General features: G+C 43.7%; 1 protein-coding gene and 1 pseudogene across 1 annotated transcript; one reads left to right on the top strand and one right to left on the bottom strand.

Moving 5' to 3' along the window:
• Positions 1-24224: 24224 nt before the first annotated feature.
• On the bottom strand, positions 24225-26424 carry LOC136484389 (uncharacterized; annotated as a pseudogene).
• A 20871-nt stretch (positions 26425-47295) lies between these two features.
• On the top strand, positions 47296-47776 carry LOC136480239 (uncharacterized). Its single transcript, XM_066477843.1, has 2 exons — positions 47296-47362; positions 47454-47776. The coding sequence occupies exons 1-2, from the start codon at positions 47296-47298 to the stop codon at positions 47774-47776; spliced, it is 390 nt and encodes a 129-aa protein (XP_066333940.1).
• The last annotated feature ends 24313 nt before the right edge of the window (positions 47777-72089 follow it).

The following is a 72089-nucleotide window of genomic DNA, read 5'->3' as shown; positions in this document are numbered from 1 at the left end:
ACTGCTCGACCGCACCCACAGCAGGAAGGGCCTCCTCTGGCTGCGAGCCAGGCATTGGCACCGGTCCCATCAGCACACAAGTGCTAGTCCGCTCCTCGGACCGCCCAGCTTGCACAGCCGCGTCCGCCACAGGAGACGACGAAATCGGCGACGCCACCGAGGGGTGCGGTGACCGCATCCGCTTCGCCGCCCGTTCGTTGATGACATCCGCACTTGCTACGCGCTTCCTCGATGCAGGAACCTCCGCATGCCATGCGGCCTCCTGCTCCTCACCAGCAGACGTCGCCACAGGGTCGCGACGCTCCACCGAGGTCACAGCGACCCCCTGACTCTCCTCCTCATTGGAGAAGACCATGTCATCCAAATCCGTAGGATCATCCGACGCGAGTTCTGACTCGACGTCGCTCCTACGTTTCCCGGCCCTCACGCGCCAGGCAACCTCCTCCTTCTTCTCTTCCTTCCGCTGAACCTCCCTAGTTCTCTTCTTCTTCTCGGCGTCTGCCGCCTCCTTCTAGGCGGCCTACCGGGCCCTTCCCTCTAGTCCCTTAGGAAGGTGCGGCCGGGACTTGTACCTTTCAAGCCCCTATGGAACGGATGGCCCGAGATTAAGAAACAGCAAAAGCAAAGGAAGAAACACGAACAAAATAAGGGATCATACCAGGTTGGACACGACTGAGGCATTTAACGGTATGGGTTTCCCCATAACTGTATCCTTGGACCTCAACTGCAGCACCCAGCCAAGGTGACTCTAGACCTCGTCATCTGGTAGGTCCTCCGGCGATGCACGGTCTGGGTCCGACCGGCCGCCGTACATCCACATCGGCCGTGTCCGCTCCGCCAACGGTGCAACCCGGTGGTGGAAGAGGGTGTGGAACACCCGCACCCCATCAAGGCCACTCCTTATGAGCTTCTGGAGGTCCTCCTCGATTACCTCCACCTTGTGCCTCTCCGTGCGGGCGCAACCCTATGACCAACTTTTCTGCTTCACTAGCCTCCCACCGGTGAATGCCGAAAATGGCGCCTCCACCGGATTCCGGATGTAAAACCACTCCCCATGCCATCCCCGGTTGAAGTCACATGGGGTGTATGCGGGATACAAACCTCCCACGCTTGGCTTCCTCTACAGGGCGAACCCCCCCACCGGTGCGGTCTCGGCCGAATTCCCCGCCGTCATAGCTCTCCTGGAGAAGAAAAGCCAGAAGAGATCCACGTGCGGCTCCATCCCGAGGAAAGCCTCACAGACGGTGACGAAACCAGCGATGTGCAGCACCCCCATCAGATTGAGGTGCTGTAGCTCCAGACCCCACTCGTTGAGGAGCTCGCGCAGGAACCAGTGCGTGGGGTATCCTAATCCGCGCTCATGAAAGGTAAGGAAAGAAACCATCTCGTCGGGACGAGGTTGCGGGAACTCCTCCCTCCTAGGGACCCTCCAGTGCGCCACCTCCTGTGGCGGTAGAAACCCCTTCGTGATGAAAGCCTCTAGCACCGATGTCCTCATGGTAGACGACCTCCAGTCTGACATTTCGGTGAGTTCCTCTCTTCTCCCTCGCTCTCTCCCCTTTCTTCCCTAGAAACCTCCGCGGCTCTCAGGAACGCTCACAGTAAAAAAGGAAGAGGGAAGGCAGTGGCAGATGAAGAACAGGCAAAAGAACGGAACAAAAACCCTCTCCCTTCTCCTACTTAAGGAAAAGGGAACAGCGGTTAGGGAAGGACGTGTCGATCGGGGAAGCCAGAACGACGGAGGGAGAATTTCTCTCTTTTCCATTTAATGCAGATAAGACATGCCCTGATCGATGAGACATGCTCTGCCTGACGGAACGGCTCCTGATCAGAAGGGATGTGGCCTGCCCATGGCCCACCACTATCACATGATCAACCACTACCACACGACGGGTACAGGAACCGAAGCGCCATCGCATGCGGGTGGCTCCCCACTTCCCCAGGACAGACCTGGGGAAACCAAAAACAAAATCTCCGTCGAGAAACCATCCGACCCCCTGAGTCGATCGAATCACTCTGGATAGACACCAAGAGACAGGTAAGGAAGCAAAGGGGCGCCCCATGTAGGCCATGCCGACTCCATCACGAACGACGAGCACGGGTCCCGGTCAGACATTTTCGACTGAAGCTCTCTGAACCCCATCACTCAGGTCATCAAGGTGAGCATGTGTTCATTAAATACAAAAACTATTCACACAAGGACTCACCCACAATTGACAAGCGCAGGTCCCAGTTGGACATTTCTGACTGAAGCTTTCCGAACCCCGTCACTTAAGCCATCAAGGTGAGCAGTACTGAACCCCTCTATTTCCTTATAATCATTTCATACATCCATACGCGCATTCATTCCATACGCCCGCGCCTCCCGGATGCTTCGGGCCCTGAACCGCCCGGGGCTCGGGAACTAAGCATCGCACGTGCAGTGAAATGCACCAGAATGTTCCGTGTTGTGTCATGAAGCGGCGGTTGCCTCATTCGACATGAGCAAACAACAGAGCCAGGGGAGAAAACCATAGATGAGCACCATGCGACCCTCGCTCGGTCCGACAAACCGGGTCATCTCAACCTTCTCGTTCGATCCTGAACCTCTCACCAGGCCCACAGAATCTCCATCAAGGGGAGGCCGTTAGGCCACCCTGGTCGGTCTCCAGAATGACCTAGGCATCTGCCGGGTTGCAGGTAAAGGAGTAGTGGAATGTCATAAGAGGGCAATGCTGACCCCATCACGAACGACGAACTCAGATTCTGCTCGATCACACCCGTTAGCGAACTCACCGAGCTAGTCTTCGAGCCCGAGCCATCTGAACAAGCGACGAAACTCAGCCCCCTCCGGTTGTGAGGAACGGATGGGGTAATGCACACAACTCACATCGACCCCTATGAAGGCCCAACAGGGCTCGAGGGCTCAAGCCAAAAAGGGACCGTGACTCCGAACTCGTGTAACGGCTTCACTTCTGACTACGCTCCAAAGACCCAAGGACCGCGACCCCAAACTCGCGTCGATAGGATCTACGACATCCGGCTATGGCTTGGGACCATGACCCTGAACTCGCATCGATAGGATCTATGACATCCAGCTACAGCTTGGGACCGTGACCCCAAACTCGTGTCGACAGGATCTACGACATCTGGCTATGGCTTGGGACCGTGACCCCAAACTCATGTCGACAGGATCTACAACACCCGGCTATGGCTTAGGACCGTGACTCCGAACTCGCGTAACGGCTTCACTTCCGACTGTGCTCTTAAAATCTAGGGACCGTGACTCCAAACTCGCATGAAAACTAACTGAACTAACTACCTCGGCTGCCTAGGTTGCGCCAAGGCCAAGGATCCATGACTCCAACCCACCCGGTCCCACGGTGCGCATCGACACCAGGACCCACGGGCTCGGTCTCGTCTATCCCCTGAACTAACCATTTCAAAACCATGGCGTGCACCGACGCCAGGGTCTGTCCGAACTAACTCCCTCACCCGATCCCATGGCGCGCATCGACGCCAGGATCAGCGAGCTCACTCACAACCGAACTAACTCCCTCACTCAATCCCACGGCGCGCCACGATGCCAGGATCAGTGAGCTCTCTCATGACCGAACTAACTCCCTCACCCTATCCCACGGCGCGCAACAACGCTCAGATCAGTGAGCTCTCTCATGACCGAACTAACTCCCTCACCCGATCCCATGGCGCGCATCAATGCCAGGATCAGTGAGCCATTTCATGCTTGGACTAACTTCCTCGCCGGATCCACGGCGCGCATCGACAACGGGATCAGTAAGTTCTATCTCAATCCAATCTTCGCGCCTAAAAACGCCTCGGTTGCACAACGACGCCTTGGTTGACAAAATTCTGTCTCCAACTAAAAATCTGCACACAAGCCTGCTAAAACAACACCCCCCAGACGGTTCTGCCCGAACCGCTTGGGGGCTTGGTGGCTACACCCGCGGGTGCGCTCGCGCGCACCCGCCGACAAAATAGAAAACTTCCCCTGATAACATAGAACACCCCCCAGACGGTTCTGCCCGTACCGCCCAGGGGCTCGGGGGCTACACCCGCGGGTGCGCTCGCGCGCACCCATCGGTAAGAAAAAATCCCCCACACGATTCTACCCGAATCGCCCGGGGGCTCGGGGCTCCTATCGGGTTCATAAACCCGGGGTCCCTCGGGGACCGGCTTCTATGCCAAGGCTCGACCCGAGAGTCTAAAAACAACAAGGCAAAGGGATGGTCCAGCAATCGACCGGAAGGCCTGGCCCAAGAAGAGCAACGCCCGCTCCTCAGCTACTTCGGCCCACCTATCCAACCAGAGCGCTCGATTTGGGCTCCAGCCGCCTCCGGACGGCCTCTCCAAATGGAAGGCCCGCCCCAAGCCCTACTTCCGACTCCGACCCCATGTCTCTCCAACCTAGGGTATGTATGAACTCTACTCACCGCTCTTCTCTGACCGGCGCAACCTAAGCCGGCTGGGGCCATCCGACTAGGGACGCCCGCTCAGAAGGGACCTGGGACGAACGGAGAAAGCAGCGCACGAGTCAAACCACGGTACAGGGACCATACCCTGTACACCTGCGGGAACAGTGTTCCACAACCACCCTGACACAAACAGTATTGTAGGCGCCGACATTTATCCCTATAGTATTATAGGCGCCGCTGGACTCCCGTATGGCAAAAAGCCCTTCACATGCCTCTGGGCATTAATAGTGTTGTAGGCGCCGGGATTCACCATACCCGGTAAACGTGGTGAGACTCCTAAGCAGTATTTTGCAGGTACCGACGTCAACCCTTCCTAAAGAAGACAACGCAACCTCTCATGTGCACCTAACATTCTACAAGACATCAACATTGTTGTGGGCGCCTACCATTATCCAATCCTCATCGGCGTGGGCAACAAGGCTTAAAAATATCTGTACCCTCTCCCTCTCACCTGTAAAGCCATCCCCTTCATCTATAAAAGGGGATGCACTCCCTCCAATAGGAGGACAGACCGATTCAAGTTAATCAGAGTTCCTAAGTTCACTTGCTCACAACCACAGAACCGCTAGGTTCGGACTTCAAGCACCCGCTTGAACACTTAGCTCATACCGAGGTTCCTGTCACTCCCGGTCCTTCCGACCGGAGCCGACCGGACCTCTTGTACACCCCATCCTTCCCCTTCTCGTTTGTAACCCCGCAGCAAACTTCGAGCACCTGGGCTCAGGAATAAAGTCACCGACCGACCCCGACTGGACGTAGGGCACATTGCCTGAACCAGTATAAATCCTGTGCCATTGAGTGCTAGGCCACCTTCGATCACAACATACAACAAAACTACAAATATTCACTAGTTGGTCACTTTCTGTACCGACAAATTCTTTCCCAATTCTAGTTTTCAATTCTAAGCCAAATTCAAATGGAATTTGAATTCAACTTCATCCATTCTAGCCCTACACTCAACCAAAAATAATATGCTTCGGCATGAATGCAACAAACATGTTTCTAAACCTTATAGTGTATTTTATTTATCCAAAATTTATTATTTAGCCTAGGTTAAAAATACATAGAAAATTAAATAAATGCTCAAAATTAATTACTAATTTGTAGTTGAAATTTTTGGGTGTTACAAACCTACCCCCCTTAAGATGAATCTTGTCCTCGAGATTCGGATGGTTTGAAAAGATTGGGATAGTCAGATCTCAGATCATCCTCTCTTTCCCAAGTTTCCTCATCAACATAGTGTCTGTTCCACTGAACCTTGCACATTCTTATTATCTTGCTTCTTGTGATTCTCTCCGCTGTTTCCAAGATTCTCACTAGATATTCTTTGTATGATAGATCCTCTCGGATATCCAGTTCTTGCAAAGGTAGTTGTTCCTCAGGTACTCTCAAACATTTCTTAAGTTGCGATACATGGAAGACATCATGAACACCTGAGAGCTGTTCCGGTAATTCCAACTGGTAAGCAACTTCTCCTCTCCTGTTGATGATCTTGAATGGTCCCACACACCTAGGTGACAACTTTCCCTTAGTATGAAACCTCTTAACTCCTCTCATAGGTGAAACTTTGAGGTAAACAAAGTCACCAATCTCAAACACCAAATCTCTTCTTCTTGTGTCAGCATAGCTTTTCTGTCGAGACTATGCAACCTTCAAGTTTTGCCTTATTGTTTGTACCTGTTTCTCTGCCAGTTGCAAAACTTCTGGTCCAAAGACTTGACTTTCTCCTGTTTGATTCCAAAATAGTGGTGTCCTGCACTTTCTGCCATACAACGCCTCAAACGGTGCCATCTTAAGACTTTTCTGGTAGCTATTATTATAAGAGAATTCGTCATAGGGCTAACTCTTATCCCATCTTGTCCCGTACTATAGAGCACAAGCTCTTAGCATATCCTCTAAAATCTGATTTGTTCTCTCGGTCTACCCATCTGTCTGGGGACAATAAGCTGAGCTAAAGTTCAACTTTGTGTCCATGGACTCATGCAATTTCTGCCAAAAATGAGATGTGAACTGTGTACCCCTATCTGAAACAATCTTCTTTGGCACTCCATGTAAACATACAATCCTCTCCATGTATAGCTCTGCCAACTTTGCACCAGAATAAGTTGTCTTGATAGGAATGAAATGTGCTACTTTTGTCAGACGGTCTACAATTACCCAGATAGAGTCATATCCCCTCTGTATATAGGGTAATCCCACTATGAAATCCATTCCAACTTCTTCCCATTTCCACCTAGGTATCTTCATAGGCTGTAGTAAACTTGCTGGCCTCTGATGCTCTGCCTTTACTCTTTGGCACATATCACATATGGCCACATGTTCAGCTACATCTCTTTTCAGTCCATACCACCAATATCTCTCTTTAAGATCTAGATACATTTTAGTACTCCCTGGGTGTATGGAATAGGCCGAGTCATGAGCTTCCCTCAAAATAGACTCCCTAATAGACTTTAGTTCTAGCACACAAATCCTTTTGCCAAACCATATTGTTCCTTGATCATCCATGTAGAATCCTAGGGCTTTACCAATCACTATACGTTCAGCAATATCCTTGATCCTCTCATCATTCAGCTATCCCTTATGAATCTCTCGTTCTAGAGTAGGTTCTACCTCTAACTCCATGGTGTTAGCCACAATACCCAAATTCAGGTATTCGAACTCCTCACACAACTCTTTAGGTAACTGAGTTGTATAGGCCATGTTCACATAACTCCTCCTACTCAAGGCATCTGCTACAACATTAGCCTTTCCCGGGTGATAGTGTATCTCCAAATCATAATCCTTGATTAACTCTAACCATCTGCACCGCCTCAAATTTAGATATGTCTGTGTGAATATATACTTCAAACTCTTATGGTCCATATAAATCTCACACTTATGACCAATCAGGTAATGCCTCCAAATCTTGAGAGCATGTACCACAGCTGCTAACTCTAGATCATGAGTCGGATAATTTAACTCATGTTTTCTTAGCTGTCTAGATGCATAGGCAACAACTCTACCCTCTTGCATAAGAACGTAGCCTAGACCTTGCCATGAGGCATCACAATAGATAGAGAAGCTTTTGGTAAGATCAGGTAAGACAAGCACTAGGGCAGAAGTCAGTCCCTTCTTCAATTTCTCAAAACTATCCTAACATTGCTTAGACCATACGAATTTGGCATTCTTCTCTAACAGAACAGTCATGGGTTTTGCTAACCTAGAGAATCTTTCGATGAACCTCCTATAGTGCCCAACCATACCAAGGAAACTCTGAATCTCACTAACATCCCGAGGTGGCTTCTAACTCAACACATCTCTAACCTTCTTGGAATCTACTACTACTCATCCATTAGAGATTATGTGACCAAGGAAAGATACATCTTTTAGCCAGAACTCACATTTGCTAAACTTAGCATAGAGCTGATGTTCTCTAAGCTTCTGCAATACTAATCTCAAATGTCCCTCATGTTCTTCCTCATTCTTAGAGTAGACTAATATATCATCAATGAACACCACGACAAACTTGTCAAGGTACTCCATGAATACTTTGTTTATCAAATACATGAAGTAAGCAGGTGCATTTGTAAGACTAAAAGACATGACTATGAACTCATATAGTCCATATTGGGTCACAAAAGCAGTTTTAGGAATGTCAGAATGTCTTATTCTCAACTGATGGTATCCAGATCGGAGGTCGATCTTGGAAAACACACAAGCTCCTTTCAACTTGTCAAACAGGTCATCAATTCTAGGCAGTGGATACTTGTTCTTAATTGTGACCTCATGAAGTGATATGTAATCTATGCACATTTTTTGTGTACCATCTTTCTTCTCTACAAACAATACTGGTGCACCCCAAGGTGAAGAACTGGGTTGGACATGACCCTTATCTAGCAATTCCCTTAATTGTTTCTTAAGTTCTGCTAATTCATTCACTCCCATTCTATAAGGTCTCTTAGCTATGGGTGCAGTTCTAGGTAAAAGTTCAATTATAAACTCAATGTCTCATTCAGGTGGCATACCTGGTAACTCCTCAAGGAAAACATCTGGATACTCATTTACTATCCATATATCCTCTATAGTTGTGCCCTCCAATTGATTAACCCGGTAGATTTCCGCGGCTGACTGTGTTGCCACATACTCAACTTTCTCTCTGGATGGAGTGGTAAGATTCAAGGAACTATTTCCACAATTAATAACTACCTTTCGGGACCTCAACCAATCCATACCCAAGATCACATCAATTCCAGATGAGTCTATTACTACAAGGTTGGCTTGAAATTCTACCCCCCTTATACTGAGTCTAGCAGCTAAGCATATCCAATTGGCTTTCATTTCCCCTCTAGGTGAGTTTACTAACATGAGTTTCTTCATAACACATACGGGAATACCATGCTTCTTTATGAAAGTATATGATATGAAGGAATGCGAAGCACCAGAATCGAAAAGTACTGTTGTTGAGTTTGAGTTGACCGGAAACGTACCGATCACCACATCTGGTGCCTCCTGAGCTATTTCTGTAGTTACATGGTTGACCTTTCCCCGGACATAGTTCTACTACATGTTAGCCGTCCTCTTGGGGCATCTATTGGAGTAATGCCCTAGTTCTCCACAATTGAAGCATCTGTTATCATTAACTGTATTTGGCGCCTTTGGTGCGCCGTTCTTCTATGGAGCATTGGGGACATTATTCCTCATAGGAACATTGTTGGATTGCTGCTGGTGCCTTGTACTGCTGCTATGCACACTGTGGTTGCTGGTTGTGGTTGACTAGACTGGACTGACCTTGATAGCGCTGCTGTGGTTGAGCAAGTTGAGGATTAGCACGGAAGCAAGAGTTACTCCTGGATTGCTGTCCCTAGAACTTCCTCATCTTGTCCTCCATTTGGCGACGCTTGTTCTCTATCACCAAGGCCTTATCCACCAACTACTAGAAACTAGTAAAAGTATGAGACAACAGTTGGTACTAGAGACCATCATTCAAACCTTCCATGAATAACTCCTGCCTCTTCTCATCCTCATCCACATCAGTAGGTGCATACCATGACAATTGTATGAACTTGTCACGATATTCAGCAACAGTCATGCTCCCCTGCTTGAGAGCTAAGAATTCTTTCTTCTTTAGCTTCATCAACCCAGCAGGCACATGATGAGAGCGAAAGGCACTGCGAAACTCTGGCCAAGTGATGGGGTTAGCTTCAGTACGACCAAAGCGGAATGAGTCCCACCAATCAAGTGCAGCCCCTTGCAACTGTCCAGAGGCATACAGAACCTTCTCCTTGTCATCACACTGTGCAATCTCAAGTTGCCTCTTGATTGCACGTAGCCAGTAGTCAGCCTGGAGTGGGTCAGTGGAGTGCTTGAAGACAGGTGGGTTTCCTTTCAGAAACTCTCCCCTCTTATCTCTGACTTGAGGGGGTGCATTCCCATTCCCATGCCCCATGTTCTGCATGTTCTGAACCATCTGCTGAAGCAACTAGGTTTGCATCATCATCAGCTGCTCCATAGTGACAGGAGGTGGTGGTGGTAGGTCCTCGCCTCCCTGGTTGTTCCTCCTGGTGTTCACCATCTGTAGATACATCATATAAGTCTCATATGTCTACAATATATAATCTTTAGAAGATAAGGGTCTAATCAGAGTAGGTATCACAAGATCAAGACAAGAGATATATATAGGGTATACAAGAAGATAATTGTTCTGAACTTTTTCGGCGAGTTGGACAAACAGCAGTGCAGTAAAACGAGTATATCTCAATCTATGTTTATTATCTGATTGGAAATTTTACCTTTCTAGAAAGCTTATAAAATTCTCTACAACTTTCATTTAGAACAAATTTTCAGATTCTGAAGTTTACTTAGTCAAAAATAGACGACAAGCAGTCTGTTCCAGAATTCTGACAGCACAGAAACCTCAGTTTACAACAGCTGTATCTCACAATTTATAATAGGTATTGAGGTGATTCTAGAGCGAAAAGAAATATGTTGAAGTCTAGTTATCTCCATAAAATTTTCATGACCATTGGACATCTAGAACATGAGATATGAACTGATAAAGATGGACTGCTCAGAATGATACAAAATGGACAGCATGATAAAACGAACCCAACTAATTATTCATATTATCCTTAAACCTTAACCTTGAACTAAATGACCGTGGACATGCCCACAAGTTATCACAATCACATCAAAAATCCAAATCAAACATTGTTCATTATGTCAATCATCCAACCACACAAGTATCAATTGTTCAACCATTAAAAGAAAGAAACTAAACACTCTCGCGCATCTACGCGTGTTTATTACATATTCTTTTAAGACTTCCACCTATGGGTCGATGTTGGTGCTGGTGTTGGGGTCTCTAAATTCTCCTCTGTTCCTCGGGGGTGACTAAGCAGAAACACCTGGCGCTTCCACATCGGGACCTCCTTGATGTTGCTTCAATGTAGCATTCTCACGGGCAAGCTGCAGGTACACCTTCCCCATGACATCTAACTCATCCAAGGCCCGGTCCAAATCAGTGTTGGTCTGAGCCAAGCACAACAGGGTAGGCCACAACCTTAGGTTTGCCTCTCCAAGTGGTGCAGCGATGTTGCAAGTAGACTGGCCGCTCCGACGGCGGGGAAGATAACGATCCTCCTCCCATGCGATGTCGTCGAAGTGGCGGTCGTGGTTGACCACCAACACCTGTCGAGCAGCGTCCCTGATGGCGGCTGTACGTGTGAGCCATGCAGTGATGGCGCGGTGGATGTAGCTCACCCGAGTCCCTTCACGGATGTACACTTCTGTCTCCTAGAAGCCGGTGTAGTCAGGGTGGGTCCAATTCTCCGTCCTGTACTAAACAGTGCACCTGGTGTGGTAGCGGCGTACGAGTGCAAGAAGCTTAGGGTGGTAGTAGGCATCGCCCTCTAAATCGTAGTGGATCTCCACGGTCCACCCTTGAGCCAGCAATGCATCATGATCATCATCACCCCCATTTCCATCGTTTTCTCCATCTCCATCACCGTCACCACCATCATCTCCATTACCATCTCCACCATCATGACCATCATCACCTCCATCATCTGAATCAGAATTGTCATAATCATCTCCATCATCAGGGTCACCAGCTTCCTCCTAACCACCGTGACCATTTTCTTCCATGGGTTCTTCCTCAGACTCCTCTATCTCAATGGGCTCCTCAAACATGGGCCCATCTTCTATTTCTTCATCCATATGATCTTCTTCCATCACTTCCTCTAGAGGTTCCCCCATGGGCACCTCCACAGGCGGTTCCTCCTCCATGCTCCTCAGAGCCTCCACCAGATGTGCAGGAACGCGCTTGCCAAATGTGAACCTTGTCCTCCTGGTGGGCATCATGATGGTCATCTTACGGGGTGTCAGCTTGGTGCAGGCCATCTATAAGAATAAAAAGGTTGAGTATTAGAATAAAATAATTTTTGTAACAGATAAAGAATAGAATATAAGCAAAAATTTTATAGCAAATTAAAGGTAGTAAAATAAAGATAATGTGATCCTAAAAACGTCCATTTCTAACTAGGTTGATCGTCCTACAGTCAGTTATAGCTTTGATACTAATTTGTCGCACCCAATTTTGCATAGCAAAACCAAGTACTTATATATGTGCGCCTAGGATGTCCAAACACACACATATAACACAAATTGTAAAAATATCAAAGTAAAGTACTTATTACATCGCATATCTCATCATAATGTTAATACATGGTTTGCTCCTTGGCAACATTATTACACACAGCGGAAAACTAAACCCAATCTGCCACAGGGACTCCAACTGGTGAACATCTCCCTAGTAGTCCTAGACATCCTCCGGAAACTCTTCATACCCATTATCTGTTATCCATCTAGGATTTTTATTGAATGTACAGCAAATGTAAGCTCACCATGCTTAGCAAGTACATCAAAGGGATCTATGAGGCTCAAAGGCTAGACACGGTTTGACTGCGGTTCGCAATTTTAATTGATCAAGTTTAAGCATCCTGAATCACTACTTTAGTGAACAATCCCAAATCCCAAGTGATATTAATGTATAATCAAGTTTATATCAATTCCCAGCCATCCACAGTAACCACTAATCATGAAGGATCTAGACCGCTCGTATCCATGAGCACGACTGTTATAATAGGTCAAATATTTCTGCAGAAATTGTACATCTTTACCCACCGAGCCATGATTCCCAATGCTGGGGTTTGCAAAGCCCACAACACCTCAACCTAGGAAGTGTGGCAGGGTTTCACTATGTAACCCTTAGCTAGTCGCACTAACAAGTCATAGCCGCTAAGGTTTCAGCCATCTAGCTGTATGTGGCCCTCCTCTAGGAGTGGCACGCATGGTCGCGACACGATACACATACCCTAGCAGGTAAGGAAACATACCAACTAGTGCCCCCCTCTTGCCCTTACGGAAAGCTACAGATGAGCTAGTACAATCTAGTTAACAGGTTAAAGTCAGAGCCATATGACACTCAGGGTTGTACGACACCTCCTGGGTGGCCACTTTTGGATTAAGTCCTTAGGGAGAGTCACTAGAGTACTCAACCCCATACTCTAGCCCCTAAATGTTGCTAAGAAGCTCCATTTTATCACATTGCATAATGCCTTTAGTCATGTTTAACAATTATTTTATGTTAAGCGCCATAGCATCTATCCAAAATGCATACCCAAACCCTAGATAACAAGGATATGTGGTACAAGTAATAATCTAGGTAAAGTCCTTAAAGGTATTTCAAATTAGACATATGCATGAATATGTATTGTAATAATTCATAGGTACAAGGGGTCTTTGGTACACTTGCCTTCTTCAAAGTTATCTTGGTAATGCTGATCTTCTTGTTGCTGGTCCTCAGCTACCTCAAATTGCTCACCCTCTAATCGTGTTCCAAGTTACCAATCAAGCATCAATCTAATCATTACATGCGTACAAATAGACTTCTATTAGAACAGTACACCAAACAGTAGAAACATAGATTAAAAAGCTTATAAAACTATTCTACGTACTGCTACGAAAACATGAGCGAAAGAATCACTCAAATCAGACTTAAAACGCAAAAGTTACGCATGAAATAAGGTGCAATGGCATTTTTGTAAATAAACTAAACTTATTTTTGAATTAAAACAATTAAAATCTAAATTTACACGATTTCTGGACTGCACGCACTATTTCTGGAAACTACAAGGACTAGAACGAATAAAAATAGGACTGAAATGTATTTATTTTGAACTGGACTAGATTGTGGGTTAATTCACTAGAAACCGAGGGGCTTATCTGGAAAACTGGCGCAGCTGACCATGTGTTGACCGCGCTATTGACTGGACCGCCACGCGTCAGCGTGTTGGTGGCACGGTGCACCACATGGCGTGGGCACGTGCTGACGCGGCACGGTGGACCGAGTCCACAGCCGCGATGGACCGGTCATGTACATTCTAATCAAGGCCGTCCACGCAAGATCTAATGGCGTAGGGTGCATGGGAGCACCTCCGTCGGTTGTACAGTACCGTCGGCGAGGCAATCACGACGATGAACACCGATATGGCGTTCTGGACCTCCCCGATCGAAACCAAACCCATGGGGATGATCTACAGGCGCTCTCGAACACAATGGGTGCAATACCAAGGGCGGGGAACACACCAAAGTGACGTCCCGCGGTGGCACCATGGCTGGTAGTGTTTAGAGTTCGCCGGTACGGCATTCCAGTGCATGATTCGAAGGAACGGGGCACGGGAAGACAGAGAAGCTCACAGCGAGTCGATTGGAAGGGAGCATGACATCTAGGAAGTCTCCGAAGGCACGGGTCGACGGTGGCGGCAGCTGGAGAGAGAAGACAAGGAGCAGGTTAGGGGAAATCTGAGCGATGGATGACCAAAACGATGAATTGAAGCCACATACAGTCGCGGGGGAACACAGCGGAGCTTTAGGAGTCATCGACGTCGAGGATTGAGGCGTGAGAGCGGTGGATTGCCGGTGGCGGTGAGAGCGTGAGCATTGATAGAGGAAAGGCGAGAAGGAGGGGTCGGGTCGGTGCTTTATAGGCTAGACGGGGTGCGGTAGATGGAAGGGGCATGGCGCTCGAGCGGAATTGGTCGCTTGCATTCCATGCACGACGGCGGCGACTTGCCATGCTTGGCAGCACCATCGCTGGGCGGCGAAGAAGGTAAGGAAGCACATGGGGAAGAAAGGAAAGGGGAGCGCGGTGGCTGACGAGTGGGGCTAACGATGCAGTGAGAGGGAGAAGGGAGCGGACGGGCACAGTGCTGCGGTGAAGGCCAGAGCGGGCCGAGGCGCCGAGCTGGGCCGCGCATGCGTGCGGTGCGGAGGAAGGGGCACGGAGCGGGCCGGTGCGGAGCGGGCTGTGCATGGGAAAGGGAAGGGAGAGGGAGATGGGAAGGATGGAAGGGAGGGGTGAGCTGGGCCGCCAAGCAGGCCGCGCGACTGGGCTGCGCGCGAAGGAGGCTTGGCCGGTTCTAGGGCTGGGCTGAAAAGGAAGAAAAGAAGGTTTTTCAAAATCAAATTCTTTCCGAATTCTAGTTTTCAATTCTAAGCCAAATTCAAATGGAATTTGAGTTCAACTTCATCCATTCTAGCCCTACACTCAACCAAAAATAATATGCTTCGGCATGAATACAACAAACATGTTTCTAAACCTTATAGCTTATTTTATTTATCCAAAATTTATTATTTAGCCTAGGTTAAAAATACATAGAAAATTAAATAAATGCTCAAAATTAATTACTAATTTGCAGTTGAAATTTTTGGGTGTTACACGCTGGCAGCGTCCGATCATTTGATCACGGCTCTAACGGTCAGGACGACCGGACGCATCCGATCAGGATGACCTAAGCGTCCGGTCAGTAGCAGAAAAGCGGGATTTCATCCACAATGGCTACTTTCTCAGTGGGGCTTATAAATACACCCCCAACCGGCCCAATGAGAGGTGTGAAGCTGAGGAAACATATCTAGGGTGTTGATACACCATTTTAGTGATCTCCACTTGCATAGTGCTTAGTGTTTCATTAGGTGATTAGCGTAGGTGCTTTTGCGAAGTGCTTAGGTTGATTAGACCACGGCTTATGTGCTTGCTCTAGGTTTAGGCCTAGTGTTTAGTGAGGTTTGCATACCTCTTACCACTCGGTGCTTGTGCGCACTATTGTTGTACATCGGAGGGGCCTGTAGTCTTGCTAGATCACACCAACTGCGTTTGTGGTGTGGCCACCACCGTGTACCGGAGGGAACAAGGCCCGCGGCGTTTTGACTGGAAGCTTGATAGTGAAGACGGCGGGGAGCATTCGGGAGAGGCTTGCCGGAAGGCACGTCGGAGACCCACTTGCGCGTGGGGAAGACACGAGGCTATCCACGGAGTTACCCGACCAGGAGCTTGGCCCTTGCGAGGGATTCCTTGCGAGGGGCTCCAACGAGGACTAGGAGGAAGCTTGCGCGCTTCTCGATACCTCGATAAAAATACTAGAGTCATCGATGGGAATTTGCATATCTCTACCTTACTCTTTAGCTTCCGCATTTACATTGTTTATATAACTCCTTTTGCGGTAGAGATAGCAACACACTAGCAAAACCGTAGTTACACATTTAGATAGTTTATCTTTTGCATAGGTTTTACTAAGGATAGAAAAAAGGCCATAGTTTAGAGTCAGAATTTTAAATTACCTAATTCACCCTCCCCCCCCCTCTTAAGCGTCATGGTCCCCTACAAGTGGTATCAGAGCATGTTGGCTCAATTTAGACCTTTGGCTTAACCGCCGTTGAGCCGATGCTATTTGGTGTGGTTGGGATGGATACCTCTAGGCCTCCGCACTTTGACGGCACTAACTTCCCCTATTATAAAGCTAGAATGGCTTGTCACCTTGAATCGGTTGATTTGGGTGTTTGGAGAGTCACTCGTGACGGGATGAAACCCATCATGAATCCCGATAAACCCACAAAGTGTGAGGAAAAAGAAATGCGTTTCAATGCTAGAGCTAAAAATTGCCTGTTTGAATCTTTTAGCATGGATGTGTTTAACCAAGTGTTCACTTTAAATACGGCACATGAAATTTGGTTAAAACTCCAAGAGCTCCATGATGGCACATCTAATGTCTATGAGCAAAAACATTGTCTAGCTAAACAAAATTATGATTCATTTACAATGAATGATGATGAGCTTGTTCGTGATATGTATTCTTGTTTGAGTCTAATTATCAATGAGCTTCATTCAATAGGATTAATAAAGCTAGATGATGCGGACATCGTGAGGAAGATCATCTCCGTGCTACCACAAAAGAAATATGCAAGCATCATCACCATCCTTCACAACATGGAGGACTTGAGCACCATGACCCCGGCCATTGTCATTGGCAAGATAGTGGCATTTGAAGTGTCATGCAAGATGGGTCAAGATGAAGCCTCTTCATCAAGCAAAGGCAAAGCTCTCACATGTAGTGAGAAAAAGAAGATGAAGGGCAAGCGAGTTGAGACAAGCTCAAGCTCAAGCTCCTCAAGTGAAGATGAAGAAGAAGATGAGGATGATGATGATGATGATGAAGATTCAAGTGATGGTGATCGATCTTCCTCCTCCACCTCCGACCTTGATGAAGAATCAATCAAACTTATCAACAAGGTGGAGAAGATGATCCAAAGGCTCAATGTCAAGGGTGTGCCCATCCAAATTCAAGATCTCATTTTCACCAATCAAAGAAAAGAGCAAAGAAAGAAAGGATGCTATGGATGCGGCAAGTTGGGACACTTTATGGAAGTTTGTCCAAATAAGCCCACACCCAAGACAAAGAAGAAGGCGTGCAAGAACCGAGTCCTCACATCAATAAGGTCATGGGATGATTCTTCAAGTGAAGAAGGAGCCCATCACAAGAGGCGAGTCCGCAAGCACTCATCATCAAGCTCTTCTCGTATGTGCCTTATGACATGAGGTAACGAAAGCTCATCATCTAGTGAGAGTGATAGTGATGATGAAATGCCTTCTTATGATGAAATTGTGCAACAAAATCTTAACTATGCTAAAGTTTGCACTAGTCAACAAAAGAAGCTAAAAATATTGCAAGAAAAGCTAGATAGTTCACAAGAAGCATATAAAACCTTGCTTGAACAATATGAGACATTTGCTAATCTCAATATTGAACTATCTACTAAAATTGAGCAACTTGAGGCTAGTGCAACAACTAATGCATGCACAATCAATGATGAGCAACTTGTAAGAAAAAGTGAAAAATTAAAAGAAAAGTTAGCTAGCTCATAAGATGCTTATAAACGTTTGCTTGCTAAAATGGAAACCATGTGCAAACATTGTGATGAGCTAACTAATAAAGTTGCTAATCTTGAAGCCGTCGGTACAACCCCCACCAAGGCATCTAAAAAGAAAAGTTCTATCTTTAACATGCCTAAAAAGGATGCTTCTACTTCTTGCAATGATTTATGTTTAGACTCACTCTTGTGCAACCAAGTTTGTGTTGAGAAAGTTGTTGTAGATACATGCACACAAGAGATTGCAAAGGAGAATGAGCAACTCAAGCAAGAAGTGGCTTGCCTCACCAAGGACTTGACTCAAGTGAAAGGCAAGACGAAGCAAGCCCAACTTCATCAAGATAACACTGTTAAGGGAGTGAAGAAGCTTGATGAAGGACAACCCGTGGTTTGCTACGTGTGCCACAAGGAAGGTCACAAGTCCTATGAGTGCAAGGTGAAGAATGGGGGAGGAGCAAAGAAGAAAGAGAAGAAGCAAACAAGCAAGCTCTCCAACACCTACACCAACAAGGTGGACAGAAAGGTCTCCACACCGTATCTCTTGAAGAAGAAGAAAAATGACAAGGTGGTGGTCATCAAGGTGAACAAGCAAGCCAACAATGGAGTCAAACGCTTTTGGGTGCCAAAGGAGATCATTTTCAACATGAAGAGCACCAAGAAGGTTTGGATCCTGAAAGGGAAGTGAGAAGTCCGATGGACAACGGGGAATTTGGAGACTTGGCAAAGTATGGGTGCATTTCATGGGGTGCATCACATTGGATCATGTAAATTGCCAAGTGGATTAGTGAACACTATGGACCCAAATTCCCCTCCCCACGATAGGTAACTAGATGCAATTTCTTTCAATTTGTATTTCCTACAAGTGGTATTTCTTACAAATTGGTATCTTTTAGCATTTAGTTACTTTTCATGCCTATGTTTGCATTTGCATGCTTATATCTTTCGTCATGCATACACTAGGTAAATCATATGGTAGGCTTGCTCGGTTTCACTCTTGACCCTTGGAGCAAACCTACATGATTTAAATTGTTTAGGAGCATGGCACATAGCTTGTTTTACAATTGTTCATCTAATATGTGCCAAAGTCCAAATTGTAGATAATTTCTCCCAAATATCACCTTCGAAAATGATTCTCACATTCATGTGATGTCATCTTTCAAGTGGTATGGTTGATTCTAAAATCAATGTGCATGTCCCCTACAAGTATTCCATACTTGTGTGCATAAATTTTGGGGGAGGTTACTCTACAAGTTGGATGCTTTGAGACTAACATCTTTTCAAGCTTATCATGTGTGTAGTAGTCTCATTGCAAGGAAAATGGAGTCCCCAGAGTTAAGCATCATACTTCAAATATCCACCACATATTGCAAGTGGTTGAAATCAAATTGGTTTCCACATGTGGTATTTCTAAACCGATACCATCATGTTGATTTCATTTTAGTATTTATATGCTTTCTCCATGCATTGTATAGACTAAACTCCTTTTGAGCATTAATTTACCAATTATGCATAAACTACATTCTCTGCCATATGTATGCATATATTTAAGGGGAGCTTAGTCTATATAATGTGAGAGTCAAATTTTGTGACCTATTCCATTGCACATACAAAGGATCACAAAGTTTGACCCTCCCTTGTGCTACTAATATCTTTCTTTTTGGTGTTTGATTCCAAATGGGGAGAATTTAGAGGACCAAAAGCAAGCATTAACTTGTAGGACAAAGCAAGATCATAATAATTTACAAGTGGTAATGGTCTGAGAAAGGGAGTATAGTGGATTATGGATTATTCTATGTAATGGGGAGAATTTGTAGGACCAAAAAACAAGGCTGAAATCCATAATGCCACATGGGGACATTTGCAAGGGCAAGATAACTTTACAAGTGGTATCTTAAGTCTTACAAGTGGTATCTTTTTAGTATCAAATAACCTTGCCCTTTTGCATTGCATCCTAGCAAGTAGATAGTTTTTAAATTCCAAATTTGTATTATTTGCTTGCTTTGGTCGTGTTGTCATCAGTCACCAAAAGGGGAAGATTGTAAAGAAAATGGGCCCTAGGCCCATTTACTTTGGATTTTCGTGTTTGATGACCAACACAACCAAATTGAACTAATAAATTTGCAAGTGACTGTTTTGTAGTTCAATAGGGTGTAAGACGTGACTTGGACGAAGGCGACATGATGATCCGATGATCAACACCATAAGCAAGACCCTAAGAAGCGCAAGAGTAGACACAAGATATCAAGCAAAGTCCAAGCAAGAAGATTGGAACCAAGCCGTCCGCAAGATCGTGAAGAAACGAGCTCATAGAGGTGACCAAACGCTAGACCGGACGCTGGCGTATAGCGACCGGACACTCCGATCAAGAGGCTCGGCAATAGAAGCGTCAGCAGCAGCGACCGGATGCTGAACAGTAAAGTGACCGGATGCACCGATGGTACTGTTCATCATTACCGGCAACACATTTAGTATTGACCGGACGCTGGCGGCAAATTGATCGGACGCAGGACTGCAGTGTCCGATCGAGTATAGAGAGGTTCTAGAGCGGCAAAATTGTGATCCGACGTGTTCGGTGGCTTGTGACCGGACGCTGGCAGCGTCCGATCAGTTGATCGTGGCTCTAATGGTCGGGACGACCGGACGCGTCCGATCAGGACGACCTGAGCGTCTGGTCAGTAGTAGAAAAGCAGGATTTCATCCCCAACGACTACTTTCTCAGTGGGTCTTATAAATACACCCCCAACCGACCAAATGAGAGGTGTGGAGCTAAGGAAACAGATCTAGGATGTTGATACACCATTTTAGTGATCCCCACTTACATAGTGCTTAATGTTTCATTAGGTGATTAGTGTAGGTGCTTTGCGAAGTGCTTAGGTTGATTAGACCACCGCTTATGCGCTTGCTCTAGGTTTAGGCCTAGTGTTTAGTGAGGTTTGCATACCTCTTACCACTCGGTGCTTGCGCGCACCATTGTTGTACATCGGAGGGGCTTGTAGTCATGCCAGATCACACCAACCGCGTTTATGGTGTGGCTACCACCGTGTACCGGAGGGAACAACGCCCGCGGCGTTTCGGCCGGAAGCTTGATAGTGAAGACGGCGGGGAGCATTCGGGAGAGGCTTGCCGGAGGCACGTCGGAGACCCACTTGCGCGTGGGGAAGACCCGAGGCTATCCACGGAGTTACCCGATCGGGAGCTTGGCCCTTGCGAGGGATTCCATGCGAGGGGCTCCAACGAGGACTAGGGGGAAGCTTGCGCGCTTCTTGATACCTCAGTAAAAATACCAGAGTCATCAACGAGAGTTTGCATATCTCTACCTTACTCTTTAGCTTTCGTATTTACATTGTTTGTGTAACTCCTTTTGTGATAGAGATAGCAACACACTAGCAAAACCGTAGTTGCATAGGTTTTGCTAAGGTTAGAAAAGAGGCCTTAGTTTAGAGTCAGAATTTTAAGTTGCCTAATTTACCCGCCCTCTTAGGCGTCATGGTCCCCTACAGCAAGAATAGAATAGGCCAAGGGCCTTTTATCCCCTCCTCTCTGTTCTAAGCCTCGGTCTTCTCCCGTGCCTCTCCCTAGCGCCGCCTCTCCCTCCCTCTGTGCCATCCACACCAACCGACCAATCTTCCCCCTGCCCTAGGTGCCGCCCTCTCCCCCATGCCCTGCCATAGCCGTCCCTAGGGGTCCCCAGGAATGATCCCTGACATGAATCAAAAGCTAAAGAAAACGGTAAACTCAAGTGACCAAAAGCCAAAGAAAAGCTACTTTCGCAAAAAAAAAAGCCAAAGAAAAGCTAAAACGGGGTCATTTGAAATGAGTAAACCTTAGTCCCCAAAGACATGGACCTCTTATATAAGGCTAGCCAACCGAGAGAGTGGTCTAGGTTCCGGGATTGTTGAAGATTTCGTGATGGATGTATAAGAGTTTTATGGGCATGGACCTGTCTGAGCTATGCTAGATGCTAGTTGTAGCTGGCAACGAAAGACGTCTTCGATTTCGTAGAACCTTCTCTTCGGAGCCAGGGCTTGCCAAAGAGAACCTGCAACAGGTGTCCCACCATGATAGTCGTTCTTTGTTTGACAGCATGGACATATTTGACGCACCGTACCATATGGTGGCTAGCCTAAAGGACTACTTGCTCCAATAGAAGAAAAGTGTTCGAGTATGACATAACCTATTCAGATACATGCTCTTAGCTTCTACTCTCTTCACTGAATTGTATGTCGTTACGTCTTTTCTAAGTGTATACATACATTATATCTAGATGTATAGTTAATTCTATGCATATAAAAAATCCAAAATGACTTACTAAATTAAAATGCAAGGAATAATATCAAGAAAATGTGGGATGCGCCTTGAATTTTTTTCGGGATTGTTAAATTTAGTTTATTAGCTTCGCACAAATAAATATATTCCAAGGTCCATGTTTAATGCTTGGAGTATTGTGAGAAAATAAACTGGAAGAACTGACTAACATAAAATGTGCAATTATTGTCCACGTGTTGCTTATGCTTGAAATAAAGAGACAGTAGGAGTGCCGCATGCATGCTTCCCTGGGACATGTGGCATGACTAATATAACAGAACCGCACAGATGAAATTTCCCATTTGCAGCAAATTAAAATTTATTTGAATTGCCATCAACACTTGATTTACTCTATTCTAGTTTTCTATAGTAAAAAGTATACAGGTACTTCATTTATTATTATACAAATTAACCTATCTTATCCAAGCTGATTCAATAAGCTAGTGCTAGTCTTTAGATGTCTTGTTCAACAAATAACTTTTGCTATGTATAGTTTTTTTAAGGAACCACCAGGTCTTTATATTGCGTTATTGCTTCAAGCCACTCTTTACTCTGGTATACTTCAATGTTTAAATTTTCATACTGTTCCTACAGTGCTGTTGTCTTCGCTATACTCTGTGCTGACTACAAGTTCTATTGGTAAAATTTGCAGTTTTCTATATCATCTATGCATTTGTGGTATTGATGTGGTCTGCAGTTTTATTGTAGTTCTCTTTCATACTACAAGGCAATGCAATTACTAGTGACGGATGCTTAACTATTATCTCTTGCAGAAAAACAAGGAAGCTAAACGCTACATTAACAAAGTCATCAAGTATTGGGAGTCTATTAGTCTAGTTTATTTCAAAGAACATGCCAACGGAGATGTGGCTCGAACAACATCTGAGAGCTCAAGGGAGATGGTTAAACAAGGTGGTATTAGCGAAGATCCAGCTGGGTGAACAACAACTTCTGGCAGTTCAATGAGGCAAAGGTCAGTTGACTCATTCAAATGTGGTCCGAGAAACTGGATATGTTTGCTGCAGTTCTCAAGGGCGATGTACCAAAGCTTCCCTTTCATCTGAAGAACTTGCAGCAATATAGGAGGTTCTATTTGAATTCTCTGGTCTAAACTTAAGTTGCCTAAAGTTGAGCATTAAAACTTTGGCGCCGCTGGCGTTAACTTTCAGCATGTTGGCGCTGCTCCTCGCCCGGAACGACTCATCAAGCTCGCAGGACTTGCTCTTGTCGCAAAATCTAGCTTATGTAATAGGCCTTTCCAGCTCCTAACGCATTTTGTTTTTCCAGGTGCGTTAACGCCCTGGTCTGCTCGCCGCTCGCCCTAAGGGCAGATCGTTGTTATACTCCTTTTTCCAACATCTCTTAATGAAATACACGCCTAAGCACGTTCTCCAAAAAAAAGGATTAAAACTTTAGACCACTCTACCTCACTTATGTGGTCTAAAGTTTTTGTGAGGTGGTCTAAACTTTAGTCAACACTTTAGACCTCCTCTTTGGAACCTTAATAGCTAAAGTGGTCTAAAGTTTAGTGGCTAAACTTTAGTACATGGGATCAAACAAGGCCTTACTCTGATATTGAGCTTGACCTTAATGACATCCTCACCTCTGATGCCCATAAGTTTGAGTCTATGATAGCCCTACCGGTTCAAAGGAGAAAGCGGTGGCTACTAAAGCTGCTTAAGAAGTGATTAGAGTACTACTTCTAAGCATATTATTAAGTACTGCATCTACCTAGTCAGTCATGTGTCTCTTATCGAATGGTTTTAATTAGTATGTGTAATCAACATGTGCTGTTTGGCTCTTGTATCGTGTACGTGTGCTTCTACCTATCACTTCACTGATGTATTGGTTTAAATTTTGATTATTACGTGTTTTAACTTAAAAGGGTTGTTTATGTGCCTCATATATTCTGACAAATACTCTGCTGTTTATGGAGATGGACCCCAACTGCATAAACTGGGCTCAATTCTTGATCCAAGTTAGCCAAACAATATTTTGATTTTAATTCCAGGAGTTCAATTATGTTTGCACACAAACAAACATAATGGCCAAAAAAAACAAGCATAATGGAAATGAATCAGTTTCCAGCTGATTCAATTCTGGATAAATCAATATCCAGAATCTGATTCATGGAAACTAATTCAACTCTATAGGGAACCAAAAGGCCACTAACAGTAATTAAAGCTGTAACGTCCAGGGCTGAAACTAGGAGCAGGAGATTGTGGATGACACGGGCCGCAAGCTGATCTGGAATCTCGTAGAGTAGGAGACCTTACGGCATAGCTGGCACCCTTGGCGATGGGGCTGCCGCTTTTGAGAGTACAGCGCTGGCCGTCGCCATCCACGCTGAGCACGCCCGGGTTGACACCCATCGAGGAGCTCAATCCGCGGCAGGACAGCTTGACGCTTGCCTGCGTGCAGATGCACCGGTTCTCCACAGCCACCGTGTAATTCGTGTAGCCTTTGACCCTAGACGGCACCGCGGTCTGAGTGACGGCGAGATCTGTCAGCTTGCTATTCTGTGCATTTCCTGCTCACGCAAATAAATGGGACGATGATACATGCTCTTTTGGTTCGGATTTGTGATGAGTGATTGTCAACATGATTCGCATCTTGGGTTGAGTTTGTGAATTAATCATGGCATGAGTTGCAACACGTCTTTTGGCTTGTGCTGCACAGGTATGGAGCTCGGAGGCGGTGGTCGACGGCGAGGTGAAGGTCAAGTAGCGACGTGCCGTGCCGATGGACCGGGAGCGGTGAAGGACGGATGTGAGGCTTGGATTGAGGGACCAGGAGGCCGGGTGACCAGCCGCGGTAGCTGACATCTGGGGACATCGACAAGCGCAAGTGTACATGGGAGTGACCGTGTTGACTGAGTCAAGACGGCGGACGTGCAAGTTGAGCGGAGGCTCTGGAAGACTTGGCGCCCGGACAGTCGAAGACGGTGGTGACACGCGTCGAGTGGCACGGGACGCGTATGGAGTACGTTACTCGCGGCGGTTTGGTGGGTTGAACCTCAAAACCACCGGGTGACGGTTCTAAGGCGGAATGGATGGCACATGGCAACATCAAGGAGTTCACGTTGAGGCGAAGCTATCTCATGAAGGACGCGGTGGCCGTCGGATGAGGATTATCTCGGATTGAACCATAACACCCTCGGTTTAAGTGGTTCGATTCAAAATATCTAGGGGCGTGTTTGGGATTGTGTAATAGCCCTGATAAATAAGGATCGGGGAGCACCAATCTCCCTCACCTCTTGCCATTTCATTCCATCTCCTTAGGTTTTCCCCCTCTCTAGGTTCTTCTCAAGAGGTCCACCGATGAACTAGTGTCCCGGTGTAATTGACCCTGTGATTTTGGTTGGGAATAGAGGCCCTAACCTCCTCGTGTCCTCTGGGATTCGATTTGTGAGGTGCTTTTGTGAATCGCGTTCTTGTTTTCCCCTTTTCTTTCTTGGCTTGATTCGTCATTTTGAGAGTGTTTTGACTTTTTTTTATCTGAGATGGACTAGGAGGTGAGTTCATCTCTTCCACCGAAGGATTTCATCTAAGTCTTCACGAGTTCATAGATCGGGACGAATCAAGTTCTAGGGTTGAAAAACTATTTGTTGTTTTCCCGTTGATTGGCTTTGTCTTAGGCGATGGTTTTCTAGGAGTAGCCTACCATCTCTGTGGTAATCCTCCCTGCAAAGTTTCAGGTCATTCCGAGTTGATTTGATCGAGTTTTGGGTGTTGAATCGATTTTTCTCGAGAACTGCTTGTAAATACCAGACACGGTAGGTTAAACTTTTGAGTTTGGAGCTAAAATTTGGTGGAGACCTACCTCAAGGTGTCTTGAAGCTGTGGTTAAAATTTCATATTTTTTGGACACTATTTGCTAGGGTTTTCGATTTTTCTTCCAATGTCACTCTGTGCTGTTCAGCGTACCGGAGGTGTTCGATATTTGCTGACTGTGCCCATATCAGTAGGTTTTCTGAGGTCATGCTTACTGGACATGTCCGGTGCAATTCCTAGACAGGTCCGGTGTGAGTTGCTAGCATGCTGTTTCTTCCGCGATTTCTTCGTTTGAGCTCCAATTGGTTTTTCGTCTGTTACGTTGGCTTTATGGTGTCCCGCTGTGTTCCTAGGGAGCATCCACCCAATCATTTGGGTCGTGGACATCACGATGTTTGGTTTGTGTGTTTGGCAATGAGTTTAGGACAGTGGTCAAAAAGTTTCGAAAGAAATTTACGGCTCTCATTCACCCTCCTCTTGTCGTCATTTTTTGTCCTTCCAGGCTCATGGGACAGAGCGAGTGATAGGCTAATAGCAGACAGAAATGCATGTAGGGAAGACCATCTACCTGGATTGCAAAGGCAGAACAGTAACATGAACGCGAAGAATTTTTGCATCAAATTACCCTCCATTTGTCCTAGCTAGCTATCTTCTCAGCAGAACTTGCCTTATCTTGCGTAGTTTGTCGTCATCTCTTGGTCAGGTCCAACTTTATAGACTGCTCATCAATGCGAGGATATCGATTTTGATTTTCAAAATATAAGTGAAGATATATCTATGTGGAAGCATGGATTGAATACGCAATTATTATGTCTCAAAAATTTATTCCAAATTTGTGGCATTCTCATTCAACAAGGGAGAATGCATGCAAGATCCATTCCAACCTATTTGAATTTGTTTCCTGATTTAAGTATTCTCTCGCCAGGATATATATGTAACGGGATAATTCTATTAATTGAGTGTATTAATAAGGGAGTGATTTATGGAAAAGTTTATTCTATGTAAGAGCAATTAAGGCCTTATTTGGATGCCTTTAATTTTAGTCTTGCTAGAAAATCAATTCTTACGATGATTTAGGAGGCCTTGTTTGGATGCTTTTAATTTTAGTCTAGCTAGAAAATCAATCCTTACAATTATTTAGGATCCTAAATCATTGTAAGGATTGATTTTCTATCTATACTAAAATTAACATGCATGGTTGATTACTATGTTAGCAAGAGGTAGCCTCCAAAATGGTGATAAGTTAGACTATATAAGATGAAACCATCTGGGCGTTTTATAGCAACTAGTAACTTATTTTAGTCCACCTAAACATGACTTATGTAACCTCATGGTCTATGTTGGGAGGCAAGTTCTCTCCCAAACCTTCGGCGGTTGCAGTGGGTTTGGAGATCCAACGCTCTCAATAGGAAAGAATTAGAAAATTAAAATGGTAGGAAGGAACAAGTAAACATCACATTTTTTTTCTCTGTTTTCAACGGTTACTAACACCGTATTTAACTTATAGTTAGAGAAGCCAAATGGTCGCTCTTAAGATTATAGGATACCCTACTCTAGCTACTACATTCCGAGTATATCTAGCGGGCATAATGTCTTTTACCTAGTTTGCTGACTCCATGGTCCCCGCTTGCCTAGCTCGTCATGTCTCATGTTACAACCCAAAAACGCCGTTAATAAAAATTTGCGAATGTCACACCTAGTTTTAAAGACAAAACTGAGTACTAACTATATGTGTATCCAGGAAGTTAAATCACACATATAGCGACAAATTATAATAGTATCAAGAGACAATGCTTTATTATATAACGAAACATACTCATATTTAATACTTACATCAGAGTATCGCGGAACGGTAGCTAATCTTTAGGCTCCATTCTTCACAGGGACGGCTAACTGGGGACTACGTATGCCAAACACTTCTGATAGTATCCTGAGAACTCCTTCGTTGTCTTTACCAATCTTCTGAGCAACTTTTACTAGAGTCTGGGGGTGTGGGGAAATAGCAAGGGTGAGCACATGTCATACTCAACAAATATAACACTGGGTTCATGAGGCTCAAAAGGCTGACACTGGTTTAACTGCGATTAGCTTTTAATTGTCATAATTTTAGCAATTGGGTAGCAACAAGTTTATCACCAGCCCATGTAAACACATGATCAGGTAAACATGAATAATGAATAGCATAAACAGTAATCATTAATGAGCATCTTTATCATCAGTGTTCATCATCTATTTCGTAAGGGTTCCAAGGCCGCTCATGACCGTGAGCACGGCTGATATACCAGTTTTACACTTTGCAGAGGTTGTACACTTTCACCATGAGTCGTGTTACCCATATATGCCCGGGTTTATAACATCCAAAACACTTCCAAGGTGAGCAGGCAGGGTACACTACGAAGCTTTTCCCCAGTCGTTCTAATAAGGAGCAGCCGCTAAGGATTCCATCTACCAAGTGTTATGGAGTCATCTCCAAAAGTGCCACTAATACACGTAGCATAGTACATACCCAGGGGATGAGGCCCATACCTAGCCTAGTATACCCCTCTTGCCCTTTTGGTAAACTGCTACAAACGAGAAAGAGCAAGGTACTAGACTAAGACTAGAGCCATGTAGTTCTCATGGTTGAACTGTAAGTCCCGGATGATCACTTACAGATAAGTCCTTAGGGAGAAGAATCTAAAGCATTTAGAAAGTAGCTAAACACTCCAGCCCCCTGTTTCCAAGTTGCTAAAAAGTCATATTTTAATGTTTATTGCATATACCATTAGTCAAGTTACAAGATCATAGTTGTAGTTGAGCACTAGCAAAGCTACCCAATGCAATACCCCATAGGAATCAAGGTACAAGTACAAAAGACTAGGATATCCTTAATGGTAGTCAAGGTAGACACATGCAGTATGAATTAAATGATTAAAGGTGTATAGGACAACAAGAAAAATCCCATGCTATACTTGCCTTAAACTTGTTTCACACCCAAAGCAACTTGCTCAGAGAAGCTTCAACTTTATCTTCCATTCTGCAGCTTCTGCAGCTTCGTGCACTCAACTTCTGATCTCCACTGCTTACGTACGGTTCTCTTCTACTCGTGGCAAACACCAAGCATAAAGAAACATACAAGCAAGCAAGCAAAGTAAACTAAGAACAATAAACCAATCATAGCAAAAGCTTTAAAACAACGTACTAGGAGGGAGCTCGTGGTTACGATCACAAGAACGCAAGAGACGCAAAAAAACGAAGGTAACGGCTAAAAACAAATGACTATTGAAAGATTTAATTATATTATAAAAGTGAAGAAACAACTACAGGTTTAGTTTATTTTAATTAAGAAAAGTCATATGAATGACAACACAGGTTAGTCAATTTGTATTTCCTTCAGAAACCAAGTTAAACCTAATCATATTTTATTCATAAATGTTGTAGTATAAATTAAGCAAATTAAACCGTAACCTTACAAAATAAAGTAGCATGTGAGAACACCTATTTTTTTAATATATGCAATGTGGTTTAACTAATCAAATTATAAATAAAGAAAACAACGTGGTCTAACTAATCAAATTATAAATAAAGAAAACATATTCATGTAGCAATTAATCATATTTAACATTTTTGTACATGAAATACCGTAGTGTAACACCTATATTGCTTTTAGAATAGAAAACTAGATGCATATAGGTTAATCAAATTAATATTTAATTATGAAGACATAATCATATGGCATGAAGAACGTCTCTGCTAAACCGTAATCAGACCACGCCAATATGATCTATGGATTGGGTTAACATGGAAAACAGAGACTTCAAAGAGGAGCAGGTACGTACTGCGATCATCCTTGGGCGGGTCACATACGTGATCTGCATTTACGGTGGTAACGGCGGCCGGTTAATGATTATTGTTCATATATGAGACATGGATTGTTAGTATTTTCTGGCGTTGACGGATGAGACCAAGATGACATCAGGGAGCAAAGGGTTTCAGTGGACTGCAGTGCTTGGCCAGTGGATACGTACGTCGATAGCTAATCATTTGAACAAAACGACCATACAGTACAAGGAATTGATTATAGGCAAAATATTAAAGCCCATACCGTACATGGCTTTCCAGGCCTGCATGACGCGACTTGCATGCTTCTGCTGTGCAGCTGGCCGGACGGCAGCGCGGCGGCGGCGATAGCGATAGCGAGAGAAGATGAGAAAAATCTAATTTATTATACAAGGGATTTATCAAACTAGGGGCTCTCTTACGATAGTTTTGGTGTGCTTTACCTAAGGGGTTGGTACAAATATATAGGAAGAAAAACTCCGCACCTCCACGTCAATTAGCGATACGGTACTAATTGACGTTGCACCATCCACCTGTACTAATGGGCCTAAATAATCATTCAAGCCCATTAGTAAATAAATGCATGGGCCTTTAGGATTTATTAGGATTATTGCACATAGGCTTTGAGCGTTGGGAAAAATGAGAGATTTATTATTTTCGGAATTAATTAATTTCATTGATAAAATAATTCTAAAAAAGTCTAGAATTATTATTTAAGCTGCGAAACATACTCCGAAAGCCCTAAAAATTCAGGGAAAATTCCCATAGACATTATGGAACATGAGGAACCCAAATAAAGTATTTGAAGCCCATGATAAGATAATTTGGAGCATCTAAAAATTAAATTATGCTCACAGACAAGTAGGAACAAGTTCTAGAAAAAGCTAGAAAAATTCCTGAGAAGTTTGTAGAGATTGATTGACGGACGAGAAACTGAAAGGAGTGATTTACGTTACAAAGAGAAGATTTTAGGAAGCTCCGAACGAAAACTTGAGCTGAGAAACAAAGAATTTGATTGTAGAAAAGGATAAAGGTGTGCCGGAGAAGGAAAATCGACCTACTAACACATTTTAAAGCATTTGCTCACTCTCAACACATAAAGAAGCAACAAGCAAACATCACATCATCCAAACGCCCATCAAAATTAGAAAACTTAGAAAATTCACATTTTTTCTATAACTAAATTTGCGCTAGCTCAAACTAAACTTGGTAAATTTTATCCAAATATTAAAATAATTTATTTTATTTAGTGGTTTCTATGCATAACCCAAAATCATAAATTTTGGGGTGTGACAAACTACCCCACTTAACAGGAATCTCGTCCCGAGATTCGGAGAGACTAGGGAGAAAGATAAAGAAGATCTTTACGCCTCCACACTTCCTTGATTCGGGAATTCATGAGATGAAGGAATGAACTTGCATGATAAAGTGGATTTGGGAGTTGCACAGGATAGCAAGGAAGATAAAGGTCAACGATGCTTTGTAGAGGATGCTACCCCACTTAACAAGAGTTTTGCTAAACTCTAAATATTCCATATGTAGATCCTTGTGTTGGTGTAGTCTTCGGGGCCTTCCTTTGGATCACAATGATAGGGATGACAAACAAGCAACACACCAAACAAGACAAGCATGCATCACAACATCGAAACTACACGTGCTTCTGTAGCAATGGCAGGCATCCTAAGGAGTGGATTATGATGAAAGGCCATCGCAAATTTGAATAAGGTGAGATCAGAAAACTTTTGTAAACCAAAGAGAAAAAAAATCAAGGAGATAAGAAGCAATAGCTCAAAGGAAGCTATCAAGGAGAGTAGATAATAGGGCAAGGATGAGAAATAATCAATTCAATGAGTCAAGGAGATGAGAAAGTAGTTTTGTAGAAAAATAATTTTTAGAAGGCGACCAGTGCTAACTTGGCATACGTCCTATAGTCAACATCGCTCTGATACTAATCTGTCACACCCAGTTTTAAAGACAAAACTGAGTACTAACTATATGTGTGTCCAAGAAGTCAAATCACACATATAGCGACAAATTACAATAGTATCAAGAGACAATGCTTTATTATATAATGAAACATACTCATATTTAATACTTACATCAGAGTATCGCGGAACGGTAGCTAATCTTTAGGCTCCATTCTTCACAAGGACGGCTGACTGGGGGCTACGTATGCCAAACACTTCTGATAGTATCCTGAGAACTCCTTCGTTGTCTTTACCAATCTTCTGAGCAACTTTTACTAGAGTCTGGGGGTGTGGGGAAATAGCAAGGGTGAGCACATGTCGTACTCAGCAAATATAACATGGGGTTCATGAGGCTCAAAAGACTGACACTGGTTTAACTGCGGTTAGCTTTTAATTGTCACAATTTTAGCAATTGAGTAGCAACAAGTTTATCACTAGCCCATGTAAACACATGATCAGGTAAACATGAATAATGAATAGCATAAACAGTAATCATTAATGAGCATCTTTATCATCAGTATCATCAGTGTTCATCATCTATTCTGTAAGGGTTTCAAGGCCGCTCATGACCGTGAGCACGGCTGATATACCAATTTTACACTCTGCAGAGGTTGTACACTTTCACCATGAGTCGTGTTACCCATATGCCCGGGTTTATAACTTCCAAAACACTTCCAAGGTGAGCAGGCAGGGTACACTACGAAGCTTTTCCCCAGTCGTTCTAATACGGAGCAACCGCTAAGGATTCCATCTACCAAGTGTTATGGAGTCATCTCCAAAAGTGCCACTGATACACGTAGCATAGTACACACCCTGGGGATGAGGCCCATACCTAGCCTGGTATGCCCCTCTTGCCCTTTCGATAAACTGCTATAAACTAGAAAGAGCAAGGTACTAGACTAAGACCAGAGCCATGTAGTTCTCATGGTTGTACTGTAAGTACCGGATGATCACTTACAGATAAGTCCTTAGGGAGAGGAATCTGAAGCATTTAGAAAGTAGCTAAACACTCCAGCCTCCTGTTTCCATGTTGCTAAAATCATATTTTAATGTTTATTGCATATACCATTAGTCAAGTTACAAGATCATGGTTGCAGTTGAGCACTAGCAAAGCTACCCAATACAATACCCCATAGGAATCAAGGTACAAATATAAAAGACTAGGATATCCTTAGTGGTAGTTAAGGTAGACACATGCAGTATGAATTAAATGATTAAAGGTGTATAGGACAACAAGAAAAATCTCATGCTATACTTACCTTAAACTTGCTTTATACCCAAAGCAACTTGCTCAGAGAAGCTTCAACTTTATCTTCCATTTTGCAGCTTCGTGCACTCAACTTCTGATCTCCACTGCTTACGTACGGTTCTCTTCTACTCGTGGCAAACACCAAGCATAAAGAAACATACAAGCAAGCAAGCAAAGTAAACTAAGAACAATACACCAATCATAGCAAAAGCTTTAAAACAACGTACTAGGAGGGAGCTCGTGGTTACGGTCACAAGAACGCAAGAGACGCAAAAAACGGAGCTAACGGCTAAAAACAAATGACTATTGAAAGATTTAATTATATTATAAAAGTGAAGAAACAACTACAGGTTTGGTTTATTTTAATTAAGAAAAGTCATGAATGACAACACAGGTTAGTCAATTGTATTTCCTTCAGAAACCAAGTTAAACCTAATCATATTTTATTCATAAATATTGTAGTATAAATTAAGCAAATTAAACCGTAACCTTACAAAATAAAGTAGCATGTGAGAACACCTATTTTTTTAATATATGCAACGTGGTTTAACTAATCAAATTATAAATAAAGAAAACAACGTGGTCTAACTAATCAAATTATAAATAAAGAAAACATATTCATGTAGCAATTAATCATATTTAACATTTTTGTACATGAAATACCGTAGTGTAACTCCTATAGAATAGAAAACTAGATACATATAGGTTAATCAAATTAATATTTAATTATGAAGACATAATCATATGGGATGAAGAACGTCTCCGCTAAACCGTAATCAGACTACGCCAATATGATCTATGGATTGGGTTAACATGGTAAACAGAGACTTCAAAGAGGAGCAGGTACGTACTGCGATCATCCTTGGGCGGGTCACATACGTGATCTGCATTTAAGGTGGTTACAGCGGCCGGTTGATATTATTGTTCATATATGAGACATGGATCGTTAGTATTTTCTAGCGTTGACGGATGAGACCAAGATGACAGCAGGGAGCAAAGGGTTTATGTGGACTGCAGTGCTTGGCCAGTGGATACGTACGCCGATAGCTAATCATTTGATCAAAACGATCATACAGTACATGTAATTGATTATAGGTAAAATATTAAAGCCCATACCGTACATGGCTTTCCAGGCCTGCATGACGCGGCTTGCATGCTTCTGCTGTGCAGCTGGCCGGACGGAAGCAGCACAGCGCCGGGCTGGGCAGTGCGGCGGCGACGGCGACGGCGATAGAAGGACGAGAAAAATCTAATTTACTATAAGAGGGATTTCTCAAACTAGAGGCCCCCTTACGATAGTTTTAATGTGCTTTGCCCAAGGAGTTAGTACTAATATATAGGGAGAAAAATTCCGCACCTCCACGTCAACTAGCAACACGGTACTAATTGATATTACACCATCCACCTGCACTAATGGGCCTAAATAATCATTCAAGCCCATTAGTAAAAAAAAATGCATGGGCCTTTAGGATATATTAGGATTATTGCACATGGGCTTTGAGCGTTGGAAAAAATGAGAGATTTATTATTTTCGGAATTAATTAATTTCGTGGATAAAATAATTCCAGAAAAGTCTAGAATTATTATTTAAGCCGTGAAACATACTCCGAAAGCCCTAAAAATTGAGGGAAAATTCCCATAGACATTATGGAACATGAGGAACCCAAATAAAGTATTTGGAGCCCATGATAAGATAATTTGGAGCATGTAAAATCAAATTATGCTCACAGATAAGTAGGAACAAGTTCCAGAAAAAGCTGGAAAATTTTTCGAGAAGTTTGTAGAGATTGATTGACGAACGAGGAACTGAAAGGAGTGATTTACATTACAAAGAAAAGATTTTAGGAAGCTTCGAACGAAAACTTGAGCCGAGAAACAAAGAATTTGATTGTAGAAAAAGATAAAGGCATGCCGGAGAAGGAAAATCGACCTACTAACACATTTTAAAGACTTTGCTCACTCTCAACACATAAAGAAGCAACAAGCAAACATCGCATCATCCAAACGCCCATCAAAATTAGAAAACTTTGAAAATTCACATTTTTCCTATAACTAAATTTGCACTACCTCAAACTAAACTTGGTAAATTTTATCCAAATATTAAAATAATTAATTTTATTTAGTGTTTTCTATGTACAACCTAAAATCAGAAATTTTGGGGTGTGACAGCGAAACATTGCTGTTAAGCTTAAATTGTGATTTCTCCTTGAGCCTCTCAAAGTACTACCCTAGGTGCAATTAAAGAAAGCCTCCTTTATCTCTAAGTCCAAACAGGGTGATATCTAGCCCGAACTCCTAAGCGGTGGAAGAGAGAGGTGGCTGTGATATTGAAATTTGGATTGGGCATCGGTTTCTAGGGTTGGTGGCAAGAGCTTGAGCGGCCTATTTAGAGGAGGGTCTCGTGTGAGATCCATCTCTGTAAATGGTTCTTATTTTCAGAGGCGAATCCATTTCCTATAAAAACAACTATGTATTCTTTAAGACAGACCCACTTTTTGGCTAACCTGATAAATCAATATGGTTTTCTCTTAAAATTATTTTGTAGTCAATTGCTTTTCCCTCATTGTAAATCAAAGGGAGATTAGTGTGCTTCCCATGATTTGAAGGTTAGCGCTTATTTATTATTGTACCACGATGAGGGCCGAATAAATTAAAAAAATAAATGACGTTACTAACCCTAACATTATCATAACAGTCCATGCTTCCGCAATCGAACTTGTTAAAGTTTGAAATATGTGCAAATTTTACTATGAAAAATCCTTTCAACAATGCTGTCCAAATATTTGATGTCAAAATAGAGGTTAAAATCACATAGTCCTGAAAAAAATTTAGAGGCAAATTCACATGCATAAACTAGTATTTTTTAGCTGACACCGATAACTTCTCTAAACGGGGCAGCGGTAAACTCTAACTTCAATTGAGGAGAAAAAGTACGATGTTAAATAAAGGAGGGCAAACATATAATTAGACTTCAAAATAGGTGTAAAAACACAAGCAAGAACCCCGAAGAGCAGGCATTTTTTTTTTCAAAAAATGAAGTGCAAAAAGTGGGTGCGTGTGGGTTCACTATTGCATTTTCTCTGCATTAATCAACCCGCAGATGATGGTAATTTTGTGGTACAAAAGATCTTTTTAGTGCTCATTCTGACTAGAAGAGAGAGAGCGTACGTGTGTGTCCGGCATGTGGTACCTAACCAAGGTAGAGTGATGCATGCTGAACCATCTGAAGAACTGAGTTTTCTTGCTAGACTATGCGTTACATATCTTTCACGAACAAAAAGACTAAAGAGTGAACACCATTTTAGTGCGACATTTCAACATGGGCCCATCGTTCTGCCTGTTGCGATCCCGCACCCATCGCTCCTACGTCCGTTCATTGTGAAGGAAACAACCTCGCTCCCGTAGTTTCAAAAGGAAGGAAACAAACTATGAAAACAACGACCAGGAGAACGTGCAATCGTGATCCTCGGAAAAAATTCTCGCCCGGCTCCACGGAATCATGACACCTCCTGTTCCACCTTCCTAGATCCCTCACCCTCTTGTCTCCTAAATCGCGGCAGACACACATCCTTTTCCAAAAAAAAAAAAAATCTCGCGCCCGTGAAAAAAAAGCTCGTGGAAAAGAAACTGCCTTCGTCAATCCGGATGCGACGCCGCCGTCGGACGGGCTGTCGCCGCCCTACGCGACGTCGCCTCCATGAACTGTCCCGCTGGGCGCTGGTGCAGTGACGCCGCCTGACGCTCGACCGCCTCCACGAACTGCCCCGCTGACGCAGTGACACCTCCGGACGCCTTGACGCCGCCTGACGCTCCGCCGCCTCTACGAACTGCCCTGCTGACGCCGCCGAACCGCTACTGCTTCGTCAACCCGGACGCGCGCCGCCGCTGGACGGTTACCGATCAACGGCGACGAGCGCCAACAGGTATGTCACCCCTTCTCTTCGGATGTGATCTGCAAACCGGACAGATAGTAGATGAACCTTATCATTAGGAAGCCCTGTTATGGTGTCCCAATAATCCACGTCATGAACAATACATGACAACACTTGATTATTATACATAGTCAGTATCTACAGGCTGGACCAATCCTCATTTCAGGAGCTCGTCAAAATAAATATAACCCAGAACCCACTGCAAGTTCTTTCCTTCAATGGGTGATAGATTAATCATGCTCTATTTTAATAATGCTCGTGTGTTCGAGAGGAAAAATTAAGCATATCTGTGACCGTGCTACATTTGTCATCAGATAGAAATCACTAGGTTATGCAATGCATTGGTGCACTGAGCATTACCATGCTCCTTTCAGTAGTTAGAAATCACCTTGCCCCGGCTGGTGTTTTATCAGTGTTTGGGAAACTAATTCAGCCCTCATTCAACACAAATACATTCCACCAATGGTACTTGTTCCATTGCTGGTGTATTTTTGAATGGGAAGCAGGCCAAGGATTGCTATACTTTTGAGACCCAATTGTCTCATATGTTAGTAGTGCCCCAATTTAACCATCTGCAATATATGATTTCTCTAACATGGAGATGCAGAGGGAACTCCTAAGTATATATAAATCATAGTACTAAATAGATCCGTCCTGTATTTTCTTTTGAGACCCAATTGTCTGATATTCTTGTTATTTTATTTTAAGATCTTTTCTACGATGACAGGGATCCATTATTTTTAATTCCTGCTGGCTTCCAATTTATGCCTTGCTTTTGCTGTTGTGTAGATAATTTTCTGTTGAATTGATGCCTAATCTAATTTTCCGTGGGGGTTATGGTTAGATTCATGTCAATACTCAGGCCTGGTTTCACTGGGATAACATGGGTAAGGCATCAGACTGTTGGAGGTTATTTCAGTGTTGTTGTTAAGACTGTTCATTTCACCTAACCAAAAATACAAATCCAGCCTGTTTGGTGTAGTATAGATGCATTGCAATGCTTCTGTTGATCATTTTACCTGGCAGTCTGATGGTAAATTCTGGCAGAAAAGGAAAAAACTAAATTTTCCAAGTTGGCCGAGTCATCTCGGCTCATCCTGCTGAGGGAGAACGCTACTTTCTGTGTGTTCTCTTAAACAATGTTGTTGGTGCTACCTCATACAAACACCTCAGGACTGTTGACGGTGTACTCCTACCTTCGTTCTGTGAAGGTGCAGAAAGGAGGGCTCTAATCGAAGAAGACAATACACTGGATGAATCTCTAACTGAAGCTACTTTCTTCCAGATGCCTTCTTCCCTACGAAGGTTATTTGCAACAATATTGGTATTCTGCGAGCCGAATGATGTGATGCGGTTGTGGAAAAAACACTATGATGCAATGTCAGAGGACTACAGCCGCAATAATCCATCCCCAAATTTGGTGCAACAGATGGTTTTGATAGACATTAGAAACATGCTGCAGTATATGGGGAAGGACATAAGGTCATTTCCTCTTCTAGATATTGATCACACATACGACAATACCAGCCATATTCCTCGTGAGATATTTGAGGAAGCTAGCATCGAGCAGAATCCCGAATATGTGGTATTGTGCGACTCACTCAACGCCGAGCAAAGGTCTGCCTACAACAAACAAGGCAGGCTGATCTTTGTGGATGGACCTAGCGGGAGGGGAAAGACCTTTTTGTATAGGGCACTTCTCGCAAAACTACGTAACCAGGACAAACTTGCCATGGCTACAACTACATCTGGAGTCGCAGCGTCCATAATGCCAGGTGGGAGGACGACCCACTCGTGTTTCAAGATACCCCTCACTCTTGAAGAGGGTGGTTGCTGTAGCTTTAAGAAACAGAGTGGTACTGCCAAGTTGCTGCAGCAAGCAGCTCTCATAATTTGGGACGAGGCATCTATGACAAAGAGGCAAAATGTGGAAGCACTAGACAACAGCCTACAGGATATAATGGGCCGGTCAGACCTACCATTTGGTGGGAAGACCGTTGTCCTTGGTGGGGATTTCAGACAGGTCCTTCCTGTTGTGCGGAAAGGATCCATGGCTCAAATAGTCGGTGCTTCTCTACGAAGGTCGTATATCTTTGGGAATTCATGCGCCACCTAAAGCTCGTCCGCAACATGAGGGCTCAGAGTGACCCGTGGTTTGCAGACTGTTGCATATTGGTGGTGGAACGAAAGAGGTTAACAGAGATGGTGATGTACGTATTCCAGACGAGATCTGTGTCCCGTACTCTGGCGATGCCGAGAAAGATCTTCATAGATTGATCGACACCATCTTTCTAGATCTAAATGCAAACATGGCGGACAAAGACTACATCACTACCAGAGCGATTTTATCTACACGGAACGATTGGGTGGACATGATCAATATGAAAATGATTGATATGTTCCAGGGCGGCGAGACAGTGTATCACAGTTTTGACTCCGTGGTAGATGATCCACATAACTACTATCTATCGGAGTTCCTTAACAGTCTGACCCCCAATAGGCTGCCTCCACACGTCTTGAAGCTCAAGCTCTGTCATATTGCTTAGGAATATTGACCCTGCCAATGGGCTATGCAACAGTACAAGGCTGGTGGTGTGGAGTTCCAAAGAAATACAGTTGACGCGGAAATCGTGGTGAGGTAGCATGCTGGGAAGCGGGTATTCCTTCCTCGAATACCGCTATGTCCATCTGATGATGAGATGTTCCCGTTCCATTTAAGAGGAAGCAGTTTCCTATCAAGCTGAGCTTTGCCATGATGGTCAACAAGTCACATGGCCAAACTATCCCGAATGTGGGTGTGTACCTGCCCACACTGGTGTTCTCTCATGGTTAGTTATACATTGCGATGTCTAGAGCCACGTCAAGAACGAATATTAAGATCCTTGCCCTCCCGCCTCTTGCAGGTGCACAGGAGGAGGAGGCCAAAAAGATGGAGAAGAAAAATACTAAAAAGAATGCCGAGGGAAAAAAATGTATTAAATAAAAAAGATAAGGATAAGAAGACCCCAATAGTGGAGGGAACTTTCACGAAGAATATTGTATTTAAAGAGGTTCTAACGCCATAGGCAAGGTAATAGAATATTACTGACGCATACAATGCATTTTTTTCATTCAATTTATATTGTACAAATATTATTTCACAAACGCCATATATGTTGCTGTTCCTAGGTATTTTTAAATGGTTTATCAGACTCTACACGGAGATGTTGTATACTCACTACATGCCAACTGGAAAATCATCCGTACATGTTAGATTTACATTTCAAGAACAATGTCTATACAGTAGAGTTTGTGAACCTGTGACGCCACGCTCTCCATGACTGTGTTAATTTCATAAACTTTGTTTTTTCGATTAAATATCACTTTAACGTTGGTATTCAATTTTTACAGTATTGTTATCTTATCGTGCGAGCCGTGCGTTTTTAAGTACAAAATATTAACTATCCCGTAGCAACGCACGGACATGCTACCTAGTACATGAAAATAAAATTGCTGGACAAAAATTAAACTGCTCTCTCGTAGGTTGCGGCAATGGATTCTGCCCTTTTCAAGCTTTCCTTTACTGACACAAATCATAGATCTGCACGCTGATATCTTGGAGAATAACATGGAACGTATATCCTTCTGTTCCATATTAACATCTCCCTCGATCGAGAGGTATCTAAATACTGCAAGGAGGTTTCTACATGCATAACCTCAATTTTGGGTAATTAAATACGCGATTTGATTGCTTACTAATTCCCTGCACTACTGAAAACAGAGACTTTGCCGAGTGCAAAATTCTTTGCGTGTCAAAAATCGGGCACTCGGCAAAGAATTGCACTCGGCAAAAAGTTCTTTGCCGAGTGCCGGGCACTCGGCAAAGGACTTCATTGCCGAGTGCCAGACTCTCGGCAAAAGCGCAGCACTCGGCATAGGATGACCCACGTAACAGTGTTCCGCCGCGTCCTTCTTTGCCGAGTGCCTGCTATTAGGCACTCGGCAAAGATTTATTTATTTTTTTTAAATTTCTTTGCCGAGTGTCCCAGATCTGGTACTCGACAAATTTTTTTTTGAAAAATACTTTGCCGAGTGCCCCTAGCACGGCACTCGGCAAAGATTTTTTTTAATTTTTTTTTAAATACTTTGTCGAGTGCCCCTGGCACGGCACTCGACAAAGATTTAATTTTTTTATATGTCTTTGCCGAGTGCCCTGTGAAGACGGCAAAGAGAAAAAATTTTAAAAAAAACAGAGCCTTCTTTGCCGAGTGCCTTATTCGTGGCACTCAGCAAAGACTCCTTTGCCGAGTGCCATGCCCCGGCACTCGGCAAAGTTTTTTTTTTGCCTCCAAATTTTTTGTGCAGCCCTTTTAAAGCACCAGGAACTCCTAGTTAGAATTTGGGGATTTTTTATGGCTTTTTGATATATTTAGTTACTTTATTTCATTTACTTGAATTTTTTCGAAAAATATAATTTTGAACTGCACGTGGTACGAATAATAAAATTTAATGATTCAAAAAATGATATTCATGTTACTGAGTGTAGTGTGAGGCCGTATCCAGGAACGGACCCAAAATTTCGGACATCTTGTTCACGAAACATGACCGCAAACTTACGTGCGAAGTGTTTTTAAATTCTATAAAAAGCAAACGAAGTCCGGAAATCATGAAACTTGTTGAGATGTCGTGATATCATATGTGCAGGCTATGATAAAAATTTCAGAAGATTTCGTGCACGTTGTCACGTACGATGCTTACAAACCAGGACATCTCTACATGTGATATCAGACTGATGGGGTTAAAGTCCTATGACATGATGGACTCGGCACAGAAACCCCTTCACGATCGGTCAACGGTGTCTCAATTGGATGCCATTGGACGCTTAATGGGGTTGAAGTCCGAGTTAAACTTGAGTCGACCTAGCTTCGATAAGATGTTGGCCGTGATTGGCACCCTGCTTTCGGAGGGCCACATTCTGCCAAAGAGCATGTACGAGTCACAGAAACTCCTTCGAGCACTTAAGATGCCGTATGAGAAGATACATGCTTGTCCGAAGGGGTGCGTCCTGTTTAGGAAAGAACACGAGCATGCAAAGTTCTGTCCAAAGTGTAAATCCTCCAAGTACCTAGAGGTAGACTCTGATGATGGCCAGAAGAGGTAACTTACGATCCCTGTGAAAATCCTATGGTACCTTCCGTTTCTACTGAGGATCCAATGGCTATACATGACGGAGGAATCCGCGAAACAGATGACATGGCATAAAAATGGCAAATGGTACAATCCTGACAAGATGGTGCATCCATCCGTTGGTGAAGCTTGGATCCGCTTTAATGACAAACATCGTGACAAAGCAGATGAGGCTCGTAATGTACGTGTCGCGCTGACAACAGATGGCTTCAATCCTTATAGAATGATGGCTGCCCCATACACATGTTGGCCCGTCTTCGTTATCCCCCTTAATCTCCCCCTGGTGTCTCCTTTCAATGACATAACGTATTCTTGTTATTGATAATTCCTGGATACCCAGGGAGTAATATGGGTGTGTTTATGGAGCCCGGGTTTGATGAATTGGTCCGTCCTTGGGACGAAGGGGTATGGACATACGATCGAGCTACAAAGACAACCTTCAAAATGCACGTTTGGTACCACTACTCCCTGCATGACTTCCTGGCGTATGGGATATTCTACGCCTGGTGTGTTCATGGGAAGTTCCCATGCCCAATATGCAAGGAAGGTGTGAGGTTCATTTGGTTGCAGAAGGGTGGCAAGTATTCGTCGTTCGACAGACATCATCAATTCCTACCTCTTGACCATCCATTCAGACAAGACATCAAGAACTTTACGAAAGGTGTCAAAGTGACAAACCCTGCACCGCGGATGATGACTGGTGCCGAGGTTCATGCTCAGATAGATGCTCTCGTGCCTAATGAAGGTGGTTTTGTGGGATATGGTGAGCAACATATGTGGACTCATATCTCGGGCATGACGAGGCTCCCCTATTTCGATGACCTTCTTCTGCCACATAACATTGATGTAATGCACACTGAAAAGAATGTCGCCGAGGCACTTTGGGCAACACTCATGGACACTGAAAATTCTAAGGACTACCCTAAGGCTAGAGTGGACCTAGCAACATTGTGCGATAGACCAAATCAAGAGATGCAGCCTCCTAGTCGTGGTAAGACCTGGAGAAGGCCTAAGGCCGATTTTGTCTTGAAACAGAAAGCCCAAACTGATGCGTCTATAAGTGACGAGCTAAGACAGGTTGCAAACGGCTGTGCCGTTAGGGTCAAGTCATTTACCGGTTATGACGTGAATGGATATCATTTTCACACAGCAAGCTACGAGCAGAGTCGGTCCAATCGAAAACCACAAACAGCGGAGTTGTTACGTCTAGCACTGATGGACTCGACTATTATGGAAGAATTGAAGAAATCTATGAACTATCATTCTATGGTTCCAAACCTCTTACTCCTGTTATATTCAAATGCCACTGGTTTCATCCTGGAGTAACCAGACGGACCCCTAAGCTTGGGCTAGTCGAGATTCGATAGGATTCCGTCTATCCAATAAAGATGTCTACATTGTGGCTCAATAGGCCATCCAGGTTTATTATACGTCATACGCGTGCAAAGACGCCGAGCATCTTAAGGGTTGGTCTATTGTGCACAAGGTATCGCCACATGGTAAACTACCTGTCCCAAACGATGAAGATTACAACTTCAACCTAAACACATATGATGGAGAGTTCTATCAAGAAGAGGGACTACAAGGAAGGTTTGACATAGACTTAACCAAAGAGATAGGAATGGAAGTAGACAATGAAAGGGATTATGACGAGGACGCTGGAGATGAGGTGCGAAATCTGAGGGACATACAAATGCTTGAGCGATTACGTTTAGGCAATGACAATGAAGACAACATTCCTCGTTCGGATAGTGTTGATGAGTTGGACAATGTTGATAGTGATGATGAGACCTATGATCCAGCTAATCTCAATCATGAAGATTATTTCTAATACATGTAATACTATGTTTTTTGTAATTATGTTTTGTTCATTTTTGCAAATATTTCTAATACATATATTACTATGTTTTTTGTAATTATGTTTTGTTCATTTCTTCACCTATTTCTAATTATGTCTTGTTTTTTTTGTTGCAGGTGATTGAACAAAGATGGCGGGTGACCGTCATAGGTCCGTGAACTCGATATACCAAAGACAACGCCGGCTGTAGGAGGAGGCGGAGGGATCGGCGGAGGGATCGGACAGGAGGAGGACTGCTAGACGCAGGAGGGGGCCGTCTCCTCCCACGCCGCGTGAGGAGGAGCCGGAGGAGGTGGCGCCCGTGGACGAGTCGAACGATGCGCTGGTTCAGCAGACGGACGAGGAGGGCCCGCACGAGGACGACGAGTTGGAGGCGGCAGGCACGGGTTCCGCTTCCTCCAACTCCTCTTCGAGTGTCTACTTGTGAGGTCCCATGAGCCTTCCACATGTTCCGCTTCCTCACCAACGCCCAGTGATTCGCCCCGAAGGGCAAAAGTAAGTAACTTTATATGTTATCACCACTACTTCATATGATATGATGAAAAAAAACTAATAATTTTTCTTAATCACTTGTGTAGGAACTGGGTGGTTGTGTCGGGTGGTAACACACGGCTAGACAACGGCAACCTAGGTCTTCTATGCAAGCAACACTTCCCCAGGCATTGTCACGTATGCATCGAAGACGGAGCTGGCCTACTCGTTTGACCACTATGCTGTCGCCACCGATGCAGAGTACCCCAACAAGGCGGCGCGGGTGAAGGCAGAGCTTTGGGTAAGTCTCCCTCGCACAACATTGTAGACTTTTCTTGAAATAATGAATGGATACATCGCTTTTGTATGCAGACTTATTACAGATGCGAGGAGGGATTTGAGGCCAGGGCGGAGCAGGTGACTACCAAAGCCTGTAAAAAACTCGTCTCTGACATGCATCACGAGGTGCGCATCCAGGCCATCGTAACCTACTACGGGTCGAAGCTTGGAGAGAGGAAAACCAAGAAAGACGTAAGAGAGATGCAGCTGACCCAGGAGCAGTACCTTGAGGTAAATGAAGAACATCAATATTGATTCGTTTTGAGATTAAGTTGGTCTAATTTGATCTTCTTATATGTCCAATACTTGATGATGTGTAGATGATTCCCTGGTGGTGCCAAGCATATCCTGAGTGCTGAGCGATGATGGTGGACAGGTGGTTCACGGAGGAGTACCTCAAGATGCACAGGGATGCCCAGGACCGTCGTTTGTAGATGCAAGGTCCAGCACACTATCAAGGCAGCCGCAACCTCGCCGGATATAAACAAGCATGGGTACGCGAATTCATTTATCTATTGTGACGCTCAGTTCTGCCTATTTCTAATCATCGTGTTGTCTTTCTCCCAGTCGGCGTCACATAGTGGCCAGGCTTGCTCGGACTTCCAAGCATGGTGTATGGCCCACAAGGGCAAGGCGACGTCCGACGTCTCCTTCAACCTGGAGGACCCGCCCGAGGCATACACGAACCCAAGCGTCCACTCCCGCATCAGTGAGTACACTGAGGTGGCGAGGTCGCTCTATGGGTCAGACCACGATCTGAGCACGCAGGACTTCGATGGAGAGGCCGTCATGAGGGCGGGGCAAGGCAAGAAGCATGGGCGGTTCTGGCTTGGCCACGGCGTCATCAACACGGCCTCTACTCCCTCTCTCTCTCCCAGATCTGAGCACGGAGCACAAGCGAGAGCCCGGCCATTCGCACACGGCCGACCGCTGCACAGCACCGGGTCGACGCACTCGAGGTTATTCCTATTTTACTCGTCATACATTGATCTTTACACACCTTAATTAACTTTGCATTACTGAAACATTAGAGTGAAATATTGTAGGCCCGGCTGGAACAAGAAATGAGGCAACGTCAGGAGCTGGAGGCTGGACAGCAGAGGATGGCAGTCTGGCTGGAGGCTGAGCGGGCCGAGCGGCAGGCCCAGGCGCAGAGGCTAACGGACATTACGGAGTTCCAATAAGGACTTGGGCAACGTGTGGGCTTCTCTCTGCCACCTGGGCTGTTGATTTCACCTCCACCTCCGCGTCCTGCAGCTACAGCTACTCCTGTGAGTATGAAAGTTTTTTACTTTCGCTTGTGCTTTGCTTGTATGGCCTCTACCTTTCTAGATTAACTATCCAAATAATCTTGTCTCACATGCAATCTTTTCTCCTTTGTGCAGTCTCCATCTGATGGTGGTTCGAATAATTCACCTCATGCACCTCCGTATGATGGAGCTGGGCCTTCACCACAATCGCCTTGGCCGAGATGAGTGCACGTTGTATTTTTTTCATTTGTTGTTCACTTTGTGATATACTTGTGATGCACTTGTGGACTTTGATGGACTTGTGTATTTATTTGGATTGACTTGAGCACTTATTATTATATATGTGATATATATTGTGATGGATGTGATATGTGCGGATAGATGTGTGGATGGATGAGATATATATGTGATGGATGAGATATATATGTGATGAATGAGATGTATATGTGATATATGTTTGTATGAATTTATTTGTCATGATGGAATGTAAAAAAAAATTGCAGTTTTGGGTCACTTTGCCGAGTGTTGCACTCGGCAAAGGACCCCTTTGCCGAGTGCAATGGTCACAGCACTCGGCAAAGCTAGAAAAATTGGTGTCCAGAAAACTATTTTTCCAGCTTTGCCGAGTGCTGTGACCATGGCACTCGGCAAAGAAATTTAAAAAAAAATTCAAACTTTGCCGAGTGCCGGACAGAGGGCACTCGTCAAAGAAATTTTTAAAAAAAATCAAACTTTGCCGAGTGCCGGACAAAGGGCACTCGGCAAAGAAATTTTAAAAAAAAAATTCAAACTTTGCCGAGTGCCGGACTTAGGGCACTCGGCAAAGGAATTTTTTTAAAAAAAAATAAACTTTGCCGAGTGCCAGGCAGAGGGCACTCGGCAAAGAAATTAAAAAAAATCAAACTTTGCCGAGTGCCGGATAGGGGGCACTCGGCAAAGAAATTTTAAAAAAATATAAAAAAACTTTGCCGAGTGCCTGAAGGTTGGCACTCGGCAAAGAAATTTTGTAAAAAATAAAAATAAAAACTCTTTGCCGAATGCTTGAAGGGTTGGTACTCGGCAAAGAAATTTTTTTAAAAAAAATAAAAAATCTTTGCCGAGTGCCTGCCGGGTTGGCACTCGGCAAAGTGACCGTCAACGGGACTGGCGCCGTGATGGTTGTTTTTCTTTGCCAAGTGTCCCCGGGGCACTCGGCAAAGCCTTTGCAGAGTGCCCGATAAAAGACACTCGACAAAGAGGGCTTTGCCGATCAATTTTTTGCCGTGTGTTCTTTGCCGAGTGTCGCAGTACAATCTGTCCTTTGCCGAGTGCCTCATGCACTCGGCGAACAACCTGAATCCAGTAGTGCTGCAGTTCCGAGATCTTCGTGTATTCTGAAACCACGTTGGCAGCTGATGTATAAATAGGTGGCTAAGATAGATTCCGCACAGAAACCACAGAGAAAGAGCACAAATGGAGACCTTGCTGATGACGAAGAACACCGCGTTCTTGCTGCTGCTGTTCAGCCTTTGCAACCCAGGTATATCCTCTTCTTCCCCAAACAGCGGCTCTCTCTTTCGCTACCCCTCATTGACCCTCTCTCATGTAATCCTTTTTGTTTGAGCGAGCAGGAAACGCAGGTTACTGCAGCCTTTCAGACCTCGCCGTGACGCAGACCAAGGTGCCATCGAAGGCCAACGTCTACGCGGTGACGGTGGAGAACCGGTGCATCTGCACGCAGGCGAACGTCAGGCTGGCGTGCGGTGGGTTCAGCTCCTCCGTGGCGGTCGACCCGGCGGGCGTTCTCAGCGTCGACGGCGACGGCAAGCTCTGCACCCTCAACGGCGGGCGCCCCATCGGCATCGGCTCCGAGTGCGTCGTCAAGTTCTCCTACGCCTCGCCGTCTGGCCAGTTCGGCTTCAAGCCCGTGTCGTCTTCCATTGCCTGCTCCTAATACACTGATCGAGGCCGGCCTTGGCAGTTAGCACTGCCATCGTCACCTTCTTTTTTCTACGGCGATGTTTCTAACAATTGGCGGTGAATAATTCATCGAGGAGTGACATTTTTGTTTGATTTCTGTCACTAGATAAGAGGAGTCCTCAAGTGTTCGACTAGTTATGCATGGAAAAATTGTTACAGCAACTGCTAGATTGTCCGTGCGGTTCTGTACGATCTTCAAGCTGTCCTAGTTATCCGGTTCATCGTAAGTGCAAATATTTATCCGTATCTTGTCTTGTTTTTCTTTTAAAAAAATACAGACAGCTATACAACCACAAACCCACACTAACACCTATAAAAACATTCCCAGTGTTCTCCTTTTCAACCTCCAAATTTTAATAGCACTATATATATTTACTAAGGCATGTGCTGCCCCTCGCTGGCTCCATCCCTATTGCACAACTGTCATTACCGGAAACAGTAGAATTGCCGAGTGCCTGACGGTTTGCCGAGTGCATTACATTGGGCACTCGGCAAACATCCGATTTACCGAGTGTTTTTAATGCAACACTCGGTAAACCTATAGCACTCGGCAAAAACCAACTTTACCAAGTGTCTAATAAAAAACACTTGGTAAACTACAACGAAACACTCGGCAAAGTAGATGCACGTGCGCTGGGCGTGCGGCGGCCATGTGACGGCCGTTGGGTGCGCCGCCCTGCCGTTATAACTTTACCGAGTGTCCGTTAAAGACACTCGGCAAAGCCAATGTTTTCCGAATGTTTTTTATTGACACTCGGCAAACTGATATTTTTGTTGAGTGTTGTTTTTTTACACTCGGCAAAATGATGTTGCCGAGTGTTTTTTATTAGCACTCGGCAAAATAATAATTTTTTCCTCTCCTGCCCTCCAAACTTTTTCTACTCTCCACATACAACATGTGGTACTACATGTTAAAATTTGGCATATTTCTCGATCTGTTTGCTATATTTAATTAATTTATTGCATTTAGAGGAATTTTTCGGTTTAAGTCAAATTTGAACTGAAAGTGATTCAAATAATGGAATAAATTGAGTGGAGAAATCATATTCATGTTATTGAGTCTATTTTGGGGCCTTACTCAGGAAATGAAAAGAATTTTTGAACATTTTGTTCAGGAAACACGACCACGAACGTGTGGCCGAATGGTTTTTAAATTCTAAAAAAAGCAAACAAAGTCTGAAAATCACGAGATTTGTTAAAATCTCATGATATCATACGTGGAGACTGTGGAAAAAATTGAGAAGGTTTCGCACAATTTATCACGTACGATCTTTACAAACCGAAGCATCTCCGAAGAAGAATCATAGCGTTGAGAAGGATCCGATAAGATTTGAAGTCAAAGTGACAGTTGAATTGAGGTTTGCCTTCAAAAGTTTTTGTATAGGCAATAGACAACATAGATTGGTTCACGTCAAATTTTGGTAATTTTTCGGATCTATTTCATAATTTTAATTTATTAACTGCAATTATAGAATTTTAATTGATATAAATTGAATTTGAGCTATAATTGCATGAAATAATAGATTAATATTCGTAGAAAAATCAAATATGCATTGTTGAGTGAATTTGACAAGGTATTTTTAAATTTCATCGTAACAAATTTAGTAGAACACGCTATGAAGGAGGACGGGGGAGCATGAAATATTAATTTATTTTGCCGAGTGTTTTCTAGCTGACACTCGACGAAAAGAATAGTTGCCGAGTGTCATATAGGGGACACTCGGCAACTTCGTCTACCGGCCCCACTGCACAGTATCGGGCCGTAATGAAAATAAAAAAATAATAATGTCGAGTGCCCCAGATCTCGTCACTCGCCATATCCCTTCATATGACCCCAGCGGCCCTCACCCTCGCGCACACAACACACCCTTCACACACACGCCACACCGCACGCCGCCACCCCCCGCTGCCTCCCCTCCCCACCGCGCCCTGCCACCGATGCGGCATCGCTGCCCCGCCCTCGGCGCAGCCCACCCCCGCGCGTCCCGCACTCGGCGCCCCGCCCCGCCCTGCCCACAGTGCCGCCCACCCCCGGCGCATCCCGCCCCAGCGCCGCCCGCCCTCGGCGCCCCGCCCCGCCACCTGCGCCGCCCGCCCCGACGCGTCCCGCCCCGGTGCATCCCGCCCTGGGCGCCCCGTCCCGCCCCCGACCTCCGGCTCCCCACAGTATCCTCTGCCCCGGTAAGATTTTCTAAATGCTCCATATAATTGTAGGCACCCAAGGATTTAACAATTTTTAGTCTAGCTTTGGATTGATAATTGCTATGTGCGCATGCCTATATATAAAACATAATAAAAGAGTTCAGGAGTTATAGCATCTCAACTAGATTCCTTTTCCCGAAATCTAAAGTAGGAAGTTGATGCAGTGAAGGCCTCTCGTTTCTAAAGATAACTGCATTCCTTCGCTTCCATAACTGCCAGCATGCTAGTGCCACTAGTGTCTCAAAACATTGTTGAGGAATACTGTTTGGCCAATGAAGCTTGTGTAGTTCAGACAGATCTTGTCCAGACGGCATAGCAACTCGAAATGCAGCCCAGTAAAAGTTGTCTTCATTTTTGGCATCATGTCTCCCTGTCTCTTGTTCTTGGACTTATAACTATCTTATATTCTTGCTTTGGTTACACTGCCATGAACAATAATACACTGCATGTACAGAAAAATTGTTAAAGAGTGAACATGTGATAAGTAGCTACTAAGCTCCTGCTCAGTCTAAGCACTTCTACTATTAAGTGAGGATGCCTCTAGCAGATAAATATAGTTAGGTGTTTCAAGTGCCTTTATGTCACCATAATACTGATTTATTAGCTATATCATGATCAAATGCTTATTATTCTAATACATGCAGAATTTTGCATCGAGTATGGGTCAACCTTTGCCACCGCCACCGATGCTATTCCCTTCACCTCAGCCACCCACAACTACTCATGTGAGTCACTTGACACCTTAAACTGCAGATTGAATGTTTGTTGTGGTTGGTCTCAATGTTTCATTTGACGCTTGCACCTGCGATATGTTTCGGGCTCTTATCAAATCCTTGCTTGCACCTGCGATATGTTTGTTAGCAAAAATAACCGGACTTGGAAGGCATTTTGATCTGCATGGACATGCTCTCCTCTGTTCCCACTCTTCCTACTAGTCGGAGCCAGCAGCAGCCACCAGTTCAAACCCGCTCACCCTAGCGCCTTGGCCTTTGAGTGCGGTTGTAATCTGGTGGATGGCGTTGCAGACATGGCTGTTGATTGCAGTGACGCTGGAGAGATTCAGCTTAGGCTGTGTTTAGTTCCCAAAAAGTTTTCAAAAAAGTGCTACAGTAGCCATGACATCGAATCTTGCGATACGTGTATGGAGCATTAAATGTAGACGAAAAAAACTAATTGCACAATTTGGTTGGAAATCGTGAGACGAACGTTTTGAGCCTAATTAGTCCATGATTGAACACTAATTGCCAAATAAAAACGAAAGTGCTACAGTAGCCAAATTCCCAAATTTCGTGAACTAAACACAGCCTTAGCTGAGGGCACCGCGCTAGCTAGCACCTGCATGCCGACAGTGAGGAGGCAGCCATTGGCAGGCTCATCTATGTTACTTGGGCTGCTTTCGCCATTGCTGGAGCTTGTGCTGGTTGCTGTTGGCGAAGGGTTGGTGGCTGGGAAGATGGCAAAGCCCAGGGGGAGAAGGAGGATGTAGGAAGGGTCCTCGCCACTCATCGTCACTTGGATGGCATCCACATCCACAGTCGCAAACACCACAAGGCTCCCGCCATTAGGGTGGGTGCTGGTCTCCTGCAGCATGAGCTCCACATTCTGGGAGGAGTTGCTTGCAGCCTGTTGTTTTCATCACATGCAAAAATTTCAGTTCTTGAAACTTCATATCAACACATAATGCTAAAGTAAACAGTATTTCAGGGATCATATATAAATAAAAGAACCGGAAAATAATGACTTCTTACAAGAAAGATGAACAGAAACCAACCACAACAAACGTTTACGTTATATGCATGACTGTAAGTTTCACAAGCATGTATTTCTTCAGTATGCACTTAGCGTCAAATGAAACATTTACTGCTGATATAGCTCATTGTGTCTGCAAGTAGATTTGTTTTTTTGATATAAATTGCTTTTCATGGACCAGCTAGTATTTTACTCCTTTTCATGGACCAGCTAGCTAGCTACTCGCTGGTGGACCAGCTAGCTACTGCATTACATCTGCAAGTATTTTACTGCTTTTCTTGATATAAATCTGCAAGTATTTTACTGCTTTTCATGGACCAGCTAGCTAGCTACTCGCTGGTGGATGCAAGTAGATTTGTTTTTTTGATATAAATTGCTCGAAATTAACAAGCTATGCTTAACACCATGTTGTAACTTGCAGCAGCAGTTGAATCTAGATGGCTCAGTTAATGTAGCGAAGGCAATTGAATCTATTATCATGTTGAATTTAATAAAAATATATATGTTTTATTGTCAGTAAACATTGCTAGAGTTGTTAGTACTAACCTATATATCATTTTCCTGCAACTTAAAAAGGAAGCTAACAGTATTTCGAATACTTCTCTTTTGTGCAGAATCAATCGGCGGCATCAAATAATCAGTCTCAAGACCCGGATTTGTCGCAGAGGTTCCAAGGGCCTCCGTAGTGATTGCATTTGCATTTGTGGCTTATTGTGACTTAGTTGTGACTTGTGATGATGGTTTATTGTAAATTGTGATGATGGTTTATTGTGACTTGTGATGATGGTTTATTGCGAATTATGATGATGATTTATTATGCCTGTGATGATGTTTTATTGTGAATTGTCATGGTTTATTGTGAATTGAGAGGGGTCCGTTATACGTGACAGATTAGTAAAAAAAGGGGGGGTCTTGGTCGCTTTGCCGAGTGTAACACTCGGCAAAGAGAGGAGTTGTCGAGTGTCAAGGCAAAACACACGGCGAAGAGGCCATTTTCTATTATCTGGCAACCTTCTTTGCCGAGTGTGTTGGTTTTACCGAGTGTATTCTAATGGACACTCGGCAAAGTGACCATAAAATCTGGTCGTTGCGCACTTGTTTGCCGAGTGTTTTGAGCGAAGTGTTTTCCTAAACGCTAAACGGTAAACAATCGGTCACCTACCAAGCCATTATTCGGGCAAAACGTCCCATTAAACGGGCTAAACGGCCAATTAAACGGGGTAAACGGGTGATTAAATGGAAACGGCGCACCACCGTGTAGCGTTTACACGGTGTTTAAACGGGCTAAACAACCGTTTAGGCGAATAGTGTTTGAGCGTGACACTCGGCAAAGTTTCTAAAGTTTGCCAAGTGTTATAGCCCTGACACTCGGCAAAGTTTAGAAACTTTGCCGAGTGTTTTCGTCTTGACACTCGGCAAAGTTGAGAAACTTTACCGAGTGTTTTTCCGTCGTGCACTCGGCAAAATAGCCGTCACCGTGCCATCCCGATAACATTTTTTTGTCGAGAGTTTATTTTTGCCGAGTGTTTATTGACACTCGGCAAACTATTTGCCGAGTGCACGATAAAAAACACTCGGCAAACTACTGTTTGTCGACAAATTAATGCCGTGTGTTGTATGCCGAGTGTAACACTCGGCAAAGCATTTGCCGAGTGTTTTTTGACCTTTGCCGAGTGCCCCTAACACTCGACAAAGCTACTGTATCCCATAGTGTGTTCAATGCCACCAGGTTGTGCCTGTGCCCACAACGACTCTCCATCGCTGATTATTGGTGCTCTCCCGTCCAGTGCAGCGGCGTCCATCGAGGGCTGATGGATTTCCCAACGTCGCCAGCTGTTGCTTCTTCTGGCGGCTAACGCAATCGAGAAAAAAAACGATAGAAAATGAGAACCAAGACCAACAAAAAATTTGATACGCACCTATGGGAATCCTGCCGATGCTAAGCATGTTGTAGAAGTCAACCATCGGACGACGTTCCTGGCAACTGGCATACAAGGAGCAATCCGCATTTTTTGACAGACGGAACGAGGTCTAGATCAATACAAAAACATGGGCCTCGTATGCTTAGAAAAACTGGAAGTTGAGAGTAAGTGGGCCTCGTAACCTCCCACAGTCCCACTACTAGGCCAAGTGGGCCTGTTGGCTTCTTTTTTTTTTCTAATGATTTATTTCATCTCTTATATACTCCTATATGTTTCTATGCAGTAAAACTCACTGTCTGTCTTATTATATTTTGTATCCCTATGAACCAAGTGCTAAACGCTCACTATTTAGCCAATTCTAAATAAACAGTCTAAATGTAGTTTTAAATAGTCTGTACAACATTTAAATATAGAGTAAAAATATACCTAAAATGATATTACTAGTGGTCATCGTGTAGCGTTTAAATATGTTTAAATAGATTAAACGGCACATAAGCAAATAATTTTCGTGCATGCTAACTTCTCTATAGAGTTTGATAGTAGACCATCATAGGTGAATTTTAGTCCTGGATCCGCCACTAAGTTCAGACTCATGTGACCGGAGCACTTTTGTCCCTTGAGACGCTCCCACAACCCAGTGTGATCCGGGCCACACGGGCGATAGCTCCCACCTCATCGCCACCGGCCTCCCCACATAAGCTCCCACCCGCATTGCTACTGCCAATGCTCACTGGCAGCCACGTGCGCCTGTGGCAATGTTTGCGGTGGCCGCCTCTGGTTGTGCATACATGTTGGTGCATAAAGTTTATCGTGATGAGTGGTGTTGATCCAAAACTCCAAAGTAATTTGGAATGTTTTTGAAAATGGTTTGAAAATGGCTTTCAAATAAAAGAAAAGAAAGAAAAGAAAATTAGAAAATAAAAGTATTTTTTTAAGTTGTAAAGTTTATCTTGGAAAGCCTAACAAAATTGTCCATTTTTATTTGAATAGGGAAGTAAATTTGAAACTATACTTGAATTTGATTTGAATTTGGATTAGAATTGAAAACTAGAAATGGAAAGATTTGATTTTGAAAAAAATTGCTTTTCTTCCTTTTCAGCCTAGCCCTAGAACCAGCCCGCTCTTTTCCTCCTCCCCTTGGCCGGCTCCGCTCCCCTCCCACGCCTGGCCGCTGGCAGCCCAGTCCCCGCGCCTCCCCTTTCTTTCTTCCCTCCCTTCCTCCCTTTCCTTTCCGCGCCGGCCCGCTTCGCGCCCTTCCTCCGCGCGCGCGCCTACAGCCTGCCCGCGGCCCATCTTGCTCCTCGGCCTGCTCCACGTCTCACCCGAACACCCGCACGCGCTTCCCTTCTCTCTCACTATGATTGGGTCCCATCCATCAGCCGTTGTCCTCCCCCTTCCTTTCTTCCCCGCTCCTTTCCTTCTTCGCTCGGCGATGGCGTGAGCCATGCACGGCAAGCCGTCGGTCCGCCCGCGCCCGTATGGCAGGCACCCAAATCACCGTGCCCCGCTCCCCTTCCATCTCCGCAGCACCGCCACCTACAAAGCCCCGAACCGAGCCCCCTTCTTCTCCCTTTTCTTCGACCGCCGCTCGAGCTCGCCACTGCCGCCCATACCCCCGCTGCCTCGGTGCCTAATCGACGATGCCAACGCCACCCGAAGCTTAGTCGTGACCCGATGCAGCCGTGGGTATCTTCAATTTCACATTTTGGCTTTGTTTTGCTTAGATTCATCCTCACCCGTGCCGTGCTTCTCTCTCCAGCCACCGCCACCATCGATCGTGCCTTTGGATCCCTTCCCAGACATCGCGCTCCATTCCCTCGACTTCGCGGTGAGCTCCTCCGTCTTCCCGTGTCCCAAGTTCATCAAATAGCGCACTAGAACGCCATATCGTAGAACCCCCATTGCCGCCGGCCATGGCACCGCCGTGGGGAACGCCACCCCGACGTGATCTTCTCCCCGTTCGGTACCCTAGCGAGTTCGTGAGGTTCCGCGCTTCATGTACATGTGTTCGGATTGCGTTGGGATGGCCGTAATCGCCGGAACCGTGGACACCGGCAAAGTCTTCGCCACCACCCATGGCTGACCGCCATGCCAGGCACTGTAGCCGCTAGCCAGCTCTCCCCTTTTCCCCGTGATCTAATCAGCGTCGTTCGATCATGATCCGACGGTCCAGAATCCCCGATACCCCTTCGTGTGGCTAAATTTCATAAGAGCCCCTTGGTTTCTTCAAAATAGTACCCACGGTCCATTGTGTATTTCTCAGATTATGCGTTCTTCTTTTAAAAGCGTATTTTCCTCGGTTGGTTCCAAAAATACGTTTTTAGTTATTTACAGTTTTGCCATTCGAGGTATTTAGGCTATAACTTTATCATTTTAACTCCGATTTGACCTGTTCAAATTGTGTTAGGACCGTATTTACTTTTTCTACGTGTTTATACTACTGTTAGGCATGTTTTCAATATTTAAAATTCATGGGTAGATTTAATTTATTATTTAACTAAAGGAAAACTTGTTTAATTCATGACTTATTCATTTTAACTCCCAAATAGTCCGTTCAAGTTGTGTTAGATTCATAACAACAAGATCTAGCATTAGTAATAGTGTTTATTATATTACTATTTCAGAAAAATCTTGGTTTAAATCATATCTTGATTAATGATTATGCAACTGGATTTTATAAATAAAATATGATTTGTTTTACTTTAATTTTATAATTCAAATCTAAAATTGACTTAATTTAATCTATATTATTTATTAAATATCTTTTTTATATATGAATTCATATAGTTAACATAAATGAAGCCTATAACCTTCTTTTCCATGTATAAACCAAATCTCTCGGTAGTTGTATCGTTTCAACCGTAGCTCCAATTAGCGTGCCTCTCACGACTGTGTGTTCGTAGCGATGCGTAGAATCGTGTTTCAAACTCTTTTACTTATTTTTCTATGATTGGTGTATTGTTCTAATATGGCTATGTAGGTATGTTATGCATGTCTGTTTGGATGCTTGGGTGGTGTTCTATGATTACGTCCAGACGGTGAGATATACGTGGTGGTCAAGAAGAAGAAGAAGAAGAACGTTGAAGATTAAAGCTTACCGAAGGATCGGTGTTTTAAGGCAAGTATAGCATGGGACCATCCTTGTTACCTATTCACCTTTAATCACTTAATTCATATTGCATGTGTCTACCTTGTTGCCAATAAGGATATCCTAGATATTTGATATCTTGTACCTTGACACCATGGGTGATTATGCATTGTGTAGTATTGTGCTAGTGCTCAAGAAGAATAGCCATGATCTTGTAACTTGACTAATAGAATATGCAATAAACACTAAAAGATATTTTTTAGCAGCATGGAAATAGGGGCTAGAGTGTTTAGCTACTTTCTAAATGCTTTAAATTCCTCTCCCTAAAGACTTATCTGTAAGTGATCATCTGGGACTTACAGTATAGCTGTGAGGGCTATATGGCTATAGCTTTAGCTCAGTATAAGGACCTTTTTCTAGCTTGTTAGTGGTTACCTTTATAGCGCAAGAGGGGGCACTAGTTGGTATGTTTCCTTACCTGCTAGGGTGTGTGTATCGTGCCGCGTGCCCACGCGTGCCAATCATAAAGGGGGACCACATACGGCTAGACGGCTGAAACCTTAGCGGCCCTAACTTGTTAGATGAACCTTTGAAATGTTTCATAGTGAACCCTACTGACCTTCCTTGGTAGTGGATCAAGGGGTTGATCACCCCGGGCAAAAGGGTAAATCACGACTCACAGTGAAAGTGTACAACCTCTGCAGAGTGTAAAACGGTTATAACAGTCGTGCTCACGGACACGTGCGGCCTTGGAACCCTTATGGAATAGAAATGATCACTAATGATTAATTGTTTGTGTTATTCATTATTCATGTTGACCTGATCATATGTTTATGGGAATGATAAATTCGTTGCTACACAATTGCTTAAAAAGATGACCTAATAAAAGCTAATCGTAGTAAACCAGTGTCAACCTTTTTGAGCCTCATGAACCCCATGTTATTTTGCTGAGTATGATATGTACTTATGCTTGATTTACTTTTCTATACTTTGGATAAAAATCATGGATGGGTACCAGATTGTCAGCATAAAGGAGTTAGGCTTGTGGTCAACCAGTCAGTTGTCCCTGTGGATTTGGAGTCTTCGTCAGAAGATCGGAGTTGTCTTTCCACTGTCTGTACTCTGAGGTTATATTCTTTATCCTAATACATTATGTATTTAAACAATGTCTATTGATATTAATCTTATTTGTGGCTATATGTGAGATTTGACTTCCTAGGCTCACATATAGTGTGTATCTGGTTTTGTCTTTAAAACCAGGTGCTACAATTAGAGCATCTTCAGCAGTACTACCTAAAATAGACTACCTTTTTATCTCTTTAGGTAGCCACCTATTTTCATACCACCCATATTTTGCTCCTAACTCTAGCAATACTACCTAAAATAGGAAAGCCAAACTCATCCTAGCAGAGAATGACATGTGTGTCCCACATGTCATCCTCTCCCATGTTCTTCTTCTTGCCATGGATGCACCGAGCAATCCGCTGCGCTGGGCAGGGCCGCCCGCACCGCCTTCTACGTCGCGCCTTGGATGTCGATCGAGGAGGCCTACCACACTAGGGGTGGCTGGATGCGTCGATGGTGTGCCCACGCAGGGGATGCCCGCTGCCTCCGACGCTGGGGACGGACGCCTTCAGCTCACGCCAGGGAGGTGTGCCCTTGCCGGGATGGCCACCACTATGTCAGAATAGCACTTCACTGTCAGTTCAAAACACCCCATCACTGCTGGATTTTGAACCAGCACAGCCATACCAGCAGTGATGAGGTTCAGCTATCACTGTTAGTTCCTACAAACCGGCAGTGTTCTTCAACTTCACTGTCGGTTCTTTACAGAACCGGCAGAGTTCCGGTCCACCAAAACTGCCGGATCATTAGACCACCCAGCAGAGTTTAGTTCTACCAAACACTGTCGGTCTATGTTTTAACCGGCAGTGTAGTCATAACGAGCACTATCGGTTTGTGTTTTAACCGGTAGTGTTGTCATAACGAGCACTGCCGGTTTGTAACAAGAACCAACAGTGATGGGATAAGCTAACGCTTCCGGTTTGTGGTTCAAGCCGACAGTGCCATCTTGGCCAACACTATTGGTTTGTTTCTTACCAGCAGTGAAGGTTATGAGAACACTACCGGTTTGTTGCTAACCGGCAGTGATGGTCCATTCGCATTTTATTGTTTTATAATTTATTTTAATTTATATTTTTTCATGGAATCGGGTTTTGCTTTATATACGCTATGTAGACGATAGGTCCATCGATATTAAACATTACAAATGTTATGGTTACAGTTCAAATGTTCTTATCAAGAACTCGATCCCTCAAAATAAAAAAGAAATTATTCGATAAGATGAAGCATGCTTCTCGGACTTCTTACAACAATCTAGCGAGCTGCTTTGGGCCATACTGGTCCTTGAACTTCATGGATTATGCGATGGAAAATACTCCATCTTTTTCCAATACCTCGGCTAAGATGAATTTCGCCAGGTCCGATTGTAGTGCGATGATCTCCATGTCTAACAGTCTTTCATGGTTATATTTCTTGCGCTGTTGTTCAAAAAATATGATATCCAAAGAGGAATTAGTAAATTATTTTGTTGAATTATTAACAGACATAAATGAAATGGGGATTATACACACCAACTTATCTGCTTCTTCTGATTTTCCGCCGATGTAGCGAAGCATTGCCCACATTACATAAAACACGCATTCATTGTTTTTCGCCGACTGTTTTAGGTACTTCCCCTCCATTTCGACAACCTTGAATGGGACCTGCGTCCCACCAATATGTCTTCTTCGGACACTATGCAACATTAAAAGGAGAAACATTAGAAAGCGGTATGTGTGACTAGAAAATAATATGTTATTAGGATCGCTTACTAATTCAGCAATGCCACCAGTGCATCCAGATGATGAAATGGTTTTTTCTTCGAGTCCCACACCTCGATCAGATTTTTAGCAAGATTGACACAAATGAAGACGAAATGGTTGCTGCAATCATAGAATCCTAATTATCAAATAATCTTAACAAAAAAAGAAGCATAAAATTAAAAGCCGAGAACACATACTCGCAGTTGTAGGCTATAAGTATGTGGGTTTTGTTCTTCATCTTGAATTCATCGAAAACAGCAATCAATCTCTCTTTCAAGTCTTCCACGTCACATCCATGGAGGTCTAAACATGTCTTCTCATTGACTCGCAAGGGGTCCAAGAAGCCTATGTTATCCCATTTGCTTTTTAGTATGCAAAATTTTGCTATATGCCTACATAAAATCATAGGAATTGGTCCAAAGTTAACAATTTGTGTCTCGAGAGAGTAGTTAATTATAATATCGTGCGTGTAGGGTACTTACATAGTCCACAGCGTCAACATTTGTGAATCGAGAGAGCATTTCTGGTATAGCTAGAACAAGCACTCCCACTCGACATCGAACTTCTCTTCTTTAGGATAATGAAAAACATGTGGCGAACGGATAATAACCTCAAAACCAAAGTCCTCCGTCTCTATTGCTTGAGCCATGTAATATTCATGCAACTGGCGCATATATGTTGTCAAATTTTTATACTCATCATCGGGAACCAAAAGATTGCCCCTTTCATACTTCATTGTCGGTGTTCCCGTCCCTTGTACATCATAATAGATGTTCGCGGCCTCTTCCATGGTTAATTCAGGGTTGTCTTCGATGTGCTTCTGTATCTTCCTTAAATCTTCATTATGTATTTCATCGGCTCTTATTGTAGCGTACTGATTCTGTGTTTGCCTTTCAAATTCAGACTTCAACAAACACGGAGGCAGTGAGGCACAGAGATTAAAGAAACTAACACAATCTTCCTTCGAGATGTGTGCTGTAAATTTTCCTTCCATCAAGTTTGTAACGCTGCCACTGAGCGGCCTTTTTCTTTTTTGTTGGTCCATATTGGGAGCATTAGCAACCGAATCCAAGGACCTTTTCTACGACTGCGAGGATGCCTTTGATCTTGTTTTGGGCTGAGGTGGAGAAGGAGGAGGAGGATGACGATGAGAATTCTATTTTCCTAGGGCTGATGAAGATGGAGGAGGAGGAGGAGTCTTCTCTTTTCTTGGGGCTGATGAAGATGGAGTCGGATGAGGAGGAATAGAAGAAGACCTCTGTCTTCTTGGGGGTGATCGCAAGGGATGAGGAGGGGAGTGATCTCTATTGGGAGATGGTGAGTGATCATCATGGGTGGGCAAAGACTCATAGTCGTCCTCATCATCAGAGGACAATTGGTGGTCATACTTAATGAAGCGCTTGTGCCAGGCCACTTGAGAGCCCTTGTTATGACCAAGTTTCGACCTATCTTCCGCTGTGGGGTACTCAATGTCTATCTTGTTATACTTATTATGAAGTATTCTGTCAATGGTGACGTGAACATACCCCTGTGGAATTGGGCAGCCATTAATGGTCCCATCTCCCGTTGGCCAGGCATGGCCTACTGCCACCTTGTCCTTTGTCCATTCCTGACAGATGTACAACTTGACATTGATGGGTTTAGTGATGTCGTCCACTGGATGAGGCACGTTTGCATCTTCCTCATCGAGCGGGGTCGATCTGCAGCTGTTGTGACCCCTAAACTGTGGGCTAAAGGCAGTAGGAGTAGGGTTTTGTGGTACTCCTGACCCCTTGGACAGCAAAATTTGTTGGACTCATGCTTCAACAGTCGTGTCAATCCGTGCATCCATTCTGTCTTCCATCTCTTTTAGTCGCCTCAAATACTCTGCCTCCTAATCCACTCTACCCCTCGAGTGGCTCTGGTAAGTGTTAGATTCTTGGGGGAATGCTAGTTTCCAAGGAACAACACTAGTTCCTCTAGTGCGACCAGGGTGCTCCTTGGTTCTGAGTGCTTGGGTGAGCACGTCTTTCTCCCTATTAGAAGTGCGAGTCCCTTGCCTCACCTCCTCAGTTACCTAGGAGATCCTCTGGATGAGTTTGCTCATGGGTTGATTTATGGAGCTAAAGCTCCCATCCTCGGCGTGATGTACATTCCTCCCCATACAGTATATTACCGATCTGGGCTCCCAATTGGTGGTCTCAACCTGAACGCCTTCCTTAGCAAGGCAATCCATCTTTTCAAGTTCTGCTTCAAATTCTGGCATCTTTTTGGCGTAGCCACGAGAGCTGAGATGATGAGGATTCGTCGCTTTCTACGAGTTCTCCTTATTCTTCCTGCTCAGTTCTAAGTACTCCTCAGATAACCTATATTCCTTGAAATCCTACCAGAAGTCCTTTTGCTTGCTAAACTATCCACCATCGAAATTGGGCTCTTTATTTTGGAGGACAAAATTCTTGTACAATGTCCCCTTGAAATTCTTGAAGCATGTCCCCATGATTTCTTTTTCTTTTTTCTTGACTAGCTCCTTGTCATACTCCGTTGGTAAAGTGAAATACTCTAGGATCTTGATATCCCATATGTAATCCTTCTCACTTTCGGGAACCCTCCATGGGTCATCATCTTTCCCAATCCACTTCCTGTACCTAATCGGGATGAAGTCCCTTACAAGTAACCCGAGGATAGTCTTGTATTTGGTCAAAGCTATAGGCAGTGAGAGTGGATCCCTGAATTTATCAAACTCAGTGATGTGAAAGTGTGCATTCCTACCAATAGGAATCTTTGACATGCCTCACTTGGAACTGGCCTAACTGCTACCCGAACCCTCGGCCGATGGAGGCTCCTACTAGAGACACCAAGTAAGCTATGACCCTCTCAATTGATTAGTGTGTGTGGCTACATAGTCACATGATACCAAAGTTACCTGGCCATCTTGGTCATTTTGACCCAGATCGAGCAGGCCGGATGGGGTCCATGGCTGCTCGTTCTCACCGTCCTGATTGACACCATCGCCGTTTGTTGGATCATGCGGCTCTCCCATCCCAGCAATATCAGTCGCTTCTTGTTGTCGATCTGTTCTTCGACGACAGGGTAACAAGCGACGATGAGTCATGGCTGTGACACAATCGTGGTTAGTTTTGGCCATGGACAACTACTAATAGCATATGTTCATATTATATATATAATATGTTTAATGCAAAGTCTAATAATAAGTCCACATACAACAAAGTCTAATAATAGCATATGTTCACCTAGAACAAATTCATTGTTTGATTGACCACATACAACAAAGTCCACCTACTGTTCTACGAATCTAAGCCTACATCAACATCCAAATAAGAAAAGTAATGACCATAGCCATAAATAAAATCATGACATCTTTTCAAGACCAAGGAGCAATTCTCTTAATCTTCACATCTCCGGCGGGTGGCTTCTCTTCAATCTCCAGTGCTAGCGGATGGCCATGGTCTGCATTCATTGGACCATAGTAGGCCGGTTGCCCATGGTTTGCAAGGTAGGTCAGATGACTATAGTAGGCCTTGAAAGCTTCAGCTTCTGTGTTGTATTTTTTATGCAAATTACCAGGGTAGCGATTGACTTGAGCATAACAATCTTCTGAGGTTTGATAAATCCTAGGCATGTGACAAACATGCACTACATACCATGTCATGGTTGCCTATACATTTAAGTAAATTAGGTTGTCATTCAAACATGATGTATTCTTATAAAATTTAATATATTTATGAATAATACACAACCATTGCATAGATAGGAGTGTTTGGAAAACAGTTATTACTTACACCCTGTTCTGAAAGAGGGACCAAAAGTTTTTATAGTGGTTCAAGCCTAAGAGATGAACTTGAGCACCTTTCAGGCTTAGGAAGCACTATCTAGTTATAGGCATCCTTTTAGATATGAATTGCATAGACTTGTTGAGGCTAGGCTAGTGAGCTCCAATTTATAGTCTTTTGGCATGTGGTACGTGGTAATGGTAACTCACTGAACAAGAGTTATTATTCAAGTTATATGGCCAAACTAAATCTATTTAATGTTCTTTATCCTTGACATGATAAAAAAAATTACCTCAATAATGGGACTGTTTATTATTCAGAGATCAATGTGGTTTAGTAATCATACTTGCTAGCATGCAGCATCATATGTCATTAGTTTTTTACTATGCACATGTAATATTTTAAGGAGGACCAACATTGTAGTCAACTCCGATGCTATCAAAGTCGGTTGAACAGTATCTAGCCATTTCCAATAAATACATGGCATTTCTAATAGATTAAGACAATTAATAACAACTTGGAAACATGGTGGTGTGCCAAGTTCTCTCTATATCATAAAAAGACAAACACCTATTTTCATGATTTTGATCCCCGGTTATCAGAATGGGTTATATAACTGGTGAGAAATTTGAATCGCCATAAGTGGTCGTGATTTGGAACAGCAACTACAATGAAAAATCTAGTTCCGCTATCTGCTAAGCCACCAAGCAGTTGGTGCATTCCCAAAGCGTGCTCATGGATGGAGCAGGTTGTGGCATCACAGGACCACTGTGTGGTGCTCCTTCCAAGCTACTGGGCTACAACGCACACTCAGTCACTAATCGTGATTGTGGAATCTGCAGCAACTGATTAACTGCAGAGAACACAGAGAAAAGGAAGGAACTGCCTCGAGCACAACAATTTTGGTGATTAAAGCGAACACTGAAACAAAGCTGGAACAACATTGTGTACATACTAAATTCTAGAGCCCTGCCATGCATGACCTCGAGAGCGAGACTCAGTCCACCATTGCTGCTGCTGCTGAGCCAATTTTAAAAGTTGTTTTTAACTTTTTTTCTAGAACAAACATCTATAGATGCCTTTTTTAAGCAAGCTATACATTCCATCAAAATCAATTGACACTCTACCTATAGCGATTATTTTTCCTACAAATGAAATTCAGCAACATCATTTCTAGATATAGACCTTTTTTACTAATGTACGTTGTTAAGCAATGTACAGGTTGAGCTCAGCTTCCCAAATGCAGTTCTTTGTACAAGCAGGCTTAAAGCCTTTGCTGCAGATTAAAAAATAGAGGGGAACAAAATAATTTATAAAAGGAAGCTTAAAAAATAACCAAAAAGATAACAACACATGACCATAGCACACATGTCTGTAGCCTCAGTAATAGTTACTACAACTTATGATTATATCATCATTGCACATGACCATAGCCTTAGTCCAATTAATATATTAAGTCATCATAACCTTAGTCTAAGCACCATCATAGACGAGAGAAAACACTCAGATTAAATATAGTTATCATCGGCACTAACATCATAGGAAATGGACACTGCTAAGAAGTAAGAAGACACCATTGGCAATGGATCAATGCTCAGATTAAAAACAACCATCATAAGCATAGACATGTGCTTGGTATAGAGAAATCCTCAGAATATAATCAATCGTCATTGGCATGGACATGTGCTCAAATTTATATAACAAACATATTTCAACAATGGACATGTGCTCAGTATAATCATTTTCATTAACAAATTCAATTCGAGCTTGAGCAATCACTGAGAGGCCTCACAAAGACAGTGGGACATTTCATCAAACACAAAGTGAGCCATGCACTCACCATGGGGGGGTGGGAAAGCATCTGTCCACGCGCTCCTGAAGGCCTCGGCAGTGGGAGTGTAGGCTTGGAGGAGGAGGGGCACGACCGACGTCATGGATGAGGAACAAGGACACGAACGGCGCGGTGCTCCGGCATGGGGCAGTCGACGGCGTGGGGCGGTGCTCTGGCATGGGGCGGTGCTCCGGCGTTGAGCGGTGTACAGGCGTCGGCATCGAAGAAGAGGAGCACGAGGCTGGGAACGGCGGCACTGGGGCGGTGGACGTGTTTGCGGGGAACAGTGGTGCCTGTCGGCGTGAGGTGGTGCTTCGACGGCGCGGGGGGAGGGGTTGGCGCGGGGTTGAAATGAATTTGAAAGATTTCAACCCGTGCCTTGCTATATACCAATGAGGTTCATCACTGCCGGTTCTAATAATAAACCGACAGTGATGACGAACTATCACTGCCGGGCCATTCCTCCAACAGGCAGTGATGGGGGTGTAGCAGTTAGGGGTTAAGTAGCATAACTTTTACCTTCCTTTCAAATTCCTCCGACTGCCTTAATGGTTAAGACTCCGCAACTTAGCCCCTAAAACCCGTGTTCGAGTCCCAGGCGGCCCAAATTTTTTGTTTCAATTTTATAAATTATTAAATGACTTTGGAAAATTGTTCATAACTGCCGGTTGTAAGTCTAAACCGACAGTGATGAGGAAATATCACTGCCAGGTAAATCCTCAAACCGGCAGTGATGTGGGTGTAGCAGTTAGGGGTTAAGTAGGATAACTTTTTCATTTCTTTCGAATACCTCTAACTGGCTCAACGGTTAAGACCCCGTAGCTTAGCCCCCGAGACCCGTGTTTGAATCCCAGGTGGTCCAATTTTTTTGCACTAGCGGTTTTCCTTCCATTATCATCGCTGTTGTGCCATGCTCTCCTCAATTATCTATTAGCATATGTTTGCTTTAATTTAGGGACATGGATATGTTTATCCTTTTTCTTTTTGTTACAAGGATTGGGATAAGTGGAATTGACGTCGTTTCTTTATACTCCATCCGTTCTACTTATAGTATATATAAGGCGTAATTATCCCTGGTTCAAAGATTAAGGAACATATTTAATTCTCTCTCCCCCTCTCAACACCAGTACTACTGCATCGATGTATGTGCGTCTAGTCTTTTGGAAATGCGGGTGGAATGTTCCGCTGGGTGAGTGTGATGCATCCTTCGTCGCCCTGAATCCAAACCTTGATAGCAGCAGCAGCCTACATATATATGACGTACTCGTCCTATACATTTAGCAGGAGCCTAGCTATACGTGTGATCGTTAGGTTGTCTGCATATATACACAGACATGTGACATGTGCACATATATGGCACAGTGCTAGCTGTAACTCTCATCCTACCCTATTCCTACATGGTGATAGTGTGGAATATATACATCATCAATCATAGTTGAAATGGCTTATATATATTAAAAAATTTCTTTTATACATCATCAATCATCATATCCTCTCAAACCGACAGTGATGTTTATATATATTAAAAAAGTTCTTTTATATACTGAATAAAAAGAAGCATGTGTATTCCTATGTCGAAATGGCTTGAAATTTTTTTGGCAAGCGTGTACACCCAAATTAAGACCCCACATAGGATCTTAGGTTTTTCTGATTAGTTTTTTTATTTATTATATTTTTCTATGTATAGAATGAGATAAAAGAGGGTGAATTTTATCTTGGACCCAATAGATTTTTTCATCGACCTCCACAAAATTCTTATCCCTAGGGCACACTAGAGCCTATGTAAAAGTTTGGCATCATTTCGGATCTTTTCGTAGGTAGACTCAGTTCAACCTATAATTAAACGGGGTCGTCTCGCGGAAATTCAATTCTACCTTAGAAAGTAGCAAACCATCTCTAGAAAATCCCAAACTAGGTGTTTCCTTCACACGTGGCACGTGCAAGCCTAAGAAAAAGTTTGAGACCAATACAACATCGGAATGCGTATGAACCACAGAAACCTTGATAACCTATGTGTATAGTCATGGTTCGATGAAAGGGCTCATATACCTCTGTGAAGAATGTATACTCCGCCTATGTCGAAATGGCTTGAAATTTTTTTGGCAAGCATGTACACCTAAATTAAGGCCCCACACAGGATCTTAGGTTTTTTTGATCATTTTTTTATTAATATATTTTTTCTGTGCTGAATGAGACAAAAGAAGGTGAATTACATCTTGGACCCAATAGATTTTTTCATCGACCTCTACAAAATTCTTATCCCTAGGGCACATTAGAGCCCATGTAAAAGTTTGGCACCACTTCGGATCTCTTCGTGGGTAGACTCAGTTCAACCTATAATAAATCGGTGTCGTCGCGTGGAAATTCAATTAAACCTCAAAAAGTAGCAAACCATCTCCGGAAAATCACAAACTTGGTGTTTCCTTCACCTGTGTCACGTGCAAGCCTGAGAATAATTTTGAGACAAATACAACACCGGAATGTATATTTCTAGTTGCCCAACAAATGTTACACAAATTACATGCATGACAATAATTAAACACACAAAGTCGTATAAATTAAAATTAGAACCCAATTAAACTATGACCTTGAAAACCTAGCTAAATAAACATTAATTACTATCGAAATCACTGCCGGGTTCGATCAGGCCACGCACACTAACATGCCTCTATAGCCATATATGGTAATTAATGTCACGGATTATGTATCCGCTTGTATTGATGAAGTCCAATGCTCGTATGAGTGCACTCTCTCGTGCCTCACAATACCGAAAGAATGGTCGGCCATAGATGTAACCTACTGAACGACCACTGCCCCTGTTAGTAATCCTTATGCAGTACTGGCATCTTTCTATAGTGAGCTAGCCGAGGTTTCCATTGCAGAAGTCCCAATCGTACCCGAGTTGCTCCGTAGCTTGGTCTAGAACAGCCCACAAGCCACATGCAGCATAGGTAAGGTCCTAGAGCGCAATCTGCATGCGGAGAAAAAGAAAAACAATAGAGAATGTTATTACAATAATAAACAATAAATAACCACGACTCAGGTATAAGTGACCATTTTACCACATCCGCACGGTTGTAGCTCACAAATCATTCGCTTGCTTGCGGGACGGGGATATCACCAGCATTCAAAGCAAGTGCCTTGAAGTGCGAGAAATCAGGCACATCATAGCAAACATGTCGAAGTGCCTCTAAACAGATGCTCACGGCACTGAATTGGGTGCTTATCACGTCCAGGCTCTGTCTTCCCATCTCATGGATATGGTTCCGATGATTTGCACCCCTCAAAGGGATGGAAAAACTGAGTTCACACGTCCATAGCCGACCACTTGCATTAGATGTCGCGACGATGTCCGAGATAAAGAACCAGCTAAGTGTTCTTCACAGCCAATCTATTGGGGATATAGTCTGCGACATATATGTATGCAACAATGATATTAAACTAATTACACTTATTTGTTAGCATAAAAAAACAAAAGATGTTGGAAAATATTTCATACAATAGCTAGAACAGGGAACCGTAGAATGGCCACATTAGGAGCGAATGGCTCATCGCCAGGGTGCAAACCTGGTTCTTGTGGTGGGGGAGGTCCGTTGTTCATACCACCTGATCGATAAAATGCCAAAGAATATGAACATAAAATATATGCACAAAAAATTCTTTCAAGTAAAATGTGGCAACACAATTAAATATAGATCGAATGCAAGGAATAAGAATATATATAAATGTAGAATGCAAAGAAACATAAATATAAATATAGATCAAATGAATATAGATAGAATATTGGAGAAGACAACATATCAATACCATTGAAAAATGCAGGAGCCATGACCAAGTTACGTAGAGAGAGAGTGGATTTCTTGAGAAGTGAAAGTTAAACGTGAGAAATGAGATTATGAGAGTTCGTGGGTGGGTGGGATCGATGTATATGGCTGGCGGTTTGTTTTATATAGGGGGGCATGGACATCACTGCTGGTTTTTAAGTAGAACCAACATTAAAAGTTAATATCACTGCCGGTTGTTAAATAGAACCGACAGTGAAAGTTAATATCACTGCCGGTTTATAAGTAGAACCGACAGTAAAGGTGCATATATGTAAAGGATATATTTATTTAGATAGTACAGTGGGAAAGTTTTAACAACAACGGTATATTTATTTAGATAGTAATGAAATACATAAAAAAATAACAAAAATATTAGAAATAAATTACATATACGATAACAAAGACCTTACACTAAAATTCCATATACGATAACAAAGACTTGTTTGCGTACAGGTCAATGTTACAATCAATGTGTATCAACACATTATAATGTAACCACCTCAGTAGCATTCTTCTAGCACCAACTAGGGTCAAACAGCAGCACCGAGGTGGTCTATGAGCTATACCGCTTGGAGATGACAAGGTAGCATCGATGAATCCACCTTGTCTGTACATGGCCTTTTTCCAAATGCATACCGCAGCGGATGGCTCTGTGAACCTCGTGGCATCTCTAATCTTCGGCGTTGCTCTATCTTCAGTAGCATTCTTCTAGTACCTCTTGTGTGCATCATTTTGGTGGACTACGACGAATAACGATATATGTGGTTTGTTGTGAGAGGAAAATATTGTATCATGGCTGAGAAGGCCTGGCTGAAACCAACATGCATGGAGAGGCTAGCTCCTGGCCGAGAGCCATTTTATAGGGGCCAGTAGTCATGGTACATTTTAGTTTCTGAACTAAAGTTGTCGAGGCAGGTGGGAGTAGTGTTCCTACTATTGTGGTCAGTGGGAGCACTGTTGGCATATGAGGAGCATCTACACATCACTGTCGGTTTTAGTTTAAAAACCGATAGTGCATGGGGCCTTCTGTGTCGGTTCAAGCAACTGACTGTGATAGAAGCTATCACTGCCGGTTTTAAAACCAAAACCGGCAGTGAAGGGCCCTACCGCCATCATAGCCTTTTAGTAAAAAAATATTTAAAAAATCACTGTCGGTTTGGAGCCTACCATCGCAGCGCTATCACTGCCAGTTTTAAAACCAAAACCGGCAGTGAAGGGCCCTGCCGCCATCACAGCCTTTTAGTAAAAAAATATTAAAAAACTATCGGTTTGGAGCCTGCCATCGCAGCCTTTTTATAAAAAATATAAAAAAAATCCTGAGCCTAGAATTCGAACCCAGGTCTTGAGGTTCTTAATTTTGAGCCTTAACCACTACGCTAGAATAGGGATTACGTTAGAATTAGTTGTTCTTTTTCTTTTATCCTATCGTAACGCACTACTACTACTACATAATAAATAAATGAAAAATCAAAAAAGTTTGGCACACCTGAGATTCGAGCGCGGGTCGCGGGGTCGAGAGTGTGCGGCCTTAACCGCTGAGCTAGGATAGGGATTTTGATTAGATTGGTCTTATTTTTTTTATTTTATCCTGTCCTAATGCACTACTAAATAATAAATGCAAAATAAAAAAGTTTGGCCCGCCTGGGATTCGAGCGCGGGCCTTAGAGTACAGAGTGCGTGGCCTTAACCCTGAGCTTGGATAGGGAGTTCGGTTAGTTTGCTTTTCTTTATTTATTTATTAATAGAAATAATGCAGTTAGTTTATATTCTAAAATAACACAAAAATTTGTGTCTTGATTATTTAATTCTATGATAATTAATTAATAGTCTATAATTATCAAATAATAGTGTTTGTGAACATCATCTCAATATTTGATTACATAGTCAATAATTAAATTATAGAGATGCGCACAAAATATAAATTAGATATCCATTGTGAATTACTGATACAACGTATGCATAATGATTACATAGTTAACAATAATCTAACTATCGTTAGGTGCATCAACAATGAGGGCCTCATTGTGATCAAGCCATACATAAGCAGGTTCGTCACCCTCTTGAAGGATAGGTAGGGGTACGTTCGCCCCGAATGAAGGCATTTCGTGATAGCCCCTGTAGTCTTCTTCGTCCGTCACTCCATCGACACCGATAATCTTCCTTTTCCCTTCTAGGACTACTTTTAGCCTTCCTTTTGTCTTTTTGTCCCATGCATAGAAGACTTGCATAACATCTCTTGCAAGGATGAAGGGGTCATCTCTGTATGCGGTCTTAGTGAGATCAACGGTAGTGAACCCTCGCTATCAGTGTTGATTTCCTCGAGCCGAACCCACTGACAGCGAAAAAGAGCTGCCTTCAATGGACCGTAGGCTAGCTCCCATATCTCCTCTATGAAACCATAGTATGTCACCTGCACGTTGTTGTTTTCATCATGAGCATCAAAATGAACACCACCATTTTGGTATGTGCTCTTTCCATCTTGCTTTTTTGTGTAAAATGTGAATCCATTGATCTCATACCCTTGGTACTTAAGATATGTACTCGATGGTCCCTTGTTTAAGGCATCCAGTTGATTACCCAATTTTATTCCAAGCAAGCGACGTCGCAACCAGTTGACAAATTCCTCCTTATGTTTTTTATCTAGTCAAGCCTGTGACCTGCTCTGATATAGAGTTTGCAGCGATTGCCTGTGCTCGTCAATGTATGGCATCACACCCTCAGCTTGCTGGAGAATAGCAAATTGTGCTTGTCTAAAAGAAACAAGGTCGTCTACTGTAACAGATTTCTCCCCGATCGTTCCTTTGCCACATAGTCTTTCCTCGTGATGAGATTCTGGAACTCCAACCCTTTTGATGTCCAGACAATATGTGCAGAACTCAATGGCCTCCTCCGTTGACCATCCTTCAACCATGCCCCCTTCTGGCCTGAATTGGTTTCTAACATACCTCCTAAAAACTTTCGTCAATCTTTCAAAAGGAAACATCTCATGCAGATACATTGGGCCAAGGGCTCTAATTTGGTCAACAAGATGAATGAG

This window comes from Miscanthus floridulus, chromosome 9 (genome assembly GCF_019320115.1).
Source record: "Miscanthus floridulus cultivar M001 chromosome 9, ASM1932011v1, whole genome shotgun sequence".
Taxonomy (NCBI): domain Eukaryota; kingdom Viridiplantae; phylum Streptophyta; class Magnoliopsida; order Poales; family Poaceae; genus Miscanthus; species Miscanthus floridulus.
This window is presented reverse-complemented; position numbering and strand designations above follow the sequence as displayed.

What these genes read in the sequence shown, in the direction of transcription:
- LOC136480239 (XM_066477843.1), top strand. Translation starts at nt 47,296, where the DNA reads ATGGAGACCTTGCTGATGACGAAGAACACCGCGTTCTTGCTGCTGCTG. An exon ending in GTTCAGCCTTTGCAACCCAG is followed by an intron (nt 47,363 to 47,453) that starts GTATATCCTCTT and finishes TTGAGCGAGCAG; the next exon opens with GAAACGCAGGTTACTGCAGC.